The 72,089-nt window shown below is 36.9% G+C and overlaps 1 pseudogene; it reads right to left on the reverse strand.

Moving 5' to 3' along the window:
• Positions 1 to 28,852: 28,852 nt before the first annotated feature.
• Positions 28,853 to 35,667, reverse strand: LOC147401581 (uncharacterized; annotated as a pseudogene).
• Positions 35,668 to 72,089: the final 36,422 nt, after the last annotated feature.

Below are 72,089 nucleotides of genomic sequence, written 5' to 3' on the forward strand. Positions count from 1 at the left end.
ATTATCCCCAGTACAATGTTCCCTGTCAGATTATGGGCATTTTGTTCTGAAGTCTAATCAATTTCACCCATAAAGGATAAGATTAACCTTGAATTAAAGGTTACACTCTTGATATCAATTTTTGAAAACCTTTGAAGTTCAAAGAAAGTCAAAATGTTGACCTGACCTTCATAAAAATCCAACTCTTTGTTTAAAAAATATAGTTCATTACTCTTTCACCCCAGGTAAGTAGAGTAGAACTTCCTAAAAAAAAAAAGTTCATTACTCTTTCACCCCGGACAGGTAAAGTAGGACTTCTCAAAAAAATTAATTCATTAGTCTTTCACCCCAGGCAGGTAGAGTAGGACGCCCCAAAAAAATTAGTTCATTACTCTTTCACCCTGGCAAGTCGAGTAGGATTGCCCAGAAAAATTCGTTCATACTCTTTCACCCTGAGCAGGTAAAGTAGGACTTCCCAAAAAAAATTAATTCATTACTCTTTCACCCTTGTAGAGTAGGACTCCCAAAAAAGATTAGTTCATTACACTTTCACCCAGGGTAGATATAGTATGTCATTCGACTTTTACTTTAATTTTACTCAGATTATGCTCAGTTTAATTTCTTTTAAGTTTCGTTTAGGTTTTACCAACATTTTATTAAGTCATTTTACTCAGTTTTCACTGCTAAGTTCATTATCCTCCCATCATGAATGCGTAGAATGGAGGAATGCCTTTTAAAATCATAACTACACTATTGCACACATATACACTCATTTGCATCACTCAAGGAGAATTTATCAAAATTCAAGGATTTGACAATTTTTAGTCCAATGAGAGCTTACCCTCAAGGATCTGGATGCTTCAACAAATTGCCTAATCAGACTACAAAATGAACTTTTAGATGTCGCACTATCTACCACAATAAATTGACCATCTAGTTTGCTTTCACTCTTTGTCAAAGAGGGGCATCTGCAGATACCACATTTTTGCATCTGCCTAATTTGACAATTCGTCCCTCGGTTGCGGTGAATTCTTAATGACAAGTACAATGAAGAAGAAAACTTGTGAGTTCGCTTAGAAATTTACGCACGTTTAGGATCGTTACACCTTACATCTGATTTAGCAAACACGTACGCTTATGTTTGTTTACACAATTCGATAACTTAGAGACCTTACTATGCTAGGAAAGCATGACCTCGAGACTTAGAAATAATTACATTGGGATTGAAAAAAACCTCACGCCAAAATTCCTAAAAATCTCTAAAAATCACCAAAATGATGAAACTACCCCTCATGAATTTTTAACCTCTGAAAAATCTGGAAAGTACCTCATTTCACTCAAAATATGATTTCAAGTCTAATGAGACCCAAATTGACGAAAATAGATAAATTTATAAGAAATCACAAAAATAACCGAAATGCCCTTCAATGTCCGACTTTGACCTAGAGATTTTGATTCTTAGGAAAATAAAATATAAAAAGGTAATTAAACAAATTAGAAAACTCTTTAATCAAAATTAAATTCAAATTCAAATTAAACAATCGATTAAAATTGACAATCAAATAAAAAAATTCAAAGTAAAATCAACATTCAACTAAAATTAAAATTCACTTGACCAATTAAAATTTAAAGTCAACTTAAAATTAAAAATTAATTGAGCGATTAAAATCAAATCGAAATACAAAATCAAATTAAAATTTTAAATCAAAATTTATCAACCAATAAAATAAAAATTAAAAATTCAATCGACTAATCAAGTAAAAATTAAATCAATCAATCAAATATTAAGTTAAATTCAATTGACCAATCTAATCTAATTCGAAGTAAAATACGAACGATAAATAAAATTTCAAATAAAAAATGAAATAACTCACAAAATTGGAAATTAAAATCGAAGTAATCATTTAAAATTGAAAAAAGGGGAATATAAAAATCAACCAGTCATGACTTAATTAATGAAGGAATGTTATAATGTGATTAGCGTGGGATCCCCACCCCCATTCTCCTAAAAAAATGTGTAAAAAAAAGAAAATCATAAAAACAAGAGGAAAATTTTTGAACTTTTTTCTATTTAGAGAAATGTCTCTCTCTTTCTCTCAAGGAACCTCTTCTTCTCTTTTGGTTGATGTCTTCTACTCAACAAGTCCTTTCTCTTATTCTCTACACACTTTCCCTCTCCCTTAAGTTTCTTTTTGTTGGGACGTCTTCTTCTCTTGTTTTTTTGGACAACAAGAAGAAAGAGAAGAAGAAGAAGTAGAAGAAGAAGGAGAAGGGCGTTCAACTCTCTCTTTTGGGCACGTCTTACTCTCTTTGGCTGCACAACTTGCTTTCTCTCTCCAACTCTCTCAGATCCCTCTCTTTTTCACGTCCATCTGTTAGAGGTATTTTCCCTCGACTTCTTCTTCTCTTTTTGCTGCACCAATGCCCTATCTCTGTTTTCGACTGCAACAACATCCTTACCTACATTTCTCTATGCTCTCATATTTCTCATGTTCATTTCTCTTTAATAGAAGCCACTCTTTACATAGTTCTCTCTCTCTCTCTCTCTCTCAGTTGGAATCTCAAATTGATAGCAGTCCCAGCCATTCCATCTTCCTTTAACTACTAACAGCCACCGCAACTTTCTCTCTCTAAAAGCATTTTTTTTTTCTGGAACATAACAGTTATTACAGTCCCCATTTCTCTCTCGAAACATCCTAAACCCAGTAGCCTCATTTGCAAATGTTCTTTTCTTATATTAATATGCCCCAGCAGCCTCTTTTTGCGGCCTTCATTTGTTTTTTGCCAGCTATTAACTCAGCAATTTACTTCTCAATCGTAGCCTCAGCAACAACGATATACTCGCAGCAATAATAACGTTGTCATCTTCCTTCAATTACTGCGGTGCTCACAGGTTCTTAACTCACCTCTGAAGGAATAAAATGATCACTTCTTCGTTCTACGGGTAAGTTATTTTTATGTTATTTTAGTATTTTCTTTGTTTTCTTTCTTATTTTTTATTGCGTCGATTTTTTATTTTTTTATTTTCACATTGTCTCTATCCTTTATCGATATGTCATAGTGGTTTATTATATTTTTATTGTTCTCATGCTTTTCTTACTAGTCAAATTATGTATCATGTTATTTTTTTATAGACTTTTTGATCATTGTTTTCAAATCGAATTTGTGTGAATCATGATGACGGAAGTTTAAATTTTTTTTACTATCCTCTATGTTGGCAATGTTACTGATTTTGTGGCTAGAGATTTTTGAGGGCTTCTATTTGATGATGACTATACATGAGAACTACTTTTGGAAAGTTCAGAATTGTACACATATATGTCAATCAGATTAATCGTATAACATGGAGTTTTTTTTTCAATTTTTTATTGGGGAAGCATGAAAATATGGGATGTTTCCAATTTTGGAACTTTATGTACATGATTATATTCATATTTGATAATTTGTCATATATTTGCAAATTTTTTCTTTAAAAGAAAGTGTTCATGTTCATAAGTTTGTATTTTAGAAGCTTCATTTTCTTAAATTTTTACTCTTGGAAAGCTATATTTACAAATTGTTGAAATTTCGTCCTCATATTTTTTATTTTGAAAAGTTTGGTAAGCAAAATTTTTTTTTTGGAAAATTCATATTTTGAACTTTCTAATATGAAAATTTCATAATTTTCTATTTTTGGGAAAACACACATTTATAAATTTCTAATTTAGAGATTTCACATTTTTAGTAATTTTCCAATTTAGAAATGTTACATTTTCCTATTTAGAAATTTTATGTTAATGAAAATTTGTGGTTTTCTAATTCAGGAATTTTGTACTTTTTGAAACTTACTATGTTAAATAATTTATGTTTTGCAAATTTCTAATTGGGAATTCATCATATAATTGTAAGTTTCTATTTTGAAAATTTTTTTTTTTTTATAAATTTCTAATTTGGGGATTCATCTCATATTCCTAAATTATTATTTTAGGAAATATCAAATTTCTAATTTAGTAACTTCATAAGTTGCCAATTTAGTAGTTTCACATTCATAATTTTCTTATTTGGAAAATTTTCACAAATTCCTATTTTATCTGATTTGAAAAATATTTGCATGTGGATTTTTAATGGACTTTAAATCATGGGATAGTTACAGTTCTTTCACAAATTTTTCCTTGTTGTGCAAAATTCAAGAAGTTAAGTAATAATTGGAGAATTTTAGTCGTAAGATTCGTTTAACACATCCTATGTAAATTGATGATGATGGTTGGACCATAGCCTTGACCATAGTCTTTCCTGTTTGCCTGAGGATTTTTCTTGGATAATAGTAGAGACCAATCATATTGATCGAGCAGGTTCAGTGCCTAATACCTTTTGAAACCCGTAATCTAACCCTTACCCATTTCTTTTATCCGTGGACCGATCCAGATCCATTTGGAGTTATTTTTTGATTCCTAGACCTAAACTCGGTGGTGACTCCAATTCTAAAAAATCTCCCATTTACTAATTAGACTCCTCTTCGTTATTTAGTGAAAAAGGGTCAATGTGATTTCACCAATTAAGGTAGAAAATACCCATATAGGCCTGGACCCAGGTGGGGTCCATCTTAAATGCTATATTGCTCTTGATAGAGTAAGGTCCCGACTAGCTCCATGCCCTGCCAATTATGGATGAGTAGGACCATGTAGGCTTGGACCCAAGTGTGGCTTAATTTGACTATTTTCATGCGTAGGCTATCAACATTCAAATGAGCTTTCTTTTATTGATAATATCTTTTGAGACTACAAGTGTTCCACAATCTCGAAAGTTTTTAACTAGTTATTGTCACCAAATAAAGTACTCCCTTTTGACCTACTTTTGCTACTTTGTATGACCCTTCCCAATTATGAACTAGTTTTCCACTATTCTATTCTTTTGTATTCTAAAATACTCTATGCAGTATCAGGTTTCCTTCTTTGAACTGCCTGGGACAAATTCTCTTATTGAAGTAATTTTGCAACTTTTGATAATAACTCTCTAGTCTTATCAACGCTGTTTCTTGTTTCTCTTCTAGCAAATCCAATTTTAGGATCATCTATTGGTTATTTTGGTCAGTCTACACTACTCTTGACCTTATTGTGGAAAAGTTGTTCTCTATTGGTATCACTGTCTCTATTCCATAAGCCATAGAGAATGAAAACATCCCTGTGAAAGTTCTAATAGTTGTCCTGTAGGCCCATAGTATTTCGTGCAAGACTGCTAACCATTTTCCCTTCGCTTCCTTTAGCATTTCCTTAAGCATGTCTATTTACACTATATTTATGGCTTGAACCTATCCGTTGTCTTACAGATATTGTGGCATGGAGAATAACTGTGTTATCCTATGCTCTTTGCAAAAATCTTTAATCTACTTTCCTACGAATTGCCTCCCATTGTCCGAGACTATAGTGCATGGTAGACTAAATTGACATATTATATTTTCTTACATAAACTTTTAGACATCTTACTGGTGAATTTTGCTAAGAGGGATTGCTTTTGCCCACTTGGTAAAGTAGTCTGTCACTACCAGTAAGAAGATTAAGTTACCTGGTGCTCTGGACAGTGGGCCTATTAGATCAATCCCCCATTATGCGAACGACCAAGGGTTGATGAGGAAATTAAGTTGTACTGTTGGCTGACAGATTATTCTTCCATGTCCTTGACAATTATCGTAATGAACATACAAAGCCGCATCCTTTTACAAGTATGCCCAGAAATACCCTTGAGAAAGTACTTTATGAGCCAAAGACCTTGTCCCTGAATAATTCTTGCAATCTCCTTCATGGATCTCGCTCAGCACATCCTATGTTTCTCCTAGCGTTAGACAACATAGGAGTGGCCCTCCTATTGACTTCATGTACAATTTCCCATCTAAGATAGCATATCTCTCTATCCTGATCTTCATACATCTTGTTTCCTTTGGATCATAAGGAAGCGTTCCTAACTGTAGGAAGGAAAACATTGGGCTCATCTACCCTTGATTCCCAATTGTAGCTACTACATTGATCAGTTCTGGGTTATTTATTGTAGGTCATTTCTAGTAGCCTAGTGGCAGTTCTCTCTTGTCTTATTGAAGGCTAGAGTGTCTGTATGTTTGTTGTCTGTCTTTGGTATGTACTTTATTCTCATTTGTCCAACTCGAAGTATGACAAACCTGATTTTCTGCAAATAGAGTAACATCTTAGGATCTTGTGCCTCAAATGTTCTGTGGATATGGTTAACTACAAGGTGTGAATCATTGTAGATTGTAGCCTTTATTACCTTTAACCCTACCGACAAATTGAGGCCAAGTAGTATTGCCTCATACTCTGCTTCATTGTTTGATACTTTTAAATCTTAGTTTGACTGTTTTTTTATCCTAGAGTCGTCAGGAGTGATTAATACACCTTCTAGGTTTGAAGACCTATCCACATAGACTCTCCATCCTGGATGGTTGTTTACTTCTTACCATTCTTTCGTATTTTCCAACTTTTCTACAAGTATATCTTCTCTTTCTCCTATCAAAAAGTCTCCAAGAAATCTACCATTACTTAGCCTTTTGGTGAAACTCTAGGCTTGTATTCAAGTCAAAATTTTGCTAATTATACAACCCACTTTGCCATTTTACCCGATCCCTCCATCTTGTCTAGGATAGACTTCAAGGGGTAGTTTGTGATGACCTGTATTCGGTGTGTTTGGAAGTACGATCTCAAACGTAAAGCTATGTAAACTAAAGCTAGTCCCATTTTCTTGATTCTTGAATAGCGTGTTTCTACATTTGTGAAGATTTTGCTCAAGTAGATGAGCTATTCTACCGCTGCCCCAGCCCTGACCAAGATTGAGCTGAGCGCGCATTCAAAAATAGCTAGTATAGACCAAGTTCCTCTCCAACTTCTGGTTTGTAGAGTATAGGTGGTCGGCCCAGGTATTTCTTCAGCTCTCTGAAAGCTTGCTCACATTCTTCTATTCATTCAAACTTGGTATTTGTGTAATAACTGGTACAAAGGTCTATATTTATCTGAAGACTTGGATATGAATCTGTTAAGAACTGTGACCCTTCCTACCAACTTTTGGACTTTTTTTTACATTTTGGGAGAGGACATCTTTAGTAGTACTCTAATTTGGTCTAGGTTAGCTTTTATAGCTCTCTTCGCAATACTGTAGCCTAAGAACTTTCTCGGAGTTAATGTAAAAGTACATTTCTTCGGGTTAAGTTTCATTCCAACCTTCCTTACTTGTGAAAAGACCTCCTCCAAATTAGTAGCATGATCTTCTTTCTTCTTGCTCTTCACCAACAAGTTGTCAACATAGACCTTCGTAGTCTTCCCTAACAGGTCTCTGAAGAATTTAGTTACCAACCTCTGATAAGTTTCTCTTACATTCTTCAACCTAAAGGGCATAATTTTGAAGTAGTAAATCCCTTGCTCGATGATGAATACTATCTTTTTTTGGTCTATTGGACTAAGTTGTATCTAATTGTAGTCTGAATAGCCATCTATGAAGGACAACCTTTCGTGACTTGAGGTAGCATATACTAGTTGGTCTATCCTCGACATAGGCAAGTTATCCTTAGGACATGCCTTATTTAAATTTGTAAAATCGATACAAATCCTAACTTTCCCATTCTTATTTGGCACTACCACTATATTTGTTATCAAAACAAGGAGTTGCTCTTTCTTGATAAATCCTGCTCTGATCAGCTTACTCACCTCTTCATTTACTACTTCTCTAAAATGATGTGTTAATCTCCTTAGCTTTTGCTTTACTAGCTTAATAGCTGGCTACATGTTTAAATGGTGGTAGATTACTTCGGGGTTGATCCCCAGTATTTCTTTTATGGACCAGGCAAAAACATCCTAATTCTTCCTCAGGCAGTCTGTTAGCTCTTCTGATGCCAATTCTGCTCCTTTCCTAGTCTGCCTACATTCCCCTATATCCACCATCTGGATGTTCTCTAGGCATGGGGGTTCTCTAGGTTCGATTTCCCCCCCACTATAATTGTTATTACTGAATGTTCTCTTTGAAGAGCTCTTCTTTGCCTAGCAAGCATACCAGGACTACTACCTAATCCCTTTGTATATCCCACATCCCTTACGGCATTGGGAATCTCATGACCTAGTAGTATGTTGAAGGTATGGCCCTCATCTCGTGGGTCTACCACTTGCCTCGTATGGTACTTCTACTAAAACCTGTGTAACTTGTGTAAGAGTTGAAGTATAGTCCTATTCTTCGGATTCAACTCTCAAGGTAGCAATGTATGGTTACTCACCTTGCTTCAACCTTTTCTTCACCCGGAGGGTTGAAATCAACTTTCCCTCTTTCTTGCCCGTGGATACGAGAACGAAGCTTGGACATTCACCTAGTATGCCTAATGTATTGGCAAATGGCATCGGAAACCTATTCTGTCGTATGAAATCCATCCCAATGACAACTCTGAATTCATCGAGTAGAACTGCGAGTAAATCAATCTTACCCTTCTATGTACTTATCTTGACGAACACTGACTTGGCCAAACCTTGGATAGGAGTGGCTTGGGAGTTTACAGCTTTTATACGGCTTGAACCCTTATCGAATCGGATATTGAGACGTTTCATCTCTGCAGGTAATGAAGCTGTGCGTTGTTCCTCTATCAACCATTGCCTGAGTGGTCTTGCCACCAACTTCAATATCGACATACATAAGACCCTTCCGTTTTTGACTATTCTGAGTTTCAGATGTCTACTTCATTGCATTCAATAGATGCAAGGCTCTCATGTGAGGAAAATTTTCATCATCTCGTCCACTCGTACTTTCGTGACTAGGGTCACTCTGGGATGCTAATAGTGCAGTCAGTTTGGCTCGTTGTGGGCACTTAAATGTCTTGTGAGGCCCACCACACAAAACGTATATATGCTTGTGAAAACGCCTGACTGGCGAGGTATTTCTGTTCTATGAAGGGAAGGAATTCCGTGAGGATCCCTAACTAGAACTATATTTATGCCCTCCATTCTTGCCATTCGAAGACTTCTTTGTGTGCTCATGTTGCTGTGAGTAACCCTTCGACTGAGGGTATACATCATGTTGGCTCCCTCCCGTGGGAGCATTATCAGTCAACTGCTCATTGCAATTGCAAACACGAGATCTTGCATACGTTGTCGTTGGAGTTCTATCTAAACCCAAGGCTTGAGTCCTTCTTGGAATGAGAACAGCTTGTCTTTTATGAGAACAACTTGTCTTTTTCTGACATGTCACGGATGTCAAGCATCAAGGCGAAAACCTGCTTGACGTACTCATGAACTGTACCTATGTGTTGGAGTTGCCTCAACTTTCTACGGGCAATGAACTCCACGTTCTCTGGTAAGAACTGGTATTTCAACTCCTTTTTGGGGTCCTCCCATGTATCGATGGAATATTGGCCACATTCCATCTTGGTGTACTTTGTTCACTACCATAGTTTGGCGTCACCTTCAAGATATATAGAAGTAGTTGTTACTTTTACCTCTTCTGAATCCGGACGAGATGCATGGAAGTACTGCTCCATGTCGAACAAGAAATGTTTGAGCTCTTTCGTATCGCGAACACTATAGAAGGTGTGTGGCTCGAGGACTCGTAATCGCGAGGGAAAAGCATCACTACTAGTAGGCCGATCATTAGTGATGGCTTGGACCAGGAGACTTACCTTCGTAATGAGCTCCGTAATTTGTTCTTGTAAGTTGGCTAGGGTTCCTCGGGTATCCTCCTCGAGGTCATCTACTCTAGCTCTAAAGGTCACAGATTCTTCTTCTAGTGTGTTCTGGTGACCATCTAATTGCATAATACCATCAACGAGACCAGATAGCATGGCCATCTTATCTTTTAATACCTTAATATGTTCCTTGTTTGTACATGGTGGTGGTGTGTTTAAAGTGGGTTGGTCTGTGGTACTTGCAGCTCCTCTTGCCATCGTTCACGTGAACTAAATGGAAACTGGGGGAAGAGCTAGGCATTAAATCAACTTGACCCTGAACCAACATGGTTGAAATACCAACTATGCTCAAATAATTGTAGCTCTGATACTAACTGTCATGGTTGAATTCTTTCGAAGCAAGGTCGTGCGGCACAAGGGGTATCAAATCCAATTGCAAGCCTGTAAAAATGATCGTACATCACAAACGTAGCTAGCAAACATGTAAACGAGACAAAGTCCGGAGGCAACTTTGTTGATATAATATTGATTACACGAGGTAACGCATTACAAACGTATAAAGGTGCGTTACAAAGCAATACATGATCTTATGACACACGGGACTTTTACGCAGTTGGGCTTGAGGGTTTCAGTCAACGTGGGTATAGGCCAGGGATTGGGAAGCACTAAACACCCTTCCTACAAGGTGTATAATATTCTTTTCCAGGTTTCTAAAAGAAAATATCAAAAGTGGAGGCCAGTCATACTCCCTTATTACAGAAATGCAACTAAGCTAACATATATGCCTTGGCACGGGGTTGACATGTGCTTATAAGCTAATAAATATGCTCTGGCACGGGGGCTAACATGGTTTCATATTGAGTCTTACATACTGTTACATGGGTGCTCTCGGGTAGCTCCGGGGTGAGCTTACACCTAACTCTAGGTGACAGAAGTTAGAGTTATGTCTATTTATAAATAGAGCTTCAATCTCTAAAGAAACCCTTGCTCCCTCTTGGTTCTCTCATCCAAGACTCCTTTAATCTAAGGCTCTTAGCATTTTCTCTTATATTTTTGTATTTTAATCATTTAATATTTTTTTATTTTAAATAGTCTTGAAAGAAGTAGAAGAAGAATTTGTAAGTTTTTCCATGAAATAAAGAAAAGTTCTTTCATCTCTTATCTTCCCTCTCTTGTAAGTTTTTCCGCAATCCAGGGCAGCATCCTGCTCCGTAGTACCCGCGAAATCCGCGCCAGGGATAGAAGGGCCAGTAGAAGGGGAGGCTTGAAAATAAAGAAACAAAGTATATCAAAATACAGGGAGTAATATATACAGCATATGTAAAAAAATGAACAACTAAAATGGAAATGCTACCCTATGAGGTGTCGGAGGACGCGCAGAGGTACTCGTTCCATCCCGGCGTCGATGGTAATCCTGAAAAGATCAGAAGAAAATCAATCAGAACAGATAAAAAAATATGCTACAGTCTACACAAGAATGAGAAATAGAAAGTGGCATACCATCTCAGCCTGGAAACGAGACTCTCGCATGGCCATCTCCAACTCCAGCTCATGAATCTTGGCAACCTGTGCCTCGAGGCGAGCCTCCTGCTCCTCAATCCGAGTAGCATGCTCCTCTACCTCGGCCCTAGAGGCCCTCCACCTGTTCTCCATCTCTACGGCCCTCGCCGCCTGGGCCTCGATCACATCGTAGCCCTCTCGAAGACGACGAAGATCATCAACCTAAAAATAAGAAAACAAACCAAGTGAGAACGGTGAAAAGCAAAAAATTCTAAAAGAAATAGGACAATGACAAAGTACGTACCGTAACGGCGTGCTCCTGTAACAAGATCCCTTCGATCTCTGTAATCCCGACCCTGGCAGTGACGACAGGCATGATACACCCAATGGATGCCTCTGGGAACCATGTCTGATAATCCCCTGCCCTCACCAATCCAGCAGCATCAACACCCCTCGACTGGGCGAGAGACTCGTCTATCGTCATAGCCCTCAAGATAGGCTCAGGTGGAGTGACAGGAATGTGAAGACTCCCATCGTGCTGGAAAGACAAGCGCTCCCTTAAGTAAAATATGTATCGCTGCCCTCCAATGATGTAGGGGTAGCGCTGTCGTCTGGTGTTACGCCTATAGGTATTCCTCACCTCCTGTCGCCCGCTAATAGTGCGGGGGATGTCTCGAAGCGTAACCGAGAAGATCTGCAAAATAAATAGTCAGACAACAAATACAGACAACTTCAAAGTCGAATAAAAAAAAAGATTCAGATACTCACGTCTCAGAGACGACATCGGTCAATGTGGGCTCGAGCACTCCTAGGGCTGCTCCGGATAGCCCTAGCGTCTCTGGTGGCTCAAAAATGCCCAATGGATAACCCTCATCTGGATGACGACGAGTAGGCAGATAGAAGGGGAAATAGACATGAACAAAAATCTAAAGAAAGAAGGAACGCATCAGACGATGAACGAGATATCGAAAAAGAATCTGAAAAGAAATAAAACAAATATCTATTTTACCTCGATAAACTGCCAGAAGAATCGTGTGGAGATCCCAGCTCCACGGGGCATAGTGATGCCCTCTACCACCAGATCCAAACCCGCCAGAATGGTGCCATAAATGAGACTCCCCCAGTCGAAATTGCCAATAAGGTCGATGTCGTGCATGATTGAGAAGAAGGTGGTAGAGACGAAAAATCGTCTTCAAAAAAGAAGCAACTGCCAATGAGGAGAAGAAAGTAGATGTAGAAAATGATGTCGAAATTACGGTTACCGAACTGGGCTGATCGCTTTCTATAGGTGTGAGGAGCCCCATCCTCTTCCTCAATCAGTAAAAGCCCCATCAGCACCTCGGTGCTAATCCTGCCCATCTTCCCCACCATGGAGGCAGGGACTCTAGTAAGGCCCAACAGCTCGCCTACCTCCTAGATAGATAGCATAGTCTGGGGCAAGGGCTCTCCATCCATGGCAATGCCAGTAATCGCCACAAAATCCGAAGGCCTGATGCCTATCTCTACCTCTAGCATGTGAAAAGAGTGAGTCGCCGGAAACCACCTCTCCACCATGGCTAAAAATAAGGGTCGGTCAGCCCTATGAGTGGGAATCTGTAAAAATGCACTGAAGCTCACTGTTGAGAACTGGGTCCGGATGTCATCCGAGAATAATACTCCACCTACCCCTGAAACTGGCTGACTGGTAGGGAGTAGGAATATCCAATCGAACAAGCATCGACACGTGCCTCCTTAAGCCATGAAACAGAAAGGTATATGGGACCCTCTCGCTCTCCTCCTCAGGGATCTCGACCCTAGGAACCTCCCTACCTATTCTACCTACGCTTGCGACCCTATCTGCCAGGCCTCTACCACCACGTCGACCTCTCCCACCACTACTACCCTGTAGGTCCTCAGTCGGACCACTAGGAAAGGAATTGGCCTTCTCCGCTCGACTGCCAGAAGAAGAACCGGTTACTGAAGCTGAATCAGGCCTCCGTGAAGGCTGTATTGGCCAACCATACCCTGCAGCCAAGCCAGACCCCAAAGCAAAGCGAGTCCGAGTCCTAGGCCTGGTCTCCGCCTCCTCATCTGAAGAATGTCACGCCACCCGAGTCCGTCTCTTTCTACCCATCTGCAAGTGGCCAAGTGATCAAATCGACAACGCAAAATCCTATGGTCACGCACTTCGATCAAAGTCAGTTGACCCAGTCAACCTAGTCTAGCAATCTAGTCAGAACACAGTCAACTAAGTCAAACCTAGCCTATCTGAGTCAACCATCCAACTCAGTCAAACCCAATCAATCTAAGTCAAACCCAGTCAAACCTAACCCATCTAAGTTAAACCTAGTCAATTCAAGTCAAAACCCAATCAACTCAAGTCAAAACCCAACCTAACTCAGTCAAACCCAGTCCATCTAAGTCAAACCCTAGTCAATATAAGTCAAATCCAGTCAACCCAATAAATATCAGTCAAACTCAGTCAACTCCAGTTTAACTCAAAACCAAGTCAACTCAGCTCTGTCAACCAAACCCAACTCAGTCAAACTCAATCAGCCCATTTTAACCCAAGACCAGGTCAACCCAGTCAATCCAGTCCACCCACTAAGCCTAGTCAACTCAAAGCCAACTCAGTCAATCAAGTCAACTCAGTCAACCCAAAATCGAGTCGACCCTTTAAATCCGATCAAAACCCAGTTAGCCCAGTCAACCCAATCTAATCCAGTTTAACCCATTTAAACCTAGCCAAACCCAGTTCAAACCCGAGTAATACCCATCCCGCCTAATCCACCCTTACCCATGAACCATCAGGATCATACCAAGATGTCATTCAAAGACAAGCAAGAGCATAGGTATCCAAAATAAATCAAAATATCATGTTCCGTACCAACAAAATGAGAAAGGGACATAAAAGGAAAAACAAGCATGACAAGCAAAACATTTTCAGATCTAGAGCATGCTAAAAGGTGGAAAAGAAAATGAGAGAAAAATGGACTTGCTTAACCAACCATTTCGATCCAAACAATTCAGCATAGTCCCACTCAATCCACCCACTTCAGCCACCTAAACAACCCGTGATTCAGCCCCCAAAACACCATTGAACAAACCTATACATTGTACCCGAGCAATCCTATCTCCCATTCTGAGACAACCCCAAGCCAATCACAGCCGTTACAAACACCGTTCTCCATCAACTATCATTCTCCCTAAATTCATTTTCTCTACCACCAAAATCCAAATACCCATTCTCAATCCTATTCCATCAGAACTATAACACCATACAAGCCGCAACAAACCACCATCATCCATCTCCATAAGCCCCAACCAGTCACTAAACTCCGTCTATCAATCCACACCCGCAAAACAGCCCCAACACCTCCACACCCGGAGAAATTACCACCCAAATCCACCACCAATTCCATGGATCAACGGTGCATACGCTCACATCCAATCAAAATATGAAATAAAAATAATAAAATAGCAAAATAACGGGGAAAAGGGACATCAAGTTACATCATTTTCGATTATAACAACATTCAAAAGGGGGAAGACAGGTACATTGACCTCAAAATGCTCAGAAAAATTAGGAGAATATCGCATGTGAAGCATACAAAGCAGAAATAAAAGAATGGGTAACATGAAACAGTGACGTGGATTGTACATGAAACAAATAAGCAAAAAAGAGAAAATTAAAAAGAGAATGATCAATTAAAAACCTACCTTGATATGAAATCGTAGTCCGATCAAACTCTTCGAAGCTTTGAACCTCTCCCACTAGCGTCTCGATGCTCGCACTATCCAAATCATTCCCAAGACCGAATTCAAGGTCCAAATCAACGAAAATGAGGAGAAAACGAAGAAAAGGGGAGAGAAATCGAAGAGGAAACGAAGGGAAAGGAGAAGAATCATCGAAAATCGTCGGAGAGAGGAAGAGAAACCGAAAAAAATTGAAAAATTAGGGGGCGCGAGCATTAAATCATTTGAAATTCATATTGGTCCGTGTTATTAGTACGGATGAGGGAAAATAAGTTGGATCCGTGTTCCTGGAATGGATGCAAGAAGTGACAAAGCCATTCGTGGTTCAAACACGGATGACAGAAATAGAAGAGCTATCCGTGTTTCTAACACGGATGAAATCGTTCCAAATACTATCCGTGCCTCAAGCAAAAGTAATAAAAAATAAAAGGGAAAAATCAAAATAATAATAATAATAATAAATAAATCAAAAATCAAAAAATAAAAAAAAATCAAAATAATCAAAATAATAATAATAAAGAATCAAAAAATCAATGAAAGAGTAATGAACTAATTTTTTTTGGAAGTTCTACTCTACCTACTCGGAATGAAAGAGTTAATGAAATAATTTTTTGGGAGTCCTACTTTACTTGCCCAGGGTGAAAGAGTAATGAACTAATTTTTTTGGGAAGTTCCACTCTACCTACTCAGAGTGAAAGAGTAATGAACTAAGTTTTTTGGGAGTCCTACTCTACATGCCCAGGGTGAAAGAGTAATGAACTAATTTTTTAGAAAGTTCTACTCTACCTACTCGGAGTGAAAGAGTAATGAACTAATTTTTTTGGGAGTCCTACTCTACCTACCCAAGGTGAAAGAGTAATGAACTAATTTTTTGGGAATAAATAAGGGATTTACACCGCATTTGATTTTTTTTTAAATATAAAATTATGATTTTATGAAGGGATGGTAAACATTTTAAACTCTCTTTAAATCTTAGGAGTTTTCAAAATTACTATCAAGAGGGTAACCTTTAATTCAAAGTTAACCTTATCCTTTAGGGTTGAAATTGATTAGGCTTCAGAACAAAAATGCCCCTAGTTTGACAAGGAATATTGCACTGGGGATAATTGAACATAATTTGAAAACGAATGCCCCTAGTGTAAGGGGGAAAACTGTACTTTTTAGAAAAAAGAAGTGTCCTTGTTATGAAAGTTAGAAATCCTTGATTACCGCAAGAGCAATAAAGGTTTAACTTTTAATTTTGACTTTCTATATTGAAGATTTTGAGTCAGGCTCAAAGAAATTGGAACAAAATATTTCTTCATGAAATTCATCATAGAATTTGTTCTTTCTCCCCGTCAGTTCGCTTAGGGACATGAAACTCTTCAAATCAATTATAGACGAGATACTTTAATCCACTGAGTCTATATTTAGTTCAAACTGGGTATTGAAACTTGATCATTCAGACTTCTGATGTTTCTGCTCGGACTGCCTTTTTAACTTCTCAACTCAACAAAAATTTTCTTTTATTTTTTGGTTGCTCTAAGTTTCGCCTAGATTGCCTTTTCAAGTTTTCAATCTAGCGAGCATGCTCAAGATTTTGCCTAGATCGCCTTTTTAAGTTTTCGATCTAGCGAGCTTACAATTTTTTCTCTTTGCTATCTGATCATGCTTTGCTATCTTCCTTGACTTTTTCGCACAGTACTTAGGAGGACTTTTATGGGTGGGCTTAGGACTGGACATAAAAATAAGGAATTTTGAGGCTCAAAAACCCAAATGCCCCTTGTGTGGCATTTCCTTTTAAATTATTTTTTTTTCCTTGAATTTTCTTCTCCATTTTTGATGATATTTCTTTTTCTTTTTAGATTTTTTCTTTGTCGGGAATTTATTTTTTTATTTTGATATGGTCGGGCCTTAAGTAACTTCTCAGGTTGCCTATGTACCCCAGAATTTTGGGATCAGACCAAGACGTAGTTCAAATTTCCCTCCCCTAGATTAGATGATCAGGCTGAGAAAGAAAAAGGTATATACTTTTTTTTTTAAGAAGCTGCAAAGGGCTGAGAAAGGAGATAATGAACTAGGTAGTAGGAAAATTGATTCGGTTAAAGATGGCCTCCTTAAATGTAGTATCGCTTGATCTGGTTAAGGTTGGTTGACTCTAGTACTTCAATTCTATCATGATCTTGAAGTCTGATAGTTAAATCACTAACTTGTAAGTGGCGAACTTTGATATTCTTGTCAAATGTGTGAGTGACTCTTCTTTGATAAGTTTACACTTGGTACAGAACTTTTAAGTTATTTTTCTTTGATCAGGTTTACTTCTTCATACTGCTGACGAACCCAGTCTATTTCTAACAATTGACTTTCTATCAAGACTTTGAGATACGAGATTTCCATTTCAACTGTTAAGTCTGCTTCCATATCATATACTAGAGAGTAGGGAATAACTCCAATGGAAAACTGATATGCCCATAGTGTGAATGGTAACTTCTTTGACGGATCCTGATGCGATTGACACATTTTTCCTGATGATTATCTTGAGATTTTTTTTTATTGATTGTTTCAACCTTTTTATTAGTCTGAGAACGTGGGGAGATGATTTGTGATGTCGAATCCTGAATTTTGAACACGGAGTAATGACCTAAGCTTTGAAATACGACCCATTATCAGAGATTAGCTCAAAATGTACCCCAAGATCGACTGATAACATGTGCTTAAAAGAACTTTTCAACTCGAGATGTAGTGGGGATAGCGCTAATATATTTTCTAACATCTTCTTTGATTTCATCGATATAGACGAGTATCTATTCTATGTTGAACAACAGCCAAGCTTGTACCTAACATACCCTCATATGATCACATGAACAAGTTTTTTGAAATTCTTGAGTAAATTCATTATCCCCTCGTGTTCCTCTAGGGATAAGATAGTTTCTATCTGAATTTCTTAAAAATTATTTTTTGTTCTAAGGTTCAATGACCGTTGCTTTTTGATTGAAAGTTGTTGAGCCCAACCCTTATCTTTTTGTTCAGGAGAAAAATATATCCTTGAAGCCAGATTATTAGTTAATTCATTAATGCGCTCGAGGTATTCAAAATTTTTTTTATCCAATCAAATTCAAAAGGGCGACTGACACCTTTATGACTCAACTCAACAGAACAAGAGTAGACTCGATTTAAAGAAAATATGATATTAATGAATTAAAAAAAAACTTGATTCAAGACTCATGAAAGACCATTACCCACACACAACAGACTTGACTATAGGCTGAAGACTTTGGATATTGCTTACAACCAGCATGATTGAGGCAATATGATTTTCAGGGAACAACTGTGTAATTTTGAGAAATTCCGTGGTCATTTTTGATTGTTGACTTAGTACTGACATTCGTTCTAACCGACTGGACTTACGGCTCCAACTAGGAGGTGGACATTTGAGTTTGGATGCAATGATAACCCTGAAAATCCCATCAAAAGTGGATTACTAGTTACGGACCCTAAAGTAGACTTTTAACAAATAGAAGTTCCTCTTGATAGCATGAGTTAAGTTAACCCCTAGATTCAAAAAACTCTAACCAATGAAATATTTCGATCAAGAAATATTATATGAAGATGATTTACTGATCTTGTTAAGTATGAAACATTCAGTCCATTGAATTAAACTGGCCGATGCAAGGTGATTGGGACTATTTACCTATCTGAGTTTGGGCCGGTTCGACCTAATAGATTGGAATATTCCACTTCCATAATTTATTCAATATTTTTAAGCCAATTAGTTCAACCGATCCATATGCTGATCTATAAAATCCGTTAACCAATTGGGCTAATTGGTTTAACTTGATATTGACCAGTATGTCTCATCAATTACGTTTGTTGGGTTGGACCGATATTGAGAGTTCAATTGGAGCGGTGTGGACCGGTCCACCCATAGTCGATTCGGGTCGTGACGTATAGTTCCTAAACTCTAGGTTTACTACGTGCAATGCAATTTATCTAGCCACCGTCGCCTAAGTATACCTATATACCTCTATAGCGAACTCAATCAGACGATACGTGGTGACTTGGTTTGATATACCGTATAGGTGATAATCTAAAACCTCAACTCACTTCTCTGAAGCCAAAAGCAGTCAGTTTAATCCCCAGATCAAAGGTTGCGCGGGATGCTTGAGCAAAGGCATTCTTAAATCACATCTTTTCTAGAATAGACGTAGTCTATCCTCCTAGTACCGTAGTAAATCAGAGCAGGATCTCGCTTAGGCATTGGTTTTGACCAAGAAGTGCAATTGATGTACTTATATTATCTTTGATATAGCTATGGGTACGGGTCAAGAGTTGTAGCTTTCATAAATGGTTTGGCATCCTACGAGGGGACCGACCACGTACTAGTACTACGTTGGTAATCGGGACATGTGACTGTGCGCCTTACAATAGTTCAAAGGCTCAGATTGATCCAGCCTGAGTGCATCGATATACCTTTCAGAGTCACCTGATCAGACGGTACTGATGCCCCAGTTTAATATACCCTAAGGTATGTGACTAGAGTTGTGGTTTTCATGAATGACATCGCATCTCCGAAGAGACCGGGCCACACACTAGTGCCACGTTGGCTATAAAGGATATGCAACGTGCAATGCAATAAATATAAACGTGCTAGCGCTGTGTGCAAAACAGGATGGGGTGTGCCCGGGGCGTTTTTCGAATAAATGGGCCCTATGCCACATCAATTATTAATGGGCCACAATCATAGTGAATACAATCATCAGAATATTATTAAGATCAAAAATCATAACATGTGTAAACACCTCAATTTTAATGGGCCCCTACTCGAAAGGGCTCAAAAATACAGATTTTTTTAATATAAAAATTGCCAGTGGGCCTCAAAGGCCCAAATCAATCGAAATATGGCATTTTGATCGAATCGAGGCTCCTGAGACCTCCTAATGGTTTAGTAGGCCCATCAAAGGGATTTGACCTACCTTACAATTTTCCAACTCTACCGCTCCGTCCTTGTATCCACGAAATACACGATTTTTAATAAAATTCTTCAACGGGCCTAAAAAGCCCAATTTGCCAACACATGGCCTTTCGATCAATTCAATAATTCCAAAAATTCCTAAAAAGAAAAAAAATGTAAAATGAGACTTGGGACCATCTCGACTTTCCTTACCACTCACCGCTTCGCTCTGAATCCGAAATAAGTCTAAGCCTGCCTAAGGCCCATAAACCCTCAACACTCACAAATTACATTTCTCACCTTATCGCCTAACTTAAATCCAATCCCATACCACCTAAAACCTAAAACATACCAACCCTCAAAAATCCAATCTAAAACAAACCCTACCCAATCCAATAACCCAAAACCATTCCATAACCCAAGCCCAATACATTAAAAAGCCCACAAACCCTTATCCATATCCAATTCACATCCAACCCATAATCCTAACACACAAACGACGACCCACATCAACCAATCACCATCTTGATAATCAAATATGACACATGTTATCACCCCATCTCACCTTCTTCATCCAACTACCTACCCCCATTAATTTTCTTTAAACCTCATCTACCCACACATCAACCCATCACATTTTCTTTAAAAAAAATCACATCAACCCACACCCTCCCCTAACCTACCCTCATCACTCCCTATAAACCTCCATTCTTTCAAATCAAATACCATCAACCTATACCCTCCTAACCTACCCTCATAATTCTCTAACCCCTATTCTCTCAAATCAAACACCTCCCACCCACACCTCCCACCCACACCTCCCCTCATCATACCTCTCCCTAATATACCGTCATCATTTCCTATAAACCCATCTATACAACCTAAACCTACACCCATCCTCTTAAATCAAACACTAAATCTCTCCCCTCAATTAAATCTAAATCCTTAACCTCCACACATCTTGCCACATGTTACCATCTCCCTCACCCTCCCAACCACCTTCTTACACCCTTCCATTCTCCTAAATCAAGCATTACTCAATCAATCAACCACCCTCTTAAACACCCATCATCTCACCTCACCAAATACTCCACCCAAATGGTTTGGGTAAGATCTAAACCATTTAGATCAAAACACAACCCATTTACCTCATTACATATTTACCCTTTCCAACTCTTAATTTCATACCCCCCCACCTTTAAAGCATATGTCATTCTCTACTCTCCCTCACTTTACCCCATTATATCCCTAAAATAATCCCTCAACATCTATAAATACCCCCTCCTCTTCCCAAAAATGGTTCCTAACTCTCATTAAAAAAAATCTCTTACCAAGTCTCATAAAAAATCACTCCACTCTCTACTCTCAACACTACTCATCACTTCACTACTCTCTCATACTAATCTCAAAAGAGTTATATTCTCATAACTCATTAAGGACTTAACTCAAGAATAAATAGAAGAAGAAGAAGAAGAAGGAAGGAAAGAAAAGAAAAGAAAACCTTGAAGCTTCAAGGTGGGTGCAACAAAATACCCCCCATCTCTCTCTCTACCCTCTTCTCTCTTTAATTTTTATTTTAGATAGCCCCTAAGATGTAATGTTTCCCCTCCCTTATCTCCGGTAGTTCAAAATTCGGTTTGGTCAAAAGTATAAGGGTCGTAACCACCTTCATAAAACAAAAATATCGATTTAACCCATCAAATCATTTTGAGGCAATCGATTTTTGGGTCCTTCTCAACTCATGAGAATGGATCCATAATCATCATCAACACTTTTAAAAATGTGTTATTCTCAAGGCTAAGGATCTATAAGAATCATCTCCTTCAATGGGATGATCATATAATCAAGCCAAAAATAAATCCCTACTTAGGAACACGTGGCACTTTGTTTTTATTTTGATATTTTTAATCAAAATGACCGAGTTGAGTTGAGGTTACTGCCACTTGGCTGGGAGAAAAGGGTGCCTAACACCTTCCCTTTTCTCCAATCGAACCGCTTACCCCGATCTCTAGGTTTGATTAGTTCCTATCCATCGTGAGTCACTAAATGCCAAAATATTATTTTTTCGAAAAAAGTACATCGGGTGACCATTCACAGCCACTTACAAAATGAATGGTGGCGACTCCATGTAACCTTCTGAAAACTCAATGCAGACTGGTCACACGTCAAACCGAACAACATGGTTGTTCGAGGTTTTGATGGCTCAATAAGGGATTCTTTGGGTGAAGTGGATTTATTGATCATGATAGGTCCGTGTATTTTTGAAGTAACGTTCGAGGTCATGGAAATACCGACAACCTTCAACTTACTGCTGGGCAGGCCGTGGATCCATATTGCCGGAGCAGTACCATCCTCTTTGCACCAAAGAGTGAAATTCATCATGGGGCGGAGGATGATATCAGTATTAGCAGAAAATCTTATTCCAACTGGGAGAGCTCCAAATGTGCCATTCATTGACATTGAGCTGACAAAAGACAAAGTACTTTACCATTCTTATCAGTTCGCTGTTGTCAATCATGTTGAGAAGGAGAAAGAGAAGGTGAAAGTAGAACTGTCAAGGGCAAATCTGATGATAGGGCGAGTTCTGAAGAAAGCAGATTACCGACCTAGGCAAGGGTTGGGACTGAAAGGGAAAGGGAAAACTACATCGGTCGAAGCAAAGAAGCACAATCCTTATTTCGGAATGGGATTCAGGCCCACGAAAAAGGACATAGTAGAAATGGACGACAAGAAAAGAGAACTTCGATTAGCCAGAAAATAAAATCGTGAAGCAAATATCTGGAATCTGGGCAAAGTTTCTCACATTGGTATTAGCTTCCCGAAGTCTCAAACTAGACCCGACAGCTTATCAGAACCATCGATGACAAAATCAGTACGAAAATCGAAAACAGTAAGTTTCAAACCTCTGCACATTCAAGAACACTTAGTCGTTGAGTCCCAATCATCCTTCATAGAAGGCATTGATGTCTTATTCAATAGGGATTCCGATGAAAGTCTATCAGAGACCGCTCAAGAATCCACAAAAGTAGAAGTCACTACAAGCCAAAGAAAAGAATCACATTTTCCCACCGACATTGACTGGGCATCAGTCTTCATCCCACCGAGTTTGGGAGGGACTATGCCCCAATCTGTCAAAGATCAATCGGAGATCATGGTCATCTCTGAACCACCAATGAAACCACCAAATAAATCACTATCATATCTCATCTGCCCCCTCAGAGAAGGGGAAGTTCTGAACAACTGGGAGGAATTCTCGTTAACCCTTTAGGCTGTTGAGACCTCCAAAACAAATGCCATTAGTCGAATCTAGTTTGCCCGAGGATCATAACGAGCCCTTATTCTCGGGTAAAAACTATTTTGAGGACTCCTTATCTTTACTAATGAATCTGCATGATTGTTCTTCTTATTTTAGGTATCCAGAAAATCACTAAAAAATAAATATTCCTCACAAATCAAAAAAATAAAAAATTTCTCAAAAATCAAAAAAATCGAAAAGCTTTCAGAATTGCAAAAAAATAGATATTTTTCAAAAATCAAAAAAAGAGTTTTCAAGGGATCTGTTTCCATCAAATGGGTATCTAGATAAAATAGAATTTGAAAAGGACGAGTATGATTTCGATCTTGAACTCGACTTCGACTTCATGGGGATCGAAAAAGAATCTGAGGACGAAATGTAATACCCACCCAAAGAAATCAAAGCCTTGATAGATCGTCACGAGAAAGGTGTTTAGCCAAACATCGAGGATACAGATTCAATCAATATTTGTACCAAAAAGGACCCACGAATTGTCAAGATCGGAGCCTTATTGACTTCACAACAGAAAAAAGTGATGGTTGAATTCTTGTAGAAGTATTAGGACATCTTCGCATGGTCGTACAGAGATATGTCGGGTTTAGATACAGATCTTGTTGTACACAAGCTACCAATTGCCTCCGGAAGTAAACCAATTAAATAGAAATTGAGAAGGCTAAAGCTAGAATGGACCCTCAAGGTCAAAGATGAGGTCATGAAGCAATTCGAAGCAGGATTTCTCGCCGTCTCTACATACCCTGAGTGATTAGCTAATGTCATCCTAGTACCTAAGAAAGATGAAAAAGTACGCATGTGTGTTGACTACAGAGACTTGAACAAGACCAGTCCTAAGGATGACTTTCCACTTCCACATATCGACACTCTAGTCGACAGTACAGCAGAGCACGGCATATTCTCGTTCATGGATGGTTTATCAGGCTATAATCAGATAAAAATGGCAGAAGAAGACCATGAAAAAATTGCCTTCATCACACCATGGGGTACTTTCCACTACAAAGTCTTGCCATTCAGACTGAAGAACGCAGGGACGACTTACCAACGGACAATGACCGCATTATTCCACGACATGATCCATAAGGAAATGGAGGTCTATGTAGACAGCATGATTGCTAAATTCGACATTGAAGAAAACCATCTGGTGAATCTAAAGATGTTGTTTGACAGGCTGAGGAAGTACAGTTTAAGGCTTAACCCGGCAAAATGCGTATTCGGGGCAACATCAGGCAAACTATTAGGTTTCATCGTCAACAGAAGGGGCATCGAAATAGATTCGGCAAAGATTAAATATATCCTCGAGATGAAGGCACCCATTTCAAAAAGAGACGTTCGGGGCTTTCTGGGGAGAATACAATATATTAGTCGTTTCATTGCTCAGCTCACACCTATTTGTGAGCCAGTCTTCAAGCTACTGAGGAAATATACGCCAAAGAAGTCGAACAAGGACTTTTAGGAAACGTTCGATAAAATCAAGCAATATTTGCTCAATCCACCAGTCTTAGTTCCTCCTACTCCAGGGTGACCTCTACTAATGTACATCTTAGTGCAGGAAACGTCAATGGGGTATGTACTAGGGAAACATGATGAATCTGGACGGAAGGAACAAGCTATCTATTATCTCAACAAAAAGTTTACCGAGTACGAAGTGAAATATTCGACACTTGAGAAAACTTGTTGTGCATTAGTTTGGGCATCTCAACGATTGCATCACTATTTACTTAGTTACTCAACTATGCTTATTGCCAGAATGGACCCCCTGAAGTACATTTTTGAAAAGCCAGCACTAACAGGCCATACAGGGAAGTGGTAATTATTATTATCTAAGTTCGACATCACCTGTGTCACTCAAAAAGCCATCAAAGGGCAAGCCATCGCAGACCACCTAACCGAGCACCTGTTGCCTGATTACGAGCCATTAAAAATAAACTTCCCCAATGAAGCCATACTATTCACAGAGATTGAGGACGATGGTGCCGAACCAAGCTGGAAAATGTACTTCGATGGAGCAGCAAATCAGAAAGGGAACAGAATAAAGGCAGTTTTGATCAAGCCAGATGGGTCCCATGTACCGATCGCCATTAGGTTAAAATTCAAATATTCTAACAATAAGGCTGAATACGAAGTATGCATAGCAGGGTTGAAAGCATCAATGGATCTCGAGGTAGATGAGATCGATGTTTTTGGAGATTCAAGCTTTGTAGTCTATCTGACAACTGGAGAATAAAAGACCCGAGAGTAGAGACTGGTCCCTTACAGCGAGTATCTAGAGGAACTAAACTCACGTTTTGATAGAATTTCATTCACATACATGCCGAGAGCTAAGAATCAGTTTGCAGATGCACTAACTACACTTGCTTCTATGATCAGTATCTCGGAAGACTTAATCATCGATCCTATTAAGATTGGAATGCAAGATGAGCTGGCCTATTGCTTACCTGTCGAAGTAGAAGAATTCGAAGAAAAGCCATGGTACTCAGACATCAAAGCATATCTTGAAGATCAAACCCTCCCCTCAGATGCAACGCCCAATGACCGAAGGACTATCCAGAAATGGGCAGGGCAATTCTTCATCAGCAACGACATTCTGTACAAGAAATCGCACCACGAGGTCTTACCTCGGTGTGTGGCAGAAACATAAGCGAAAGGACTAATTGAGATTATACATGGTGGAGTATGTGGACCCAATATGAATGGGATACTATTGGTCGATAATGGAAAGTGACTGCTATCAGCATGTTCGCAAATGCCATCTGTGCCAAATCTACGCCAACAAGATCAATTCTCCGCCTTCAGAGCTACATAATATGACTACTTCTTGGCCCTTCTCGCTCTGAGGAATGGATATCATCGGGCCAATCTCGCCAAAAGCTGCAAACGGGCACAGCTTCATCTTAGTTGCTATCGACTATTTCACTAAATGGGTAGATGCGGCGTCCTATGCTAACGTCATGAAAAGTAACGTCCTCAAGTTTGTCAAGAACAACATTATCTGCAGATACGGGCTTCCCAGCGGACTAGTGACTGACAATGCCAAGAATTTCAAGAACAAGGACATGATTAAGATGTGCGAAGATTTTCAGATCACTCATCACAACTCTGTACCCTACAGACCTAAGATGAATGGAGCAGTCGAGGCAGCCAACAAGAATATCAAGAAAATAATTGAGAAGATGGCAGTTACGTATAAAGATTGGCACGACATGTTACCTTTTGCACTCCATGCTTATCGAACCTCGTTTAGAACTTTGACTGGGACAACTCCGTATTCACTGGTATATGGAGTGGAAGTAGTTTTACCTGTAAAGGTCGAGATTCCTTCCCTTCGGATCTTAAAAGAAGTAGAGTTGGATGAAGTTGAATGGGTTTAGGCTCGGTTCGACCAATTGAATCTGATAGAGGAGAAACGACTTGTAGCTATCTGCCATGGGCCAATTTACCAACGACGAATAACTCGTGCCTATAACAAGAAAGTCAAACCTAGAGATTTCTCGTCAGGAGATCTTGTTTTGAAAAAGATTCTGCCAATCCAAGAAGATCCCAGAGGAAAATTTAGACCGAACTATGAGGGACCATTCATCGTGCAAAAGGTAATAACAGGAGGAGATCTGATCCTTACGAAAATGGATGGACAAGTCTTCCCTCAACCGATCAATGCTGATACCGTTAAGAAGTACTACGCTTGAGATCTGACCCTGAGATGACGAAAGGCCATCTTTACTATCCCAAATAAATTATCTAACCCTAGTCAACCCTTTTGAGCCATCACGTTCATTTCTTAACCTAAGACTGGGGTAAGTTAACAACTACCAAACGATACAAAAAAGAAGATAAAACAAAAAAAACAAAAAAAAAGAAGAGAAAATCAGAAAGATCAAAGCATCAAAATATTCCTGGCCCGTATGAGGATAAACTGTGAACAGCTAAAAATACAAAAAAAATCAAAAAATTCCAAACTCGGACACTTGATCTAAGCTCGACCCAAATCTCCAACCTAAACAAGTTCGAGAGACGTTGGGAGGAGACATAGATCATTTTTTCAAAACAAAATAGATGAACCCCATGTCTATCCCACTTTATATACACTAATACCCAGACCTCAACCTTTTTGTATCCTTCCACTACCATTAGTCCAAGCCAATGTTTCGTCTCACCAAAAGTCCTTTTTGATCAGGGAATGTTCTAGGGCAACATAATGACAATGGCAGTACCAATGATCTTGCGACTTGGTCCAAACCTCAAAGTCTTATTAGTCATTGGAAGACTCGAGAGGGAAATCCAGGCCGGATATTCAAAAAAAAAAAGTACTCGAAGTGAAGAGTAGCCGATCTTGCGGCTCAACTTGAGTTGTCGAACCACGAATAGTCATCAGCAAACTCGAGGGGGGAATCTAGATCGATTACTCAAGAAAGAGTGCCACTACAAGAGTAGAGTCGCTGATCTCGCAGCTCAACTTAAGTCACCAAACCACAAGACACAGAGACTCCGAGCAAAATTGTAATGAAAAAATTCAAAAAAATACAAGCATGGTCTGAAAAGGCATAGTAAAAACCTGAAAGGGCGCTATGAGTAAAAGAAACAGACCATAGCAAGATCAAAGCCACCGACACGGTGAAAATCCCAAAAAGGACATTGATGCTCAAAAATGTGGAAACCAGGTCTGGTGAAAATCGTAATTGGCACCAGGGGCAATAAGGGTAAATAAAAAAAATAAATAAATAAATAAATAAATAAAACTCCTGGCCCGCAAGAGTATAAACTGTGAACGGCGAAATCCTTCCAAAATCCCGAGACCCAAATAGATAATAATCTTTCAATACCAGGGCACTCGTAATGACTCTAAAGGAACCAAAAGAGCAATTGACGTTTATGTCCTCTATGGTTTGTAAAAATACCAAGATTGTCACAACCAAAGATTTTACAAACTCTGAATTTATCGTACTCATTTGATAAAGATATTTCATAAAATTTTAAAAAGAAAAACTACTATTTTGATCGATGATGAAAAATGTAGGACTTATTCAAACTTCAAGTTTTCAAAGCATTAGATACACCTGAGGCCAGGTAAGTAAAAAACTTGTTTTCTTTTCAAAAGCTTCACATTACATTTTTGCTAATGTAAAAAAAAAAGTAGGATACTATCATTACCACCATGGCGTCCGAAGCATCACGACTCACAAGATAAGACGCAAAGGCATCGAAGCACCCCGAGCAAGCCCTTCCTGAGATCACTCTCCGGGCCTATTAAGACAGATAAACCATTGATCATCAAACTTGCAGTTGTAGCAATGGAAGAGTTTATAAGAATAGCCCAACTAGGGGAACCGTAGTGGGTGCATAGCCTTGATCATACTTATGAGATTCTAAGTGAAGATGAATACATGCAAACATTCCTGAAGAGAATTTGATGTGAACCTTCTTGGATTAAGACCTTCTCTTGATGATCTCTTCTAGGCTTCGAACGTTCTAGATTGTTTTAAAATAAATTAAAATGTTGATCGGACTAAAACCCCAAGGAAACTAAGTCCTTGAAACCTCAATCTAATGACACCACAAGGATTGATCACTTCCTTGATAAGTCGAAGAGTCATGTCTTTTCTTCAAGAACTCGAATGAAAACTCAAAAAGAACCCATAAAGAAAGCATGAAACAAAACTAAAGTTTCTTTGAATAAACTTCAAAATCTCATAAGATGTAAATTATCAATTGTGTCTCAATTACAAAATGAGGTGCCCTTTTATAGATAAATTAGATCAAGATTAATTCTAATTAGTCCTTGGAAAAAATAAAGAAAATCTAATTAGTCCTTAGGAAATAAAGAATTCAAAACTAAGGACAATTAGAACATAACAATTCCCAATTAACCCTGGCATTCAAATTGATCTTCCAAATTGATCTCTTGCATAAAAAGATAGTTGACCATCCTTGATGAAACTTTGATGTCTCCGAAATTAGCCTTAGAATCTTCTAGAATGGCCTCTTTGTATTGGACTTCCACAATCAAGCCTTGCAATGCCTCTTCCATCCTCTTTGTCCTTGCCCTAGTCATCGGACCACCAATTCCTTGCAATGGTTCTTGAGAAGACTTGGAAACAGCAACTCAATCTCCATTATTCTCCCCCTCTTCGAAAAGATTCGTCCTCGAATCACCTACATTAAACAAGGATAAATCAGGAACATTAAAAGTTGCACTAACATTACCATAATCACTTGGCAAATCAACTTTGTAGGCATTATCATTGATCCGTTCCAAGACTTGAAATGGACCATCTCCTCGAGGCTGTAATTTTGATTTCCTTTGGGTAGGAAACCGCTCCTTACGCAAGTGCACCCAAACCCAATCTCCAGGGTGGAGAATAACTTTCAAGCGACCCTTATTGGCTTGCTTAGCATATTGCTCATTCTTCTTGTCAATGTTAGCTCGAACTTTGGCATGTAAATCTTTCACAAAATCTACCTTTTTCTTACCATCAAGATTAGCATGTTCATTAGTAGGCAAAGGTAAAATATCCACAGGCGTTAAAGGATTAAAACCATAAACAATCTCAAATGGAGAAAATGAAGTAGTTGAATGAATAGTCCTATTATATGCGAACTCAATATGTGGTAAACACTTTTCCCATTGTTTTAAATTTTTTTGAATGATAGCACGCAACAAGGTAGTGAGTGTCCTATTAACTACTTCAGTTTGACCATCCGTTTGAGGATGTGCAACAGTAGAAAATAGAAGTTTAGGTCCTAATTTACTCCATAAAGTACGCCAAAAATAACTAAGGAACTTAACATCTCTGTCACTAACAATTGATTTAGGTAGCCCATGTAATCGAACTACCTCCTTGAAGAACAAATCAGCAATATGTGTTGCGTCATTGGTTATAGTACATGCAATAAAATGGGCCATCTTACTAAACCTATCAACAACAACAAATATACTATCTTTAACATTTTGAGTCCTTGGCAATCCTAAAACAAAATCCATTGAAATATCAATCCAATGCTGATTAGGTACATGCAAAGGGGTATACAAGCCATGCGGTCGAATTTTCGACTTTGCTTGCCTACATGTAATGCACTTGTCACGAACAGATTGAACATCATGCTTTATATGGGGTCAATAAAAATGCTCACGTAAGATATCTAAAGTTTTTAGGACACCAAAGTGACCCATTAAACCTCCCCCATGACTTTCCCTTACAAGTAATTCACGAATAGAACAATTTGGCACACACAATTTATCTTTCTTGAAAAGAAATCCTTTATGCCTATAAAAGTCACCAGACGCACACTTAGCACATGCATTCCATACTTGGCTGAAATCAGAATCATTGGCATACAAATCTTTAATTAATTCAAAACCAAGTAATTTAGTTTGCAATGAAGTAAGTAATACGTACCTTCTTGATAATGCATCGGCCACAACATTTTCCTTCCCACGTTTATATTTAATTACATAAGGAAATATTTCTATAAACTCCAACCATTTAGCATGTCTTTTATTAAGCTTACCTTGGGTCTTCAAGAATTTCAAGCTCTTATGATCAGAATGAATAATAAATTTCCTTGGCCATAAATAATGTTGCCATGTTCGAAGAGTTCTCACTAGTGCATAAAGCTCTTTGTCATGAGTAGGATAACTCAATGCTGCCCCACTTAGCTTTTTACTAAAATAAGCTATTGGCTTAGAATCCTGCATCAAAACATCTCCTACTCCAATCCCGGATGCATCACACTCTATTTCAAAAGTTTTATCAAAGTTAGGCAAACACAACAAAGGTGCATTAGTTAACTTATCTTTCAAAGTTTGGAAAGCCTGATCATGCACATTAACCCAATTAAAAACAACATTCTTTTTAACAAGTTCATTCAAAGGTGCAGCAATAGAACTAAAATCCTTAACAAACCTTCTGTAGCTACGTGGTTTTCGTCATTATGACGACCACAACTACTAAATATTAGAGTCGCCACCATTCAAGTTGGAAGTGGGTGTGAATGGTCACCCGTGAGGCATATTTCAAGAAATGACATTTCGGCATCTTTAGTGACTCACGATGGATAAAAGGATGGTCAAACCTGAGATTTGGGTAGTGGCTCAATTGGAAAAAGGGGAAGGTGTTAGGCACCCCTTTCTCCCCATCGAATGACGGTAACCTCAAAAAAACTCGGTCATTTTAATTTTTTGTAAAGAAAGTGGAAATGTGCCACGTGGGGGCATTTATTCCCTAAGTAGGGATTTGATTTTGGCTTGATCATAGGGTCATTTCATTAATGGAAATGACCCTTGTGAACCTTAACCTTAGGGCCCGATCATCAAAAGGGGTAAAACAAAATAGAAGAAGGGAGTGTTAGAAGAGGGAGTAGTAGAAGGTTAGAGAGAGAGAGGGGGGTGTGCTTCAAACCCACCTTGAAGCTTCAAGTTCACCCTTCTTTCTTCATTTCTTCTTCTTCTTCTATCCTTCTTAAGTCCTTAGTGAAGTATGAGAGTGTGATTATTTTTTTAGAAAATGGTATGAGAGAGTGGTAGAGATAAGTAGAGGAAGTATTTTTTCTAGTGAGACTTGGTGTAACCCTTTTTGGGATGAGAGGAGAGGTATTTATAGGTGTTTGGAGGGGGTTTGGGGGTATAATGGGGTTAAAATGTGAGAGAAGGGGTAATGACATAGGATTGAGGAGTGAAAGGTGTGAAATTTGAGGTGAAATGGAGGGTAAATATGTAATGAGTGAGAATGGGTGAGGTGTAGATCCAAATGGGTTGGATCCTACCCAAATCCATTTGGGTAGAGTGTTTGGTGGGTTGACATGAGTGATGGTTGGTGGTGGAGTGGAGGTGTAAGGGGGTGGTTTAGAGAATGAGTGTTAGGTTGATTGATGAGGTGAGGTGTGTAGATTTAGGAGAATGGGTTGTGTAAGAGGTTGTTAAGTTGGTTTTTGGGAGGAGAAAGGAGATGATGCCATGTGGCAATCATGATGAGGGGGTGAGGTGATGAGATTGGTTGATTGGTTGATGGGGGTTGTTTGATTAGAGAGAGAGAAATGGGTTAGTTGATTGATGATGAAGGAAGTATGGGTTGAGTTGATTTTATTGGAGTGTTTTAAGGAAGATGATGGGTAGAGGTATGGGTGATGATGTGGGTGGTTGGTGATGTTAGATAATGGTGATGGGTTAGGGTATGGGTGAAGGTGTGGTTGGTTGTTGATGTTAGAGGATGGGGATAGGTTAGGTTAGGGTAGGGTATGGGTTGAGGTGATTTTGGAGAGAGGTGAGATGGGTTAGATGAGTTGTTTAGAGCATGATGATGGGAGTGGGTGATTGGATGAGGGAGGTGAAGGATGGTGATGACAAGTGTCATCTTTTGATGTTGAGGGGTTGATTGGTTGATGTGGGTAATGGTTGATGGGTATGGGTCGGATAGTGATTGGGTATGGATAGTGGTTATGGGTTTTTAATGTGTTGGGCTTGGGTTTAGAAGGGTTGTGGCTTGTTTTGGATTGGATATCGGATTTGGAGATGGAACGGTGAGGTTGGATGAAGGGGTAGGCATCCCAAGTCTCACATTTTATTATTTTGAATTTTTTTTGTTTGAAATCATTGATTTAATCACAAATGCCACGTGTTGGCGAATCGGGCTTTTGGGCCCATTGGGGAATTTATCGATTTTCGCGTAAGTGTAAGCGCGGGGCGATGATGTTGAACAGCTGTAGGATGGGCCACGACCCTTTTTTTCTGGGTCCTCGAGACCACGGGGTGGTCTTAGGGGTGTTGATTTAACCGTAGTTTCCACTTTTGATGTTTTGGGCCTTAGTGGCCCGTTGGCCCCCTTTTGTTGGGAAATCGGTATTTCGCATGGAGCGGGATAGATGGGAGTGTGCCGAACCCTTTTGGTGAGCCTACTAACCCATTGAGAGGTGTTAGGGCTTGGGTTTCGGTGACAATATCATTTTTCGATGATTCGGACCATTGAGGCCCGTGGGTCGAATTTATCGAAACATTATTGTTTTTGGGCCCCTTCGAGTGAGGGCCCGTTCAAATTGAGGTGTCTACACCTTCGATAAAAACTTGCTAAACCATGGAAACTTCTTACCTCGTTCGCATTCTTAGGTTTAGGCCAATCCTTTATTGCCCTTACCTTTTTTTCATCAATACTAATTCCCTGCGAACTAACAACAAATCCAAGAAACACAATAGATTCCATACAAAATGTGCATTTATTAAGATTAACATATAATTGGTGTTCTCTTAACACACTAAATACAGCATGCAAATGCTTCACATGGTCATCAACATTTTTGCTATAGACTAAAATATCATCAAAGTAAACTACCACAAATTTTCCCATGAAAGCACGCAAGACATGGTTCATTAATCTCATGAATGTACTAGGTGCGTTAGTTAAACCGAAGGGCATTACTAACCATTCATACAACCCACATCTAGTTTTAAATGCAGTTTTCCATTCATCTCCCTCTTTCATGCGAATCTGATAATACCCATTCTTTAGATCAATTTTAGAAAACAAATGAGAGCCATGCAATTCATCAAACATATCATCTAACCTAGGGATAGGATGCCTATATTTTACCGTTATCTTATTAATAGCTCGACAATCCACACACATGCGTCATGTTCCATCTTTCTTTGGTACTAAGAGAACAGGAACCGAGCATGGGCTGAGACTTTCCCTTACAAATCCCTTCTGCAACAATTCATCCACTTGCCTCTGTATCTTCTTTGTTTCCTCAAGATTAGCTCTATAAGCAGGTCTATTTGGTATAGCAGAACCAGGTATGAAGTCTATTTGGTGCTCAATTCCTCTTAAAGGAGGTAAATCATGTGGAATCTCCTCGGGAAAAAGATCCTCAAAATCCTGCAATAAAGACACAACAGCACTAGGCAAAGATAAGTTAAGATCGTCAGTGGAAAAATAAACATCTTTGTACATAAGAACTAGAACTTGTGGTCTTGCTATCATTACACTTTTAACATCATGTTTGTCAGCAAGTACACTCAGTACTTTATTCTTTTCTCCATGTTGCTCACTCTCCTTTTTGCTCACACTTTTGTTTCTCTCTCTTTTTGTACTCACTTACTATCCTAACCTGGTCTTCATAAGCTTGCAAAGGTTTGAGAGGGGCCAATTCAATTTTTCGATTATTCATTACAAAAGAATAATGGTTTTTATACCCATCATGCGACACTTTCCTATCAAATTGTCACGGTCGACCGAGCAATATATGACCAGCATGCATTGGTGCCACATCACAAATAACCTCATCCACATACTTGCCTATTGAGAAAGGAACCCGAACTTGCTTGTTTACCTTCACTTCTCCACAATCATTCAACCATTGTAGCTTATACGGTTTAGGATGTTTCTGCCATTTCAAATTCAACTTCTCTACTAACAAGGTACTAGCAACATTGGTACAACTCCCACTATCAATAATTAATGTACATACTTTATCCTTGACGTGGCATCTTGTGTGAAAAATATGCTCGCGTTGCTCCTCATCTCCTTCATCCTTAGGCTGTATACTCAAAGCTCTCTTGGTGACAAGTAAATCACTATGCATAGGCTCCTCTATTTCAACATCAGAACAATCCTCTAATGGTGGCATCTCGTTGTCACTTGAACTAGCACTTTCAATGTCCCCGTTTGCCAATACAACCATAACCCTTTTGTTTGGGCATTCAGAAGCAATGTGTCCAAACCCTTGGCACCTAAAACACTTAATCTGACGTGACTTAATAAAAGGCTTTGTTTCAGGTCTATCTTTAGGAATAGAAACCGGAGGCTTCGACTTTGCGTCTTCTTTTGGTTTGAAAGGAATTTGGTTGTCCTTCCAATTTGGTCTCCACGGATTATTAGAAGATGATCCAGATCTGAACCTTCTAGACTTGATTTGCTTTTCCACTTTAATGGCTTTGTGTAGTAACTCTTCCATCTCCACATAATGGTGCAACTCAACCACATCAGCAATCTCTTTGTTCAATCCGGCAATGAATCTAGCCATGGTTGCTTCTCTATCTTCCTCTATGCTTGCTCTAATCATGGCAATCTCCATTTCTTTATAATAATCTTCTACACTCATGGAACCTTGAACCAACCCTTGCAATTTGATATACAAATCTCGATAGTAATGGCTAGGAATAAATCTTTTACGCATCACTGACTTCATCTCATCCCATGATCAAATAGGTCTCTCACCATTTCTGCGCCTATTGATCACCAATTGATCCCACCATATACTAGCATAGTTTGTAAATTCCACGGCGGCTAGCTTTATTTTTTTATCCTCGGAATAATTATGACAATAAAAAACGTGCTCAACTTTTCTTTCCCACTCCAAATATAATTCAGGATCATTCTTTCCGTGAAAGGTCGGAATCTTCATCTTTATGCTACCCAAATTGTTATCTTCTTTGAAATCTACTTTCTTATCCCGTCGATAATGTACTCTCTCCGCTTCGGAATGAATATCTTCTTCTCCGTCGAACTCATGTCTTCGATATCGTTTAGATTCATTAGAGGATTCCATATGGTCCAACCTTGAACTCAACAATTTAAATTGGTCATGAACGGCCTTGATGAATAATTTTAGGTCGGTCTCATGTGGTTCTCCTCCTTCCTTACTCATGGTTGAAACCCTGTAAGTTAAAAATAAACGAAAACAACAAAAGAATACAACAATCTTGTAAGTCCCAAAAAGTGATGAAAACGATGGAATTAGAAGTCGAAACGGTGTGGAACAAGGCTATGCCTGTCCAACTTGTAGATTTCGAAAAGAGCTTCGATTTGATATGCATTAATAGTCGTTTCGATACCCGGATCAAAAGTTATGGCCGTTGGAACTTAGCAACTCCAAATTATCGATTTTCTGTACCTACAAACAGCAACTAACAAATCCCCCTTTTTCTTTTTTCTAAACAAAGCCCAGCAAGAAGAAACAATAAATCAGCCTCCTTCTTTAAGGTACTTAATCAGAAGCTAGAGTTCAATAACCTCCAAAATGAATCAAGAAGGGCGAAAGAGTATATTGATATTGCAAGAGAGTAGCACTGATGCAATAGGCTAGTTCGCACCTTATGCTCCTATTGATATTGTTGCAGTGAATGTGGTTTTAAATGAGGACGACTCAGACTATGTAGCCCTCCTGGCTTCAGATCTTGGTTGAATCGATTCCAACAACAAAAACAAAAAATAAAAAATAAAAAAAAACTAAAAAAAACTAAAAAAATAAAATAAAAAAAAAATAAAAAAATATCAAAAAATATCAAAAATCCTTTTAAGTAGTACTCAACTTCAATTTGTTAAAACGCGACTAAAGAAATGTCTAAATTTCTAAACTCATCAAAATTTTCATCAAATCCAAGATCTCACACGAGCTCCGCGCCATTGAGATCAAGGAATTAATAGGGTAAAACTCTGTCATACCTCATGCTTGAGTAGCCATCTTCTACAAAAAATCTTCAATACAATCGGTAATTCAAGATCGTGTTTTTACATAATTTTTCTGGCCCGTACAAATAGGAGTTTAGTCTATTCTTTGTAGTTCTTTACACACAATTCCTACAAAGAAAGGCAGCTGTAGACAACTCAATTTGAACGGGCCCCTACTCTAAAGGGCCCAAAAATGCAGATTTTTTTAATATAAAATTGCCAACGGGCCTCAAAGGCCCAAATCAATCGAAATATGACATTTTGATCGAATCGAGAGTCCTGAGACCTCCTAATGGTCTAGTAGGCCCATCAAAGGGATTTGACCTACCTTACAATTTTTCAACTCTACCGCTCCGTCCTTGTATCCCAGAAATACCCGATTTTTAATAAAATTCTCCAACAGGCCTAAAAAGCCCGATTTGCCAACACGTGGTGTTTCGATCAATCTAATAATTCCAAAAATTCCTAAAAATAAAAAAAATTTAAAATGAGACTTGGGACCATCTCAACTTTCCTTACCCCTCACCGCTTAGCTCCGAATCCGAAGTAATTCTAAACCTGCCTAAGGCCCATAAACCCTCAACACTCACAAATTACATTTCTCACCTTATCGCCTAACTTAAATCCAATCCCACACCACCTAAAACCTAAGACATACCAACCCTCAAAAATCCAATCTAAAACAAACCCTACCCAATCCAATAACCCAAAACCATTCTATAACCCAAGCCCAATACATTAAAAAGCTCACAAACCCTTATCCATATCCAATTCACATCCAACCCATAATCCGAACCCACAAACCACTACCCACATCAACCAATCACCATCTTGATAATCAAATATGACACATGTTATCACCCCATCTCACCTCCCTCATCAAACTACCTACCCCCATTAATTTTCTTTAAACCTCATCTACCCACACATCAACCCATTACCTTTTCTCTAAAAAGAATCCCATCAAACCACACCCTCCCCTAACCTACCCTCATTACTCCCTATAAACCTCCATTTTCTCAAATCAAATACCATCAACCTATACCCCCCTAACCTACCCTCATAATTCCATAACCCCTATTCTCTCAAATCAAACACCTCCAACCCACACCTCCCCCTAACCTACTCTCATCATATCTCTCCCTAATATACCATCATCATTTCATATAAACCCATCTCTATAACCTAAATCTACACCCATCCTCTCAAATCAAATACTCAATCTCTCCCGTTAATTAAATCTAAATCCTTAACCTCTACACATCTTGCCACATGTTACCATCTCCCTCACCTTCCCAACCACCCTCTTACACCTTCCATTCTCTTAAACCAAACACCACTCAATCAATCAACCACCCTCTTAAACACCTATCATCTCACCTCACCAAACACTCCACCCAAATGGTTTGGGTAAGATCCAAATCATTTGGATCAAAACACAACCTATTTACCTTCATTACATATTTACCCCTCTCCCAACTCCTAATTTCATACCCCCCACCTTTAAAACATATGTCATTCTTCACTCTCCCCCACTTTACCCCATTATATCCCTAAAATAACCCCTCAACATCTATAAATACCCCCTCATCTTCCCAAAAATGGTTCTCAACTCTCACTAAAAAAAATCTCTTACCAAGTCTCATTAAAAATCACTTCACTCTCTACTTTCAACACTACTCATTACTTCACTACTCTCTCACACTAATCTCAAAAGAGTAATATTCGCATAACTCATTAAGGACTCAACTCAAGAAGACATAGAAAAAGAAGAAGAAGGAAGGAAAGAAAAGAAAAGAAAACCTTGAAGCTTCAAGGTGGGTGCAACAAAATACCCCCCCTCTCTCTCTCTACCCTCTCTTCTCTTTAAGTTTTATTTTAGATAGCCCCTAAGATGTAATGTTTCCCCTCCCTTATCTCCAGTAGATCGAACTTCGATTTGGTCGAAAGTATAAGGATTGTAACCACCTTCATAAAAAATAAAAAATAAAACAAAATCGATTTAACCCATCAAATCGTTTTGAGGCAATCAATTTTTTGGTCCTTCTCAACTCATGAGAATAGATCCATAATCATCGCCAACACTTTTAAAAATATGTTATTCCCAAGGCTAAGGATCTATAAGAATCATCTCCTTCAATGAGATGATCCTATAATTATGCCAAAAATAAATCCCAACTTAGGGTACACATTATCAACAAGTGGTACTTTATTTTTATTTTGGTATTTTTAATCAAAATGACCGAGTTGAGTTGAGGTTACCGTCACTTGGCGGGGAGAAAAGAGTGCCTAACACCTTCCCTTTTCTCTAATCGGATCGCTTACCCCGATCTCTAGGTTTGATTAGTTCCTATCCATCATGAGTCACTAAATGTCAAAATATCATTTTTTCGAAAAATGTACATCGGGTGACTATTCACACCCACATTCAAAATGAATGGTGGCGGCGACTCCAAATCTTAGTAGATGTGGTCATCGTAATCGCGAAACCACGTATCTACAACATGCAAATCAGAAGAAATTAAAATCAACCAATCGATCAAAACCAATTAATTAATTAAAATCAAGCAATCAACATATGAGACTTAACGTTCAATCAATCAAAATATCCAAGGGGTATGATCATCTCAATTAGCACATAACCTATTCAAAGTGGGCTCATTGAGTTAACTCGTCTTACAACATTCAACCTCATATAACATGGAAAAAAATATCACATAGAATATCAACGTAACATGTCAAGGGAATGTATAAGAACAAGCAAGAAATTACATAAAACTAATAAATTTAAATGAATCAACTCGACTCATTACAATCAAAATTGGGTATTATGATAAAATCACACCAAGAAAAGAGAGAATATATTAACACAAGTAGCACACAATGAGCACCACACATGATGTAAGATGAGTTCAACTGAGTTGACTCACCTAAGAAAATTCACCCCAATAGTTAATTTTGAAATCCAATCCAAACTTTATATATATATATATATATATATATAAAAATAAAAAGAATTTTTTTTTAATGGTCCAATCAAAAGTCATTTTGGGCGACCCTAAACAAATCGAGATCTTTATGAATATTGAATCGAGGACAGAATGCTAGTTGTGGAGATAGGGAGTGATTTTTTTTTTTTTAGAACAAATTGATTTTTTATTTTTATTTTAAAAAAAATGCAACAATGAATCTACCAAGTAAATCTCCTTTCTTTAAAAAAAAAATGTGTTGCTGCCACGTGGAGGGGTCAAAGACCTTTAGCAAGATTTGAAATCTTATTAACTTAGTGAGGATATCCTTCCTTCTTTGTATATTTTTTCTGTTTGCTGCCAACACCCACAACTCATGTTTTTTTATATTACTGCCACCACATAGAACTCACACACACAACTCACACTTTTTGTTTTTTTTTCTATATGTTCTTGCCACACACACAATCATTTTTTTTTCTTTTAAGTTGCTGGCAGCACCCACAAAACATTCAACACTTATATATTTTTCTTTTATTATATGGCTGCCAGCACACACAACACCCATGCATAATACCCACAACGAAAAAAAATCTTTTCTTTTTTTTATGTTTGCTGCCAACAACATCAACTAACTCCTTTTTTTCGTCTTTCTTCCCTACTACCATTGTTGCCGCTTATTAGAGAATCCAAAGCCCTTCTGATTTATTTCCTTTTGTTTGAAATTAGCTTGGAAACTCTTGCAACAACAGCAAGTGCATAGGTTGAGAGAGAGACAGAGATCAAGAAAAAAGAGAATTGTGGTGGAAGTTCGGTCTGTAGAGGTTCGATTTGGATAGAATGGAAGATGGTGATTTGGTTCGATTAAAGAAGGTTATTCTGGTGGTTATCAAAGTGGGTGTGCATGGATTCGATTTAGACATTAATGGAGGTTTGGTTGGGAAGATGAATAACGTATGAGTAAGATGAAAGAAGACGATGGGGAGGATGCGATGTATGAAAAGATGAAGCAAGTGATGGTCTGGGATCACATGGCTGTAATGGTGAGTTTGAAGGTGAAGTCGAAAAGGTAATAGCGTTGAAGAAGGAGGTTGTTAAATCTTTGAAAGAGAACGAAGAGAGGAGGGAGGGAGAGAGAGAGAGAGAGAAACGTCTTTCTCTGTTTGCTGATTTACGTTCTTTTCTTTGTGGAGAAGAAGATATAAATCAGCAAAAATGGATTTCTGCTAACAGCACACCACGCGATTTTTTTTTTTTTTTTTTTGTGATTTTATTTTTTTTTTTTCTTGGAATTCTCTCCTCATCACGAACAACATTAAAAAGGCACTTTTTTTTGTTTCTTAATGCATCACTCACAAATAATTTATTTTCACAACTCGCCACCCATGCATAGTAACATGCTAAAAAAATTTCATCCAAATTTTTTTTTTTTTTTAAAAAGGTAAAATCCATGACTCTCATCCCAATCACCATGATTTCATCCTCAATTTATATGTGAATTTGAATCTTTCATTATTTAGGGTCATCAAAAATTGACCCTTAATTGGATAAAAAACAAAAATATAATACCCAAAATCCAAATAAACAATCCACAATCAAGCCACAAAAATAAAAAATAAAATATAAAAATAAATAAATAAAAAAAATTAGGTCGATTTGGCAATGTTCCCATACTTAGGGCTTTTCAAGTTTGATCCTCAATAATCCCTAGTGGAGTCGCCACTGAAAGTGCCATCGATCCGCGGATCCGCTTTTAATTTTTGAGATTTAGGAGTCGCCACCTAGTTATTACGGTCTAGGAACCGAATATTAACTCTAAAAGGCAAATAACACTAATCTACGAAAGAAAATACGGGTCTAGGGATCACGTAATAGAATTGGGAGGTGTTAGGGACCAACCCCACCTGGCAAACGTCGGTCTCTACTAATTCCCAATAACGATTACATTGCACAACAGACCAAAAAAATAATAAATAATAATAAATAATAAAAATAAAATTACCTCGCGGATTACAATGATTCCCTCAGCATTGGCAGAGAGTATCCTCGTATGTATTTCCTTGTTGTTCGCCTGTTACCGAATCTAATTTCTGATCTCCAAGTTGAGGTATCTTCTTCTTAGATCTGTGAGTTTTCTAATTTTTTTATGGATTTCAAAGTGTTTTAGAGTTTTTATGTATTTTTTGAGCTAAAGTTGGGATATAGATGTTAGGTAAGGAGTTAGAGCTTCAAAATTAGGATTTTGGGAAGGTTGGGGAGGCTTCTTGACCTACTTTTCTTAGGATTTTCTCTTTGATACCAAAATAGGTTGTAGAGACCCCTATTTATAGATTTTTTAAAGTACTTTTTAGATAGAGTTAGAGTTAGATTATGTTTCTTTTAGATAGTTTTAGAGTTTAATTATGTTTCTTTCAGATAGTTTTAGAATTTAATTATGTCTCTCTTAGATAATTTTAAAATTTAATTAGAATTCTATTAGATAGTTTTAGAGTTTATTTAGAAATCTATTAGGGTTAGGGTTTGACTTTGGTCTTATTAGATTGATTAGGGTTTTGACTTAAGTCTCACTTGATTGACTAGAATTTAGGGTTTTGACTTAAGTCTTACCTGGTTGACTTGATTTTAGGATTTTGACTATTTTCCATCAACCCAATATATCCATCAATTAATCACTCCAATTCAAGCTCATACTCCAATTAATCCATCATTTGTATAATCATAAGGTAACAATCAATTCACATTATACCAATTCCTCACCAACCTCTATCAATAATCCTTTCACATCTTTTCTATCATTTATCTTTGTTTTCCCTGCCAACTACGTCATCTATTATGTGTACTTGTACTTACAATGAAAATTACTCCTCAATACGTAGTCTCCCTACAAACATACCACTACTATAATGTAAGTATTTACCAACACTAACTTTGTAATTTGCATCAAAACCTTTGTTCTTAATACAACAATATATCTACATTCGACTCAATATTTCATGTTCTACTTACCATGATATCTCCTCGAGGCCTTTGTTAGGTTCTTTATGATTTATAACCTTAATCAAAAAGGTAAATCCTACATCAAATAACTTATTTCGCAAACAGACATCATGTAAAGGGTCTGGCAAATACTTCTTCAACATAGACACGTGGAATATGCAATGAACCTGCTCAAGATCTGATCATCTACTTCAAACGATCTCATAAGTTGCAAGTCACACGCTTTCTTTCTCTACTCTCAAATTTACAGTATCAACTGGTTACTGTTTAAATATTATTGTAATATCAATTAATCATTATTCATGTAATTTTATTTTGCCTAAATCATACGTAATTTTACTTATAATCCAATATTGTTATTACAATAATTAGCCTTTACGAATCTCACAACAATCTCTCATGATTTTCAATTCACAAGTAATATTGCTATCTTACCTTCTTCATCTATTTCCTCACAATTCCATTAAGTCACCATCAATGCAACTTTGTCAAAAAAATATTCTTTTTCACATCTTACATTGACCCACGTCCTAACTTATACTCCACTAAGTCTCTCTTCTTTTGCATAGTACATGCCCTTTCGAAATCGTATGCTACCTTTTCCAAATTTTCATCGATTATTCTACTTAGATCATATATAATATCAATTGTTGCACGGAACTCAAAAACCTGATAATCCAAAATATAACAAATCCTGAACACCAGAAAAATGCAAACACGAGATAACAGCGGAAGACTAAGTATATCTAATACGTAAACAAATCATAGTGCGGAAGTTTAATAATATACAAGATTTCCAATGTACTCTTACTCTAATACAAACCTAACCCTTACTCCAAAATCTACATACATCTTGGATGAAACTGACATCACTTAGGGGTGTAGCCCAAGTACTCACCAAGAAATAGACTCTGATCGTCGATCTGATCGATCAAATATTCCTTACTTAACGACTCTGCGCCTGTCTCGATAATTGCAAGTGCTGAAACTAAAAAAAATAGGAAGGAAAGGGTGAGTAATGATGGTTACCCAGTAAGTCCCCAACCAATTCCTACTAATAACCTCCCCTAAACATGGTCGAGTAAACATGCTGAACAGTTAAACATATGCAAAGTTTTACAAGAGAAAATACGATTAACTAGTACATATAGCAAGGGATAAGCAACTAAACAATTTAAAAGTTTACATCACATCAATCATCGGTACTTATTATATATTTTTCATCTTATGCAAATATAGTTGACAACATTGAAATAGTAGACATGCTTTTCAGTTTATACTTCCAAATATAATAACAGATACATAATACAATTGGTGGAGTATTGGAATTAAAGAGTTAGGATTCACGACTAGATCGCTCCTAGTCGGGACATGATATTCCTCAATGACATCGTAGTTCCTGATTTTGTGGCTGGTCACTATTTACTACGCTTGCGGGACCATTTATCCGTAAATAATGGGTCTCTTTTCGATGTGTCAGAACGTTCGACTACTACTACATTGTTAGTGATCACTGACTAATCATCTTCGTCTATGCCTATCAGGCGTGCATGTGATTTCCAAAATAATACTCCACTCGTATATGACCACCTTTACAATATACGTTCACTGGTAAAGATAAAAAACGAATAGACCCGAATTCTAGTTGTGACTCCACTCTCATACGCGTCCCATACCACGTATGAGCTTGGTGGTCCCTACCGTACATCCCTCTAGATGATTTGACGCATTATCCCTTCAGGCATTCACATACCCTTTAACAGCTCACAAAATAACTACATATATATATATATTATATATATATATATATATATATATATATATATATATATATATTATATATATATATATATATATATATATTATTTTTCATTTAAAACAAAAGAGAAATTAACAGAACAGGGTTGAGAATGGATATTCAGTTCCTACCATGCAACTGTGGCCACCCGGCCTAAAATAAACAATAGTACTCGGAGCCTCTGCGCCAACATAAATTTAAATAAATATACAACCCTTTCATTAATAACCTGGATATCCTTTCACCAACCTACATACAACATACACCGTAAAATGCATACATCACCCCTCGGTATGATTCTGACATTTTACCGATTCATCCATTTCCCATTCAACCGTATTTTTACTTTTCGACTTTTCAAACAAAGTATTTCTTTTTCACTCTTGCAAAATCACTTTTATCATTCGATCGAAAACTATCCAATTTTTGTTAAGACGGGATCCCAATAAGTATGCAAAGGCAAACTACCAAAATTGAGAAAATCGATGAAAATTTGGCTAAGTGTCGGAAACTCGATTTTCAAAATTGTCGAAATTGAAAACGGGTTTTTGTAAATGAAGACCCTTAACAACATAAGAAGTGCCATGTAGTTTTGTAATCTAATTCAAAGTAATGCAAAAGATATCACGCAAATACTTAAAACAATCCTATCGTGATGAAAATTTGTTTATTTTTTTTTCGCTTCGTTTGAAGGAGTTACGGGGTATAAGTAGTTGTTTTGATATGATAAAAGCATGAGGAATCTAAAAAAAATATCAGAAAAAATTTTTAGGCACTTTTTAGTTTTCACGGGAGCACCGTGAATAGTGCATGGTAGCACCGTCAGAGCGTTGAAAGCTTAGATTTTTTTCCATTTCTTTCATCATTTCTACGGGTTTTTCATTTGTTTTCGATTCTAATAACCCACCCATGAATTAAATATTTAAACTACAATAAAATACATCAAACATAACTTTTTCTAGCATGAATTTGAAGTAAATTAAACGACATTCTATAAAGTTAAAACATACAAATGTTTCGAAACATCCCTAAATGTAATTTTTCGAAATCTACGGTTATTAATAAGAATCGAGAGTCTCTTAGTCTTGTGGTTGTTGGACACAATAAACTAGCTTGAAAATGAAGGAGTGGCGGTCCGGAACATCGAATTTGGTGGAACTTGAATGCCAAACGAATCGATTTTGTTGCAAAACCCTCGATGGAAGTGTTCTTCCCCTTTCTAATGACAAACAACGACTCTCCTACGATTTGGATGAGGCTCCAAGTGGTTATAAACAAACCCACTTGCTGATTTTTGTTGGAGACCAAGAGAACGAAAAGGAAATAGAGGTTAAATGGGGTGAGCACGTGGAGCTCGATAACGCCGACGACTTTGCCTTCTTCGTCGACATTCAACTCGGACTTGCTTGCGATAGATCTTTATGGGAAGGGTTGAAATCCTAGGTTTGGAAGAATGGCTGATTTGGAGTTCTTTAGAAAAGAGTAAAGAAGTGAAATGAAATAAAATAAAGTAAGCTTTCTTTTATAAGAGGGCTGAGGCATTTATGACATTTCTACTTATTTCTATTTTTTGACGAAATCCTAACCATTCGAACTCAAAAAATGACATGTGAGTATTCCATTTTGAATAACTTTTCGTTCCGGACCTAACGGTGAAGTCAAATTTTCTCGATTCTCGTTCTAACAAAATTTTACTATTTTGGGTCTCACTTAACGCGAAATTCGAAGATTTTATAACTTTTTCCTCCGAACTCGAATTCAAATTTGCTTACAGGCTAAAGTACATATTTCAATCATTTTGAACCTAATGGCAGAGTTAGTTTTCATTAGAAATGATCGGAACCATATCCGAGTGTTTTATTCTAATTTCCTTTTTCGGCATTTTCTCAAAATATCACCATTATTTTTTTTTTTTAGCATTTTCCTCAAATATTACCATTTGGCTTCTTCGAGATACGACTTAAAAATCTGGGTATTACATTCTCCCCCCACCCCCTTAATAAAAATTTCGTCCTCGAAATTGAAATTATACCTTATCAACGTTATTGTCATTCCACTAATACGACATGTATAACAAATGATATTTATCTTCAATTATCGTCTACCCTTGGTTCTAAGCTAATCTCATTTTCAATTCCTAGACCTTGGGTCACCTATTTTTCAACAACCCAATATATCCATCAATAAATCACTCCAATTCAAGCTCATACTCCAATTAATCCATCATTTGTATAATCATAAGGTAACAATCAATTCACATTATACCAATTTCTCACCAACCTCTATCAATAATCCTTTCACATCTTTTCTATTATTTATCTTTGTTTTCCCCGCCAACTACGTCATCTATTATGTGTACTTGTACTTAAATTGAAAATTACTGCTCAATACGCTGTCCCCCTACAAACACACCACTACTATAATGCAAGTATTTACCAATACTAACTTTGTAATTCGCATCAAAACTTTTGTTCTTGATACAACAACATATCTACATTCGACTTAATATTTCATGTTCTACTTACCGTGATATCTCCTCGAGGCCTTTGTCAGGATCTTTATGATTTATAACCTTAATTAAGAGGGTAAATCCTACATCAAATAACTTATTTCACTAACAGACCGCATGTGAAGGGTCTGGCAAATACTTCTTCAACATAGACATGTGGAATACGCAGTGAACCTGCTCAAGATCTGATCATCTACTTCAAACGGTCCCATAAGCTGCAAGTCACACGCTTTCTTTCTCTACTCCCAAATTCACAGTATCGACCAGTTACTGTTTAAATATTATTGCAATATCAATTAATCATTATTCATGTAATTTTATTTTGCCTAAATCATACATAATTTCACTTATCATCCAATATTGTTATTACAATAATTAGCCTTTACGAATCTCACAACTATCTCTCATGATTTTCAATTCACAAGCAATATTGCTATCTTACCTTCTTCATCTATTTCCTCACAATTCCATTAAGTCACCATCAATGCAACTTTGTCACAAAAACATTCTTTTTCGCATCTTACATTGACCCACGTCCTAACTTATACTCCACTAAGTCTCTCTTCTTTTGCATACTACATGCCCTTTCGAAATCGTATGCTACCTTTTTCAAATTTTCATCGATTCTTCCACTTCGATCATATATAATATCAATTGTTGCACGCACATAGTCACATTACTAGTTTTACAAATAGTACTCATCTTCACACACTCTTCAACTCTCCTAACACCTAAAACATACTCATTAATTAACAAAATAAACGTTACGATCCACCCCTTATTATACCCGCCTTGTTCTCAAAACTACCTTCTCTATCTAACTCTTACCTACTGGAATTCAATCTCTTCAGCAATTATCTTTTGTTTTTTTAAACTTATATTATCGTCAAATCCAACACACTTCCAAATGAAACGCATCTATCACACATTAAGTTTACCTCCAACTACTCGTTTATTTATGCCACATACAAATTTTTAGTTTTTGAATGAACAGTTCTATTATGTAGGTTCCTACTTAATCTCTCAAAAACATCACTTACCCACACATACTTTTAGGTTTTACTCACACAATCTCAACTATATTATTTTCATGTTATAATTACATTTATCCCCACAACACACATTTCTACGCATGATACTCCTTTCCTACCCTACTCTACTATGCCTATCTCATCAACATTTTTTGTCCCAAAGTACTCAACAACTTTTTGACAATCATAATCTTCTAGTGGCGTAGATATTTCTTTCACTCGGCCTGTCTCGATAATTTCTAAGACTAGTAAGGGTGTAAAATCTTAGAAAAAGTATTTAATCTAAAGGAATCAATATTAAATAGAAATTGGATTTCTAACATTACAATTAGAAATTGTACCTTCCAAAATTTCTTCGAAGACAGGTGCTTTCTCTTGGATCACAACCCTTATTTGTGACTGTGATAGATGACACTCTCTCCTGATATATCCCACCTGACCACACACATAACATGTCAACACTTTTGTCTTCATAGATTTCTATGGAGCGTGCAGTTGGAAAGTTGGAGCCTGTGATCTCTGGACCTGCCTCGTTGGTTCTCTTGGCTCTGGAGTTCCAGTCGCTTTGTGATTCAATGATTAGGGAACCCCACAACTCGGTAGTGGAGTAGCTCTATACTGTGGGTAAACTGATCCCAGTGCGATTGGTGTCGAATGCATCGGCCTCTTGGCTGGGTCTGATCTGGAAGGAAAAGAGGTCGAGGGTTGACTGGTCGTGTCCTTGGCACATCTGTAATTCCATCCCTTCCCGTATTCGACCACTAGTTCGGTCCGCTTGTGATGTTATAAGCATGTCATCGACCTTGTTAAAATACGGTGACCTTATTGTTCATTGAATTGGCCCATCTAACATCTTTCTGAGCCACACATCTTTAATCGGTCGACGTGGACTTGAGCATTGCACCCCTGTGTATCCCAACTTACCACATTCATAACACGCTACCACTTTTTCTTTCGATCGATTTAGTATTATATGTTGTTTTTTCCTACAAAACTCCCTCATTTCTTGACTGGATAATTCTATAGTCTCGCTTCTTATGTATAGTCATTTTTCCCGTGACCCTGCTAGTTTCGTTATTGATTGCCTCTTGTTGGATCCTAACTGCCCTTCTTAGAATAAGCTTGAAGACGATGATTGTACTATCCTTATTTCTTCTCATAGTCCTCCCTGTGCTGGAATATCTATTCTAGGGTCCTTTTGGGATTTATCCTTAAGATGGTGGTCAAGATTTTCTTTTATCCTCTCTAGTCTTTTTGTTAATTGACCTACCATGATCATTTGATCCTCAAACATCTCCAATTGTCTCCTTTACATGCGTGTCTGACTCTAGGATAACCCCGAGACTATTTTTATCAATTATTCTATCTTGGTGAGTTGACTCGACCCAGGTAGGCCTTCCCCACCAGTTTGACTCCTTGTCCTGGGTCCAGTTGTAACTCTGTTTCCTTGCCTTTTTTCCTAGACTGCAAGTTCAGAAATTTTCTACTTATCAGAAGTAAGACACTTCTCCGAACTAAGCCAACATCATTCTTAGGGAAAACATTAACTACTATTATAATAAGGAATCTAGTAATGAACACCACTTTCATCACTATAGAATGAACCTAAAATCTTATCTTAGGCTTACTAGGTTCTATGGACTTCTAGACACGGAAGAGCTCGCATTCCCAATACAGAACTACTGATTAGCTCGGATATAGAATTCCTAGTGACGCTCTATGATTATCTCTAATGTCTGTGTAATCAACCTATTCTTTAAAACATAACAGATCTGTATCCCATACGGATCTAAAGCTATGCTCTGATACAATCTGTGACGCCCCACCAAACACTAACACAAATCCCAAGGTACTAGGTGACACCTCAAAATTTAGGCATGGCTCTCTCTGTTTATGTTAGTGTTCCACGGAACTCAAAAACCTAATAATCTAAAATATAACAAATCCTGAACACCATAAAAATACAAACACGAGATAATAGCGGAAGACTAAGTATATCCAATATGTAAACAAATCAGAGTGTGGAAGTTTAACAATATACAAGATTTCCAAAGTACTCTTACTCTAATACAAACCTAACACTCACTCCAAAATCTACATACATCTTGGACGAAACTGACATCACTAAGGGGTGTAGCCCTATTGCTCACTAAGCAATAGACTCTGATCGTCGATCTAACCGATTAAATACTCATCACTTAACAACTCTGCGCTTGTCTCGGTAACTGCAAGTGCTGAAACTAAAAAAATAGGAAGAAAAGGGTGAGTAACAATGGTTACCCATTAAGCCCACAACCAATTCCTACTAATAACCTTCCCTAAACATGGTCGAGTAAACATTATGAATAGTTTAACATATGCAAAATTTTATAAGAAAAATATGATTAACTGGTACATATAGCCTGGGATGAGCAGTTAAACAGTTTAAAAGTTTACATCACATCAATCATTGGTACTCATTATACATTTTTCATCTTATGCAAATAGAGTTGACAACATTGAAATAGTAGACATGATTTTCAGTTTATACTTCCAAATATAACAACAGATACATAGTACAATTGGTGGAGTATTGAAATTAAAGAGTTGGGATTCATGACTGAATCGCTCCCAGTAGGGACATGATATTCCTCAATAACATCGTAGTTCCTGATTTTATAGCTGGTCGTTGTTTACCACGCTTGCGGGACCATTTATCTAGCTCAAGCGGGCCGTTTGACGTGACTGTAAGCTGGGTCCCTTTTATGTGGCAGAACGTTCAACTACTACTAGATTGTTAGTAATCACTAGCTAATCATCTTCATCTATGCCTATCAAGCATGCATGTGATTCCCAAAATAACACTCCACTTGTTTACGGTCCCTTTACAATACACGTTCACTAGTAAAAATAAGAAAGGAATAGACCCGGATTTCAGTTGTGACTCCACTTTCATACGCGTCCCATACTACATATGAGCTTGGTGGTCCCTACCATACATCCCAGGATAGTACATCCCTCTAGATGATGTGTCGCACTATCCTTCAAGCATTCACAGACCCTTGAGCAGCTCACAAAATAGCTACATATATATATTATTTTTCATTTAAAATAAAAGAGAAATTAACAGATCAGGATTGAGAATGGATATCCAGTTCCTACCATGCAACTGTGGCCACCTAGCCTAAAATAAAAAATAGTACTCGGAGCCTCTACGCCAACATAAATTTAAATAAACATGCAACCCTTTCATTAATAACCTAGATATCATTTCACCAACCTACATACAACATACATCGTAAAATGCAGACATCACCCCTCGGTATGATTCTAACATTTTACCGATTTATCCCTTTCCCATTCTATCGTATTTTTACTTCTCGACTTTTCAAACAAAGTATTTCTTTTTCAAGTTTGCAAAATCACTTTTATCATTCGATCGAAAACTATCCAATTTTTGTTAAAATGGGGTCCCAATAAGTATGCGAAGGCAAACTACCAAAACTGATAAAATCAATGAAAATTTGGCTAAGTGTGGGAAACTCGATTTTTCAAAGTTGTCAAAATTGAAAATGACTTTTTGTAAATGAAGGCCCTTGACAACATGAGAAAAATCATGTAATTTTGTAACCTAATTCAAAGTAATGCAAAAGATATCATGCAAATACTTAAAACATTCCCGTCGTGACGAAACTTTGTTTATTTTTTTTCCGCTTCGTTTGAAGGAGTTACGGGGGCAATAAACAGTCTTTTTGGCATGTTAAACGCATGAGGAATCTAAAAACAATATCAGAAAAGAAATTCGAGTACTTTTTGATTTTAACGGTAGCATCGTAAATAGTGCACGGTGGCTCCGTTAGAATGCTGAAAGCTTCGATTTTTTTCCATTTCTTTCATCATTTCTTCGAGTTTTTCACTCATTTTCAATTCTAATAACCCACCAATGAATTAAATATTTAAACTACGATAAAAGACATCAAACATAACTATTTCTAGTATGAATTTGAAGTAAATTAAACGACATTCTATAAATTTAAAACATACAAAAGTTTTGAAACATCCCTAAATGCAATTTTTCGAAATCTACGGTTATTAATAAGAATCAAGAGTCCCTTACTCTTGTGGTTGTTGGACATGATAAGCTAGCTTGGAAATGGAGGAGTGACGGTCCGGAACATCGAATTTGGTGGAACTTGAATGCCAAACGAATCGGTTTGGTTGCAAAACCCTCGATGGAAGTGTTCTTTCCCTTTCTAATGACAAACAACGACTCTCCTACAATTTGGATGAGGCTCCAAGTGGTTATAAACAAACCCACTTGCTGATTTTTGTGGGAGACCAAGAGAACGAAAAGGAAATGGAGGTTAAATGGGGTGAGCACGTGTAGCTCGACAATGCCGACGACTTTGCCTTCTTCGTCGAGGTTCAACTCAGACTCGCTTGCGATAGATTTTGATGGGAAGGGTTGAAACCCTAGGTTTGGAAGAATGGCTGATTTGGATTTCTTTATAAAAGAGTAAAGAAGTGAAATGAAATAAAAGAAAGTAAGCTTTCTTTTATAAGAGGGCTGAGGGCATTTTTTATATTTCTACTTATTTATATTTTTTGACGAAATTCTAACCATTCGAACTCAAAAAATGACATGTGAGTATTCCATTTCGAATAACTTTTCATTCCGGACCTAACGGTGAAGTCAAATTTTCCGAATTCTCGCTCTAACAAAATTTCACTATTTTGAGTCTCATTTAACGCGAAATTCGAGGATTTTATAACTTTTTCCTCTAAACTCGAATTTGAACTTGCTTACAGGCTAAAGTACATATTTCAATCATTTTGAACCTAATGGCAGAGTTGATTTTCATTAAAAATGATCGAAATCATATCCGAGTGTTTTACTCTAATTTTCTTTTTCGGCATTTTTCTCAAAATATCACCATTTGGCTTTTTCGAGATACGAGTTAAAAATCTGGGGTATTACATTCTCCTCTCCCTTAATAAAAATTTAATCCTCGAAATTGAAATTGTACCTTATCAACGTTGTTGTCATTCCACTAATACGACATGTATAACAGACGATACTTATCTTCAATTATCGTCTACCCTTGGCTCTAAGCTAATCTCATTTTCAATTCCTAAACCTTGGGTCACCTATTTTCCATCAACCCAATATATCCATCAATTACTCAATCCAATTCAAGCTCATACTCCAATTAATCCATCATTTGTATAATCATAAGGTAACAATCAATTCACATTATACCAATTCCTCACCAACCTCTATCAATAATCCTTTCACATCTTTTCTATCATTTATGTTTATTTTCCCCGCCAACTACGTCATCTATTATGTGTACTTGTACTTAAATTGAAAATTACTCCTCAATACGCAATCTCCCTACAAACACACCACAACTATAATGCAAGTATTTACCAACACTAACTTTGTAATTCACATCAAAACCTTTGTTCTTGATACAATAATATATCTACATTCTGAAAATGCCCTCGATCCACGGGGTGCGCGGATCCGCTTTTGACCCTTGAGGTTTGGGAGTCGCCACCTAGTTATTACGGTCTAGGAACCAAACTGACTCTAAAATGGATAAAAAACTAATCTATTACAGAAAAACTGAATCCGGGGATCACATTACGGGGTAAGAAGGTGTTAGGCACCAACCCCGCCCGGTCAATGCCGGTCTCTACTTATCCCAAATAAGACTACATTGCTAATGACAAAACCTAGATAAAATAATATTACCTTCGATACGCAAAGGTTCTATTCCCTCAGATCTGGTGAAACTGCTCCTTGTACCGTACTCCTTACTTCGTTCTGTCTCCGGATTTGATTTCTAATCTCCGAGGCAAAGCATCTCTTTTTTTTATCTGGGCTCTTGAAGTTTGTTATGGATTTTAGGGGGTTTTTGAAGGGCTTTTAGGTGTTTTTTAGGTTTAAAATCGAAGAAGGGATGTTAGGTAAGGAGTTGGGACTCCAAAACTAGGGTTTATGGGGGGCTAGGGGGGCTTTTAGACCTACTTCTCTTAGGGTTTATGATTTGATACTAAAAAAGGGTGTGAAGACCCCTATTTATAGATTTTTTTAAAGGTTGATTTAGATAGAATTAGTGTTTAAATAGAATTCTTTTAGTTAGAGTTGTGTTTTAGTTAGAATTATTTTAGGTAGAATTGTATTTTAATTAGAATTGTTTTAGGTAGAGTTATATTTTAGTTACAACTCTATTAAATAGAGTTATTATTTAATTGGAACTCTATTAGGATTTTGACTTTTGGTCTTATTTGATTGACTTTAAGATTTTGACTTTAGTCTTATTTGATTGACTTTAATACCTTGACTTTAGTCTTACTTAATTGACTTTAATTTTGACTCTAGTCTTGCTTGATTGACTTTAATACTTTGACTTTAGTCTTGCTTGATTGACTTTAATTTTTTTGGAGAACCCCCCTCTATTATATCTTTAATTCTTTGGACCCCCAAATGGAGGGGTCCTTAAAGAAATATCTTGCGAACCCTCAACAATTTTGCCTGAGAGCCCGATTGATCAATTTTTTTAGTTCAAAATTTTAAATTAATTTCATTAATGTTTCACTTTAATTATTTAATATTTATTTATTAATTTCGAAATTTTTAATTATGAAAATTGAGAAATTACCGTTTTACCCCCGAAGAGGACTTTTTACGTTTTAAGTCGGTTTTTTATGTTTTAGGATATTTTAGAATCGATTTTTCATAAGGAATTCAATGAAAATATTGGTTTGTGTCATTTATGAAATTTTTTGTGTAAAATGGTTGTGAACTTTATGAGGGCATTTTCGTAATTTTGTCAAATTCTGTAAAAATTGGTGAAATGATTTATTTAGTTCCGATTTGTTGTTTTATGTGTTCGAAAGAATTTTCCTAAGCGTAATGTAGGCTCTAGGATTGTTTTGATGTTAGGGGTATTTTGATAATTTGGTCAATTTTTAGTGATTTTTATCGTGAAGATTTTTTTTATCTGAAAAATGATGATTTCTATGTTTCTGGAGTCTTATTTTCCTAACGTAATGTGGTTTCTACAGTTTTGTCAGTTCGAGATACCTCATCCGGATTTCTGAAATATTTCTGATAACAAAATAAAGTAATGGAAATAACATCCATCATTGGGAATCATTGCGATCGGGTTGACGAGTTGATTAATCAGGCGAGTGCAAAAATGGGGTGTCTACAGATGCCCCTCTTTGACAGAGGGTTGAAGCAAACTAGATAGCAAATCTATTTTGGTAGATAGTGCGATATCCGAATGCCAAAGCTAGTGACAGTTCATTTTGCAGCCTGATTTAACAATTCGTCGGGGCGTTCGGATCCTTGAGCGTAAAACTCTCCCCAAACTAAAAGGTTGTCAAGTCCTTGAGCGAGAACTCTCACTGACAGTGTCAGATCCTTGAATTTTAGAAAATTCTCCTTGACTGATGAACAAATGTGCAAGTGTGTGCATTGTGTGAAACTGAGTAAAATCTGAGTAAAACAAAACTCGAGAAAATTTGAATGATATTTGAGACAAATCTGAGCAAAAGTTGAGAGAAAGTTAAATGTCCTACTCTACCTACTCTAGGTGAAAGAGTAATGAATTTTTTTTAGAGTCTTACTCTACCGACTCAGAGTGAAAGAGTAATGCACTAATATTTTTTTTTTGGAAATTCTACTCTACCTACCCGGAGTGAAATAATAATGAACTAAACTTTTTGAGAGTCCTACTCTACCTGCTCAGGGTGAAAAAGTAATGAACTAATTTTTTGGGAAATTCTACTCTACCTACATGGGGTGAAAGAGTAATGAGCTAAATTTTTTTTTTTTTTTGGGATTCTACTCTACTTACTCGGAATGAAAGAGTAATGAACTAATCTTTTTTTTTTTTTGGAAGTTCTACTCTACCTACTCAGAGTGAAAGAGTAATGAACTAATTTTTTTGAGAGTCCTATTCTACCTGCCCAGGGTGAAAGAGTAATGAACTAATTTTTTTTTGGGAAGTTCTACTCTACCTGTCCAGGGTGAAAGAGTAATGAACTAATTTTTTTTTTGGAAGTTCTACTCTACCTACTCGGAGTGAAAGAGTAATGAACTAATATTTTTGAGAGTCCTATTCTACCTGCCCAGGGTGAAAGAGTAATGAACTAATTTTTTTTTGGGAAGTTCTACTCTACCTGTCCAGGGTGAAAGAGTAATGAATTACTTTTTTTGGGAAAGTTCTACTCTACCTACTCGGAGTGAAAGAGTAATGAACTAATCTTTTTGAAACTCCTACTCTACCTGCCCAAGGTGAAAAAGTAATGAACTAATTTTTTTTTTGGAAAGTTCTACTCTACCTACTCGGAGTGAAAGAGTAATGAACTAATCTTTTTGAGAGTCCTACTATACCTACCCAGGGTGAAAGAGTAATGAACTACTTTTTTTGGGAAAGTTCTACTCTACCTACTCGGAGTGAAAGAGTAATGAACTAAGTTTTGAGGGAACAAACAGAGGATTAACCTCGCATTTGAATTATTTTATTTTATTTTTTAAATAAAAAGTTAGATTTTATGAAGGTTCGATAAACATTTTAACTCTCTTTGAATTTGAGGAGTTTTCAAAATTGCTATCAACAGGGTAACCTTTAATTCGAAGTTAACCTTATCCTTTGGGGTTGAAATTGACCAGGCTTCAGAACCAAAATGCCCCTAGTTTGATAGGGAACATTGCACTGGGGATAATTGAACATAATCTGAAAACGAATGCCCCTAGTGTAAGGGGGGCAACTGTACTCTTTAGAAAAAGGAAGTGCCCTTGTTATGAAAATTTGAAATCCTTGATTACGGCAAGCGTAATAAAGGTTTAACTTTTAATTTTGACTTTTTATATTGAAGATTTTGAGTCAGGCTCAAAGAAATTGGAACAAAATATTTCTTTCTGAAATTCATCATAGAATTTGCTCTTTCTCCCCGTCGGTTCGCTTAGGGACATGAAACTCTTCAGATCAATCATAGACGAGATACTTGTATCCACTAAGTCTATATTTGGTTCAAACTGGGTATTGAAACTTGATCATTCGGACTTCTGATATTTCGGCTCGGGCTACCTTTTCAACTCAACGGAGATTTTCTTTTATTTTTTGATAGCTCTAAGTTTTGCCTAGATTGCCTATTCAGGTTTTCAATCTAGCGAGCATGCTCTAGCTTTTACCTAGATCATCTTTTTAGGTTTTCGATCTAGCGAGCTTACAATTTTTTCTTTTTTCTTTGCTCTGATTGTTGCCAAGGTCGTCCTTTCAGATTTTCAACCTTGCGAGCTTGCCTTAATTTTTACCTAAGCCACCCTTTTCAGGTTTTCAACTTAGCAGACTTTTTTTTTTCCTTCTTCTTCCCTTCTGAATTTCTGAAATTACTGTCTGATCAAGCTTTACTACCTTCCTTGACTTTTTTCACACGATACTTAGGAAGACTTTTATAGGTAGGCTTAGGACTGGGCATAAAAAGAAAGGAATCTTGAGGCTTAAAAACCCAAATGTTCCTTGTGTGGCATTTCTTTTATTTTGCCTTAAATTTTCTTCCCCATTTTGAATATATTTTTCTTTTCTTTTGAATTTTTTCTTGATTTTTTATTGTGTGGGGAAATAGATTTTTCTTATTTTGATGTGGTCGAGCCTAAAGTAACTTCTCAGGTTGCTTACGTACCCCAGAATTTTGGGATCAGACCAAAACGTAGTTCGAATTTTTCCCTTCCCTGGGTTAGGCGATCAGGCTGAGAAAGAAAAATGCATCATTTTTTTTTTGAAAAGGCTGCAAAGGGTTGAGAAAAGAGATATTGAATTGGGTAGCAGGAAAATTGATTCTACTAAAGATGGCCTCCTTAAATGTAGTACCGCTTGATCTGGTCAAGATTGGTTGGTTCTAGTAGTTCGATTCTATCATGATCTTGAAGTTTGATGGCTTTTCCAAGAATATTTTCTTTAATGATGAATGGACCTCCCCAATTAGGTTTGAACTTCCCTCTGGGGTAAAAAATAAGTGTCTGATTTTCTTTGAGTACCAAATCTCCGACTTGTAAGTGACGGGCCTTGATCTTTTTGTCAAACGCACGTACGACACTTCTTTGATAAGCCTGCACGTGGTATAAAGCTTTTAGGTTATTTTCTTCAGCCAGGTTCAGTTCGTTGTACTAAGGTCAGACTCAGTTTGTTTCTAACAATTGACTTTCCATCAAGTCCTTGATATACGGGATCTCCATTTCATCTGGTGAGATTGCTTCCATATCATACACTAGAGAATAGGGAATGACTCCAATGGAAAATTGTATTGAAGTGTAATATGTCCCTAATGCGAATGGTAACTTCTCTGGCAAATCCCAGTGTGATGTGTGATTGACACATTTTCACGATGATTGTCTTGAGATTTTTACTGGTTGCTACAACTATTCCATTGATTTTAAAAGTCCACACTGATACATTTGGTAATCTCTCCTCTGACTATGTGAGTCTATTCTGGTTTGTATATGTGGTGTTCTCACAGGATGGGTATATATTTCATGTTGAACAACACTCCAAATTTAACCGACATATCTTCTAGGACCATGTGAGCAAGTCTTTTGAATTTTCTGAATAAATTCATCAACTCTTTGTGCTCCTCTAGGGATAAGTTAGTTCCAATTTGAATTTCTTGGGAATTCTTTTTGTTCCAAGATCAATGACCTTTGCTTCCTCGAGCAAGACATTTATCTTCTCATTCAAGAGGGGGTTCCTTATTAGAGGAATTTCTCCTTGAAGACAGTTATTAGTTAATTCCTTAATGCGCTCGAGGAATTCAAAAATTTTCTTTATCCAATCAAATTCAGAAGGGGCGACAGACACCTCTATAAACTCGATAAACTAACTCAACTCAACAGGAAAAGAGTAGACTCAATTTAAAGAAGACATGACCTTGCTGAAAAAAGGACTCGAGCTAACCCAAAGGACTCATGAAAACTCAAGACAACTACCCATACCGGGCTTGATTAGGACTGAGGACTGAGACATTGCTTATAACTGGCATGACTAAGGCACTGTGATCTTCAAAGAACAACTGGGTGATATTGAAAAATTTTGAGGTCATTTCTCACTGTTGACTTGATATTGACGTTTACTCTAACTGACTGGATTTACAACCCTAGCTAGACGATGGACGATTTAATCAATTCCAGGATTACCCCCTTGATAATATTTTAAACGAACCCTGAGATTTTATTAAATTCTGTGCACCAATCCATTAAACAATTCATTAATGTAATGATTATTCAGAAAAATAATTTTATTGCACTCTTGAAAAATATTGAGAAATAATGTTTTCATTGAATAACAACTTCCACAAACATATTTCAATAATTTTTCATGCAAAAATAGATTTTTTGTAAACCATTTTTTTCTGAAAAATATTTTTCTTCCTTTTCTTTTTTTTAGAAAACATTTTGGAAAAGCATTTCCTTTTGGAAAATCTTATTCTTCCGGAAAATATTTTACTTTTAAAAAGCATTTCTCTTCTGGAAAATATTTTTCTTCTGGAAAACATTTTTCTTCTTTTAAAATGGGTTTAAAATCCGAATCAGAAAAAAGTTTGAATTTCATTTTGATTCAAATGGCTCGGCTCATAATGATCGTTGGATAGAAATGGACTGGGTCAAGTTTAAAATGGATTTTTTATTGGGTTGGTGCACCCATTTTAATTTCCAAAAATAACATTTTGATCCTTGGGGATAATCATACACTCTGATCTCATCATTCACATACATTCATCAATCCAAAGGTTCCATTCAATAAACAACCCGGGAACACCAACGATAAGTTCGAGTCGTGACCTACAGGAAAGGTTTCTAGACTCTAAGCTTACTACGTGCAATGCATTTTTATCTGGCCACCCTTGCCCAAACACACCTATATACTTTTCGATACGTGGTGACTTGGTTTGATATACTGTATAGGTGATAATCTAAAACCTCAACCCACTTATCTGAAGCCAAAAACAGCCAGTTTGATCTCCAGTTGAGAGGTGGCGCACGATGCTGAGTAAGGGCCCACTTAAATACCTCTCATCTAGAATAGATGTAGTCTATCCCCCTCGTACAGTAGGGTACAGCAAGGCAAGATCTCGCTTAGGCACTAGTTTTGACCAAGAAGTGTAATTGATATACTTAGATTATCTTTTACATACCTATGGGTACAAGTCAAGAGTTGTAGCTTTCATAAATGGTTTGGCATCCCACGAGGGGACCGACCACGTACTAGTACTACGTTGGCAATCGGGACATGTGACTGTGTGGCTCACAATAGGTAAAAGGCTTCGGTCGCTCCAACCTGGGTGCATCAATATATCTCTCAGAATCACCTAATCAGACGATATTGATGCCCCAGTTTGATATACCCTAAGGTACGTGACTGAAGTTGTGATTTTCATGTATGACGTCGCATCTCCGAAGAGATCGGGTCACGCACTAGTGCCACGTTGGCTATATAGGACGTGTAAGTGTACAAAATAGTAAACGTGCATGTGGTGTGTGCAAAACAGGGTGGGGTGTGCCCGGGGCCTTTTTCAAACACATGGGCCCATGGGCCAGATTATGTCATCACATATGGATATCAAATGAATATTGATCAAGAAAATAATACAAAACCCATCACATCAAAATTAAGATGAAAGCAAACACATCACAAATATATCTGTAGAGATCATGGCACATTATATGGGCATATAACACAAATAATAATTAATCTGATCCAACATTAAAAAGGCCCACAAATTTGTTGTCTAAGGTCCAATCAAGGGTTACTTTTGGGTGATCCAAAATAAATCGAGATTCCAATAGATGTTACATTGATGATAGAATCACAATGGTTGAGATGAGCTCACTCTCAGGAACATTAATTGTGCTAACATTAGATAAATACGGATTTTCTGTGAATTAGAAAAATACAATCCGAACTTGCATCGATGATATCTAAGGCTCTCGATAACGAAATCGAGTGTTCTCAAGTTCTAAATTAATCTACTCGATGAGATCTACATTTTATTAATAGGTGCCCAGACTTAGTTCTCACTAGAATATTCTGTAAAAACGTTTTAACATTGCTGTCCCAACCTTCATTCAGAAATAATTCCAGATTTACAGATTGAACTTGCATCGATGATATCTAAGGCTTCCGATAACGAAATTGAGTGAAATCAGGTTCAAAATTAATCTACTCGATGAGATCTACATTTTACTAAAGGTTCCCAGACTTAATTCTTACTAGAATATTCTGTAAAAATATTTTAACATTGCTGTCCCAACCTTCATTCAGCAACAATTCCAGATTTACAGATTGAACTTGCATCGATGATATCTAAGGCTTTCGATAACGAAATTGAGTGAACTCAGGTTCTAAATTAATCTACTCGATAAGATCTACATTTTATTAAGAGGTTCCCAGACTTAGTTCTCACTAAAATATTTTGTAAAAATATTTTAACATTACTATCCCAACCTTCATCATTCCATCATTTTCATATGTCAATTTGAATCTTTCATTATTTAGGGGTCATCAAAAAGTGATCCTTAATTGGAAAAAAAATACAATACCCAAAATCATCTACAATAAAGTGACAAAAATAAATAAATAGAAAAAATAAATAAAATAAATTGAACTAAATAATATAAAAAAAACTAGGTCATCTCGGCAATACTCCCATACTTGGGGTTTTTCAAGTTTGATCCTCAATAGTCCCCAGTGGAGTCGCCACTGAAAGCGCCCTCGATCCGCGAGGTGCGCGGATCCGTTTTTGACCCTTGAGGTTTGGGAGTCGCCACCTAGTTATTACGGTCTAGGAACCAAACTGACTCTAAAATGGATAAAAAACTAATCTATTACAGAAAAACTGAATCCGGGGATCACATTACAGGGTAAGAAGGTGTTAGGCACCAACCCCGCCCGGTCAATGCCGGTCTCTACTTAGATAAAAATATAATAGAAATATTACCTTCGATACGCAAAGGTTCTATTCCCTCAGATCTGGTGAAACTGCTCCTTGTACCGTACTCCTTACTTCGTTCTGTCTCCTGATTTGATTTCTGATCTCCGAGGCAAAACATCTCTTTTTTTTATCTGGGCTCTTGAAGTTTGTTATGGATTTTAGGGGGTTTTTGAAGGGCTTTTAGGTGTTTTTTAGGTTAAAATCGAAGAAGGGATGTTAGGTAAGGAGTTGGGACTCCAAAACTAGGGTTTATGGGGGGCTAGGGGGGCTTTTAGACCTACTTCTCTTAGGGTTTATGATTTGATACAAAAAAAGGGTGTGAAGACCCCTATTTATAGATTTTTTTAAGGTTGATTTAGATAGAATTAGTGTTTAAATAGAATTCTTTTAGTTAGAGTTGTGTTTTAGTTAGAATTATTTTAGGTAAAATTGTATTTTAATTAGAATTGTTTTAGGTAGAGTTATATTTTAGTTACAACTCTATTAAATAGAGTTATTATTTAATTAGAACTCTATTAGGGTTTTGACTTTTGGTCTTATTTGATTGACTTTAAGATTTTGACTTTAGTCTTATTTGATTGACTTTAATACCTTGACTTTAGTCTTACTTAATTGACTTTAATTTTGACTCTAGTCTTGCTTGATTGACTTTAATACTTTGACTTTAGTCTTTCTTGATTGACTTTAATTTTTTTGGAGAACCCCCCTCTATTATATCTTTAATTCTTTGGACCCCCAAATGGAGGGGTCCTTAAAGAAATATCTTGCGAACCCTCAACAATTTGCTTGAGAGCCCGACTGATCAATTTTTTTAGTTCAAAATTTTAAATTAATTTCATTAATATTTCACTTTAATTATTTAATATTTTATTTAATAATTTCAAAAATTTTAATTATGAAAATTGTCAAATTACCGTTTTGCCCCCAGAGAGGACTTTTCACGTTTTAAGTCGGTTTTTTATGTTCTAGGATGTTTTAGAATCGATTTTTCGTAAGGAATTCAATGGAAATATTGGTTTGTGTCATTTATAAAAAATTTTGTGTAAAATGGTTGTGAACTTTATGAGGGGCATTTTCGTAATTTTATCAAATTCTATGAAAAATTGGCGAAATGATTTATTTAGTTCCGATTTGTTGTTTTATGTGTTCGAAAGGATTTTCCTAAGCGTAATGTAGGCTCTAGGGTTGTTTTGATGTTAGGGGTATTTTGGTAATTTGATCAATTTTTAGTGATTTTTATCGTGAAGATTCTTTTTGTCTGAAAAATGATTATTTCTATGTTTCTGGAACCTTATTTTCCTAGCGTAATGTGGTTTCTACAGTTTTGTAAGTTCGAGATACCTCATCCGGATTTCTGAAACATTTCTCGTAATAAAATAAAGTAATGGAAATAACATCCATCATTGGGAATCATTGCGATCGGGTTGACGAGTTGATTAATCAGGCGAGTGCAAAAATGGGGTGTCTACACATTCGACTCAATATTTCATGTTTTACTTACCGTGATATCTCCTCGAGGCCTTTGTCAGGATCTTTATGATTTATAACCTTAATCAAGAGGGTAAATCCTACATCAAATAACTTATTTCGCAAATAGACCGCGTGTGAAGGGTCTAGCAAATACTTCTTCAACATAGACACGTGGAATACGCAGTGAACCTGCTCAAGATCGGATCATCTACCTTAAACGGTCACATAAGCTGCAAGTCACACGCTTTCTTTCTCTACTTCTAAATTCACAGTATCAACCAGTTACTGTTTAAATAGTATTGTAATATCAATTAATCATTATTCATGTAATTTTATTTTGCCTAAATCATACATAATTTCACTTATCATCCAATATTGCTATTACAATAATTGGCCTTTACGAATCTCACAATTATCTCTCATGATTTTAAATTCACAAGCAATATTGCTATCTTATCTTCTTCATCTATTTCCTCACAATTCCATTAAGTCACCATCAATGCAATTTTGTCACAAAAATATTCTTTTTCGCATCTTACATTGACCCACGTCCTAACTTATACTCTACTAAGTCTCTCTTCTTTTGCATACTACATGCCCTTTCGAAATCGTATGCTACATTTTCCAAATTTTCATCGATTCTTCCACTTAGATCATATATAATATTAATTGTTGCACGCACATAGTCACAATACTAGTTTTACAAGTAGTACTCATCTTTTCACACTCTTCAACCCTCCTAACACCTAAAACATACTTATTAATTAACAAAACAAACGTTACGATCCACCCCTTATTATACCCGCCTTGTTCTCAAAACTACCTTCTCTATCTAACTCTTACCTACTGGAATTCAATCTCTTTAGCAATATATCTTTTTTTTTTTAACTTATATTATCGTCAAATTCAACACACTTCCAAATGAAACACATCTTTCACACATCAAATTTACCTCCAACTACTCGTTTATTTGTGCCACATACAAATTTTCAGTTTTTGATTGAACACCTCTATTCTGTAGGTTCCTACTTAATCTCTCAAAAACCTCACTCTGTCTTCACAAGGTGTAGACACCCCATTTTTGCATCCGCCTGATTAATCAACTCGTCAACCCGATCGCAATGATTCCCAATGATGGATGTGTATTCCATTGCTTTATTTTGTTACCAGATGTGTTTCAGAAATCCAAATGAGGTATCTCGAACTGACAAAACATTAGAAACCACGCTACGCTAGGAAAATAAGACCCCAGAAACTTAGAAATCATCATTTTTCAGACAAAAAGAAGCTTCACGATAAAAATCACTAAAGATTGGTTAAATTATCAAAATACCCCTAACATCAAAACAACCCTAGAGCTTACGTTACGATTAGGAAAACCCATTCAAACATATAAAATAATAAAATTATGAAAATGCCCCTCATAAAGTTCACAATCATTTCACACAAAAAATTCCATAAATGACACAAACTAATATTTCCATTGAATTCCTTATGAAAAATCGATTCTAAAACATCCTAGAATATTAAAAACCGACTTAAAACGTGAAAAGTCCTCTCCGGGGGTAAAACGGTAATTTCACAATTTTCATAATTAAAATTTTTGAAATTAATAAATAAAATATTAAATAATTAAAGTGAAACAGTAATGAAATTAATTTAAAATTTTGAACCAAAAAAATCGATCAATCGGGCTCTCATGGAAAATTGTTGAGGGTTCGTGAGATATTTCTTTAAGGACCCCTCCATTTGGGGGTCCAAAGAATTAAAGATATATTAGAGGGGGGTTCTCCAAAATTTTAAAGTCAATCAAGCAAGACTAAGGTCAAGGTATTAAAGTCAATCAAGTGAGACTAAAGTCAAAATTAAAGTCAATTAAGCAAGACTGAAGTCAAGATATTAAAAGTCAATCAATTAAGACTAAAGTCAAAATATTAAAAGTCAATCAAATAAAACCAAAAGTTAAAATCATAATAGAATTCTAATTAAATAATAACTCTATCTAATAGAGTTCTAATTAAAAAATAATTCTACCTAAAACAATTCTAATTAAAACACAATTCTACCTAAAACAATTCTAACTAAAACACAACTCTAACTAAAAGAACTCTAATTAAATACTAACTCTATCCAAATCAACCCTTAAAAAATTCTATAAATAGAGGTGCTCACACCCTATTTTCGTATCAAATCATAAACCCTAAGAGAAGTAGGTCTAAAAGCCCCTCTAGCCTCCCATAAACCCTAGTTTTGGAGCCCCAACTCCTTACCTAACATCCCTCCTTCGATTTTAGCCTAAAGAACACCCAAAAGCCCTCTAAAAACACTTCAAAATCCATAATAAACTCGAAGAGTGCGGATAAAAAAAAATGAAATACCTTACCTCGGAGATCCGAAATCAAATCTAGAGATAGAACGAAGCAAGGGAGTACGGTACAAGGAGTAATTTTTGTCGGATCTGAGGGAACAAAGTCCTTGCTATCGGAATGGTATAATTTTTTTTATTTATCATTATCTAGGTTTTTTTTAGCAATGTAATTTATTTGGGAAGTTAATAAAGACCGGCTTTGGCCAGGCGAGGTTGGTGCCTAACACCTTCAAACCCCGTAACATGATCCCTGAATTCAGTTTTCTTTAGTAGATTAGTTCTTTATCTGTTTTTGAGTCATTGATCGGTTCCTAGACCGTAATAACTAGGTGGCGACTCTCAAACCTCAAGGGTCAAAATCGGATCCGCGCACCCCGCGGATCGAGGGCGCTTTCACAAGGTATCATTCTAAACATCACTTACACACACATACTTTTAGTCTTTACACACACAATCTCAACTATATTATTTTCATGTTATAATTACATTTATCCCCACAACACACATTTGTACGCATGATACTCCTTTCCTACCCTACTCTACTATGCCTATCTCATCAACATTCTTTGCCCCAAAATACTCAATAACTTTTGGCAATCATAATCTTCTAGTGGCGTAGATATTTCTATCACTCGGCCTGTCTCGGTAATTTCTAACTTTAGTAAGGGTGTAAAATCTTAGCAGAAGTATTTAATCTAAAGGAATCAATATTGAATAGAAATCCAATTTCTAAAATAACAATTAGAAATTGTACCTTCCAAAATTTCATCAGAGACAGGTGCTTTCTCCTGGATCACAACCCTTGCTTGTGACTGTGATAGATGACACTCTCTCCTGATATGTTCCACCTGACCACATGCGTAACATGTCAACACTTTTGTCTTTCTAGATTTCTATGGAGCGGGCAGTTATGAAGTTGGAGCCTGTGATCTCTGGAACTACCTCGTTGGTTCTCTTGGCCCTGCTAGCCTTGCTGGAGTTCCAGTCGCTTTATGATTCAGTGATGAGGGAACCCCACAACTAGGTGGTAGAGTAGCTCTATACTGTGGGTAAACTGATCCCGGGACGATTGGCCTAGAATGCATCGACCTCTTGGTCGGGTCTAATCTAGAAGGAAGATAGGTCGAGGGTTGACTAGTCTGTCCTTGGCACATCTGTAATTCCATCTTCTCATTTTCGACCACTAGTTCGGTTCGCTTGTGATGGTATAAGCATGTCATCGACCTTGTTAAAATCCGGTGACCTTATTGTTCATTTAATTGGCCCATCTAACATCTTTCTGAGCCATGTATCTTTAATCGGTCGACGTGGACCTGAGCATTGCACCCTTGTATGTCCCAACTTACCACATTCATAACACGCTACCACTTTTTCTTTTGATCAATTTAGTATTATATGTTGTTGTTTCCTACAAAACTCTTCCATTTCTTGAACGGGTAATTCTATAGTCTCGCTTCTTATGTATGGTCATTTTCCCTGTGACCCTGCTAGGTTGATATTTGTTTGCCTCTTGTTGGATCCCAATTGCCCTTCTTCGAATAAGCTTGGAGGCGATGATTTTACTATCCCTATTTCTTCTCGTAGTCCTCCCTGTGCTGGGATATCTACTCTAGGGTCCTTTTGGGATTCATTCTTACGTGGGTGGTCGAGTTTTTCTTCTATCCTCTCTAGTCTTTTTGTTAATTGACCTACCATGATCATTTGATCCTCAAACAACTCCAATTGTCTCCTTTCTATGCGTGTCTGACTCTAGGATAACCCCGAGACTGCTTCTATTAATTGTTATATCTTGGTGAGTTGACTCGACCCAGGTAGGCCTTCCCCACCAGTTTGACTCCTTGTCATGGGTCCAGTTGTAACTCTGTTTTCTTGCCTTTTTTCCTAAACTGCAAGTTCAGAAATTTTCTACTTATCAGAAGCAAGACACTTTTCCGAACTACGCCAACATCATTCTTAGGGAAAACATTAACTACTATTATAATAAGGAATTTAGTAATGAACACCACTTTCATCCCTATAGAATGAACCTAGAATCTTATCTTAGACTTTTTAGGTTCTACGAACTTCTAAACACGGAAGAGCTTGCAATCCCAATACGGAACTACTGATGAGCTCGGATATAGAATTCCTAGTGACGCTCTATGATTATCTATAATGTCTGTCGTATCAACCTATTCTTCAAAACATAACAGATCAATATCCCATACGGATCTAATGCTATGCTCTGATACCATCTGTGACGCCTCGCTAAACACTAACACAAATCCCAAGGTACTAGGTGACACCTCAAAATTTGGGCATGGCTCTCTCTATTTTTGTTAGTGTTCCACGAAACTCAAAAACCTGATAATCCAAAATATAACAAATCCTGAACACTAGAAAAATGCAAACACGAAATAACAACGGAAGACTAAGTATATCTAATATGTAAACAAATCAGAGTGTGAAAGTTTAACAATATACAAGATTTCCAAAGTAATCTTACTCTAATACAAACCTAACACTAACTCCAAAATCTACATACATCTTGGACAAAACTGACATTACTAAGGGGTGTAACCCTAATGCTCACCAAGCAATAGACTCTGATAGTCGATCTGACCGATCAGATACTCCTCACTTAACAACTCTGCGCCTGTCTCGGTAACTGCAAGTGCTGAAACTAAAAAAATAGGAAGGAAAGGGTGAGTAACAATGGTTACCTAGTAAGTCCACAACCAATTCCTACTAATAACCTCCCCTAAACATGGTCGAGTAAACATGATGAACAGTTTAACATATGCAAAGTTTTACAAGAGAAAATATGATTAACTGGTACATATAGCCACGGATGAGGAGCTCAACAGTTTAAAAGTTTACATCACGTCAATCATCGGTACTCATTATACATTTTTCATCTTATGCAAATATAGTTGACAACATTGAAATAATATACATGCTTTTCAGTTTAAACTTCGAAATATAACAACAGATACATAGTACAATTGGTGGAGTATTGGAATTAAAGAGTTGGTATTCACGACTGGAGCGCTCCCAGTCGGGACATGATATTCCTCAATGACATCGTAGTTCCTGATTTTGTGGCTGGTCACTGTTTACCACGCTTGCGGGACCATTTATCCGGCTTAGGCGGGTAGTTTGACGTGACCTGATAAGAATGCAAAATGTCATATTTTTCTCCTTTAATATTTAGTCCTTTACACATTATTCTTTTATTTTTATTTAGGATGCAAATGGAGGTGTTAAGTGCAAAACGAAATTAATTGGCGATTTTGGATAATTTCGACATCACTTTGTAATTTAGGCATAACTTTCTCATCCGAACTCCGATTGAGATGATTCAAAATGCTGTGGAATGCTAAGAAAAAGATCTACAACTTTTGTGTTTTGAGTTTTGAGAGATACTAGCTATATCAAAGTTAAAATCGAGTTTGAAGTTACTGTACGTACACTATTGAAGCGAATTTGACACGAATTTGACACGGATTTGATTCGTTGTATTTTCGAAAGTCTCCTAATTTGATGCATGAAAATTCCAACTGAAAACATCACTTTCCTAATTATATTAGGATTTTATTTTTAATAATTTTTCCTTAATTAGTCAAATTTTGATATTGTTATCGGAGGATAAGATTTTAAAAAATTTAGGAGATTTTGTAGGCTTATAAGGAGAAAAAAAAAAGGAACGGGTAGAAGAAAAAAGAAAAAGGAAGAGACTAAAAGGAGATCTATCTCTATCTCTATCTCTATCTCTCTCTCTCTCTCTCTCTCTCTCTCTCTCTCTCTCTCTCTCTCTCTGTATTTTTTGATTTTAATCTTTTCTTGAGAAGAAGAAGAACCAGAAACTTTGAAAACTAGGGGCCAATGAGTTATTGCCAAGAAGAGGAGAAGTTGCTGCTTGTATTCGTTTTCAATCACCAACATCATCGCCGTGAAGAACATCACCATCAACACATCTCAAACTTCTTTGGTTGTGTTAAAAAGTGTAACCCTTATGACTTTTATTTATTTTTATTATTTCAACTCTGGTTGCTATTGGATTAAAGAACATCTTGTTGGATTCTTAGTTTGGAAATATTTAATTCAATGAGTTAGTGACTTTTAGATTCATTAATTGATGTTTTCATATTGGTGATATGTAGACACATGAATCAGTGAATTTTAATTATGTATGCTGAATTTTCAGTTCGGTCATATTGAAAACTTTGATATTAATAGTCATTGAAGCCATAATTGTATCTCTAATCACCTAATTGATTTGGAGTATGATTTAAAAGTGGTAAAAACTATGAACAATAGTTGTGATCTGAAAATTGCATGTTCCTTGGCCATGGACTTTTCCATAGGTTTGAAGAGTAGGTTATTGAATCATAATTCCTTTTGATCTTAATAATTTGTTTAAGAAGTTGTAAGGATACGCTGAGTATTAACTTGATTGCTTAATCAAAATAACTAGGTGATGGACTTTTCCAAAACCCTACGGTTTATCTAAGAAGGAATGTATAAGATGCATGATCTCTTTAGGCTTGCACTTTGATTCAATTCGGATATATAATTAAGGCATAAAATTCGTTGTCTATGTTGAAGCAATTTGATTAGTCATTTAATGAATTTGATTTTCTGAATTGTGAGAGAAGAGGATCAATTGTAAATATTTATTTCTTTAATTTTTATTTTTATTTTATTTTATTTTTTTTAAATCCGAATCGTCAAAATTGAAAACTCCTTAAATTTGTGCAATATGTTTGTTTCCAACTTGTTAATTAAACTAACTAAAATTTGTTATGACTCTTTAGAATAGGAGTACCCGCAATCCCCGGCCAATAACGATACCCTACTCATCACTTTACTATAATCTTCTATAGGGTGTATTGATGACTAAAAATATGGTCAATCATGACCGTAAGCAATGTGTCAGAACTTTCGACTACTACTAGATTGTTAGTGATCACTGAATAATCATCTTTGTCTATGCCTATCAGGCGTTCATGTGATTCTCAAAATAACACTCCACTCGAATACGACCACCTTTACAATACACGTTAACTAGTAAAGATAAGAAAGGAATAGACCCGGATTTCAGTTGTGACTCCACTCTCATACGCATCCCATACCACGTATGAGCTTGGTGGTCCCTAGCGTACATTCCAGAATAGTACATCCCTCCGGATGATGTGACGCATTATCCCTTCAAGCATTCACAGACCCTTTAACAGCTCACAAAATAGCTACATATATATTGTTTTTCATTTAAAACAAAAAAGAAATTAACAGAACAAGGTTGAGAATGGATATTCAGTTCCTACCATGCAATTGTGGCCACCCGGCTTAAAATAAACAACTGTACTCGGAGCCTCAGCACCAACATAAATTTAAATAAACATGCAATCCTTTCATTAATAACCTGGATATCCTTTCCCAACCTACATACAACATACACCGTAAAATGCAAACATCACCCCTCGATATGATTCTAACATTTTACCGATTCATCCATTTCACATTTTACTGTATTTTTACTTCTCGACTTTTCAAAAAAAGTATTTCTTTTTCAAGCTTGCAAAATCACTTTTATCATTTGATCGAAAACTATCCAATTTTTGTTAAAATGGGGTCCCAATAAGTATGCGAAGGCAAACTGCCAAAACTGAAAAAATCAATGAAAATTTGGCTAAGTGTCGAAAACTCGATTTTTCAAAGTTATCGAAATTGAAAATGGGTTGTTGTAAATGAAGGCCCTTGACAACATGAGAAGAGCCATGTAGTTTTGTAACCTAATTCAAAGTAATGCAAAAGATATCACGCGAATACTTAAAATATTCCTATCGTGACGAAAATTTATTTATTTTTTTCCTGCTTAGTTTGAAGGAGTTACGGGGGCAATAAATAGTCTTTTTGACATGTTAAAAGCATGAGAAATCCAAAACAAATATCAGAAAAAAAATTCGGGCACTTTTTGGTTTTCATGGTAGCACCGTGAATAGTGCACGGTGGCACCGTCAGAACGCTGAAAGCTTCGATTTTTTTCCATTTCTTTCATCATTTCTTCGAGTTTTTCACTCATTTTCGATTCTAATAACCCACCCACAAATTAAATATTTAAACTACGATAAAAGACATCAAAGATAACTATTTCTAGTATGAATTTACAGTAAATTAAACGACATTTTATAAATTTAAAAGAGTTGGCTGATTTGGAGTTCTTTAGAAAAGAGTGAAGAAGTGAAATGAAATAAAAAAAAAAAAAAAGTAAGCTTTCTTTATAAGAGGACTGAGGGCATTTTTGACATTTCTACTTATTTTTATTTTTTGACGAAATCTTAACCATTCGAACTTGAAAAATGATATGTGAGTATTCCATTTCAAATAACTTTTCATTGCAGATCTAACGGTGAAGTCGAATTTTCCTGATTCTCGCTTTAACAAAATTTCACTATTTT

The sequence above is a fragment of the Akebia trifoliata genome, chromosome 5 (genome assembly GCF_017979445.1).
Source record: "Akebia trifoliata isolate Shusen 1 chromosome 5, ASM1797944v1, whole genome shotgun sequence".
Lineage (NCBI taxonomy): Eukaryota > Viridiplantae > Streptophyta > Magnoliopsida > Ranunculales > Lardizabalaceae > Akebia > Akebia trifoliata.